The sequence below is a fragment of the Marmota monax genome, unplaced genomic scaffold, assembly GCF_021218885.2.
Source record: "Marmota monax isolate L192 unplaced genomic scaffold, Marmota_monax_Labrador192_F-V1.1 WCK01_AAM20220418_F8-fsc00034, whole genome shotgun sequence".
NCBI classification, from domain to species: domain Eukaryota; kingdom Metazoa; phylum Chordata; class Mammalia; order Rodentia; family Sciuridae; genus Marmota; species Marmota monax.
The window spans coordinates 12,108,378-12,180,466 of NW_026693934.1; the positions used below are offsets into that span (position 1 = coordinate 12,108,378).

General features: G+C 42.1%; 1 protein-coding gene across 1 annotated transcript; it reads right to left on the reverse strand.

Annotated features, from left to right (window-relative positions):
- Positions 1-4,605: 4,605 nt before the first annotated feature.
- Positions 4,606-37,964, reverse strand: Gypc (glycophorin C (Gerbich blood group)). Its single transcript, XM_046463757.2, has 3 exons — positions 37,716-37,964; positions 6,949-6,999; positions 4,606-5,316 (listed from the first exon to the last, which is right to left on the reverse strand). Exons 1-3 carry the CDS (start codon positions 37,753-37,755, stop codon positions 5,120-5,122), a joined length of 288 nt encoding a protein of 95 aa, XP_046319713.1. The 5' UTR covers positions 37,756-37,964; the 3' UTR covers positions 4,606-5,119.
- Between the last annotated feature and the right edge of the window lie 34,125 nt (positions 37,965-72,089).

Here is a 72,089-nt window from a genome sequence, read left to right on the forward strand (position 1 = left end):
TGGTGGGCAGATTCTACCCAACTTCACTGCTAGGCTCTGGATTTATGAATCCACCCAGGAACTGGACATTCCCACAGCTGTATGCCTCTGTGTGTTCCCAAGATAGCAAGCTGATAAACACAACCAAACTTGCAGCTATGTCTCCCAAATACTAGCAAAATTATGGAGAAAAACCTTGTTCTTTAAACTCCCCAATGAGGTTTAAAAAGCAATTGTTTTTTATTTTTTAGTGAGAAGTCTGGGATACTTTGAAAGGCCATAAACCCAGTTATTTAGTGGATTGCTTGGCTTAATGTGTATGCTCATTTGTTCAACCAGCATTTCCTGAGCATGCACGGGCTATTGGGTGCTATGTTAGGCAGTGACTACTTTGTTGGTAGATGATTCTTCATGGGTTTCATATTTCACATAATAATGAGTGAGGCAGGATCTGCCCTTTGTTCTGAGCTTTCATATCAAACATTTTCATATTTGAGTATAAAACAGTCTTGGAAGACAGAGATATTGCCTTCTTCCAGAGCAAAGGGCAGGTAATGTTTTTTGTGCATTATAACAGAATCTAGTTTTCTTAGTTCATGGTTTCTCTTTGGGAACTCAACACCTTACTGTGTGGGCAAGCATTCTCTGGGACCATCCACATCACACATGTGGGACTTAGGAGATCTGATGATGAGAGTATGCCAAAGTTCATGCTGTTTTCTGGGTTGTTAGTCATAAAGATTTTTGTCTCTGACCAAGGAGTCTTCTGTGTTCTGTCAGTAGCCACAAAACTATGTGGACTACTAATGTAACTTACCTGAAAGCAGGGTCAAATTCAGACCCTTTACAATTCTTGGCAAGCTTTTATCCTTACTTAAACAAATATTCAGACAAATATTTAAAAATGTTTAAAATCCCTTATTTAAACAAATAATATATCCTTATTTAAACAAATATACCTTAAAATTCCAACATTTGACCTTCATATTGATGGGAAGACTGAGATGTTGGAGAAGTGCAGTAATTCTTCCGATGTCACAAGGCTAATAAGTGCTGGGTTGAAATTCTTGTGCAGTTTTGACTGCTCCTAGAGCTACTACTCTCTTTCAGTCACATCATGTTGATGTGTCAAATTGCAAACATTAAAATCTGTGTATCGTTCTATTCCTGGCACTGGGCCAGTTAAAATCCTGTTGACGCTCACTCATCATCCCTGTTGCCATGAGGATGAAAGTACTCAGACAAGGAATGGAAAGCAATGGAGCAGTAAAAACAAGACAAAATCACCAGGAGTTCTTTCTACTAAAAAAAAAAAAAAAAAAAAAAAGAAGAAGAAGAAGAAGAAAAATTCTTCTCTAATATTTACATAGTACTTGGCTCAGAGCCCTGACCTACTGCCCTTTCTTCTGGCTAACAGATGAGACCCGTTTCTCACCAGGCAGGATGAGTTGAGTCATGTGAAATCCAGACCAAACAATGGGAAGCAGGAGAGGTGGGTGAACTTCTGGGTGGGGAGGTCTCCTGTTCCCGGAGCAGGGTCCAAGGCTGCATCAGCCATGAGAAGTTCCCGTGTAAATTTCTACAGTGCCTTTTCATTTGTGCTGTTTAATTTGATCATTGCTTTATCCTTATGATAGAAACTGACCTCTTCCTTCCAGGGTTCCTTATTGCCCACAGTACAAAGGCCACATTTCTTCATTTGGCACCCAAGACCCTCCATGGCTCAGTCCTTACGCACTGCTCACCTGATCCAAAGCTCCTCCTGGGTCTATCCCATTCCCCAGGTAATACTGATCCCTTCCTCTTTCATTTTCAAATTTATCTGCACCAATTCATTTTCAGAATCTATAACACTTCAGGATTGTGCACATCTGCTTGTTTATCTTCTCTATTGAGTCTCAGAGGCCTTAAGGCAGAAACTATTATCTTCAGTTACGTAATCCACTTGCTAATAAATGTTTGTGGTTGCAGCTTCATTCTTCCTCCACCACCCCCCTTTCTCTCTCTCATACTCTCTCTCTCTCACACACACACACTCACATTATTGATCTGACTCCAGGTCTGAAATTTCATCATTGAATATGATCTCTGATTTCCATAGTTTGACTCAGGAGTTTTAGCCATTACTCTAGTGTGAAAGCATACCCATACAAATATTCTCTGTTTTTGCTTTCACTATAATATTCAATAAACTATGCGATTTATTCAACATTTTATTATAAAATAAGCTTTATGTCAGATGATTCTGCCCAACAGTAATGGGTGAAATGTTAAGAGTTCTGAGAACATTTAAGATAGGATAGACTAAGCAATGCTGGTAAGTTAGGTGTACTGAATGCACTTTGACTTAGTGATATTTCAATTTATGGTGGATTCACTGGGAAACATTTTCATCTTAAGGAGCATCTTTATTCTTACTTTGGGGATGAGTACTTTCTAGAGGCATGAATCATCCAGGAAGAGTTGGTACAGATGCTTTGTCATGATGTCTCTTAGTGGATCATTTTCCTTTTGACAAGAGTCCCTTGTTAAAAGTCCTCAGCTAGCTACCTGAGGACTTCAGGGGTGGACAAAGAGTGACCAACCTGGCACACTTGTCCTCTTAACCATCCTGCCAAGGCCAGAAAGGCCTACTATCCTTGTGGTCTCCTCTCGCCACACAGTGACCTTGCATCCCAGGCCAGCTCTCAGCAGGAACGGTAACAGAGGCACAGGAGAACAGGCTATCATGGGCCAGGGCCATCAGATAGCATAGACCTGGCCTGGCCAATCTGACCCCAGCATCGGTGAGTCTTCCAGCATCCCCAGTTCCTGGAGCTGCTGCTGTGTTCCCTGAGGGCTTCTTGCTGACCCACCACTTATTGAAGTGTTCTGTGTGTGCCTCTGTATCCGCTGGTCCTATGTCCATGTACTCTCAAACACTGGAAGTGATGTCACAGCAGAAAGGGATGTTAGAAGTCATTTAGTTTAGTGTTTCCTAAACATGTTCCAAGGAACACTGGGTCCTGGCACTTGATGTTTGTCCTAGGTCTTCTGTGAGGAAATGGGAATCTCTGGCCAAGGACATCTGGGACATGCTGCACTGACTGCTCTGTTCCTCTCCCCCAAGAGCCACAGTCGATGCTAGACCAGGAAAGATGCTGAGGCTTGGGCTGGTTTAATTTCATTTAATCATGTCATTTTCTAAACTGACTTGCACATGGACCGACACCCCTATTTGTCTCCACTGGTCTATAATTATTTTGCCAGGCTGGTATTCTGTAGATCACTCTGGGAAGTAGGAATACACAATAATCCTGCAGTTGGTTTCACTTTCTGCAGTTTCAGTTACCCCTGGTCAACTGGGGTCTGGGAATATCAAATGGAAGATTCCAGAAGTAAACAGTTCTTATTTTTTTTTGCAATTTTATTATATAGTTGTGCTATTTCACTATTAATTATCCTTGCTAATTTTTTACTGTGTCTATAAATCAAGCTATTATAGGCATGTGTATATATAAGAAAAAAAAAAGAGTATATACAGGGTTCAGGACTATTTTTGGTTTCAGGCACCCACTCGGAATTTTGGAACATATCCTTCTCAAACAAAGGGTGGCTACGGGAGTCAAACCTACTACCTGAGAAAGCAGAGGGCCAGGGAGCTGGGGACGCCCAGGGAAAGGTTTTACAACTGACCAGGCTCCTGCCACCAACAGTTTCTCTGTGCTTCTCTCTCCTATGTCATTGCCAGGGCTACCAGCTCTGGGAATGGCTGATGGTCATTCCCAGCTGAGCTTGGATCCCCATCATCCTTCTAGGGAGATGAGGAGAACTGTTCTGCTGACTCAGGTGGAGATGATGTAGCCTCAATAAACGGAAGGGACTCCTGGCAGACCCTGGCACCCCAGGGTGCAGTCTTTAATCTTGGAGCTGCTGTTGTCTTAGTGATTTGAGTTGTTGGGAATCTTACAAAAGGGATGATTAATGAGTTCATTTTCTCAGTTACTCTTTTTAAACAATATTTCCTCCTCAGGAGGAGTTTAGAAGTGATGCAATAAGGAATTTTCATTAATAAACATATGCACGCTATCCACTATAATAGTGATAATGGAACACAGTGAATGCCGAGTACTTGACACATCTGTTGCTGCCCTCAATGCCGTGAATCGGGTCACAGAGGTGCATTATTAACAATATTTCCACTTGAAGTGGACCAAGGTCTCAAAAGCAGTAAAGGGGAGCAGGGACTTCAACTCAGGGAGTGGACCTCTGCAGTCTGTATTCCAACCACTGAGTGCCATCTTCAGTGTGATTATGGGGAGGATGGGCTTCACTCACAACTGTTGGAACAGGTCTATATTGCCTCCATACTGTGCATCAGAATATCTACACTTCAGCCAGTGCCCTGACCACTTGTAACAATCTATCTCCAGGGGATATTTAGCCCTTATGTTTGTTTCATGCAGTTGGTGCTGGTGTGGGAGAAAGATGCAGATCACTCTTCCTCCCACCTCTCTTGCCAGGCTGGATAGTCCCAGCCCCATGCACACGGTCTCTGTCAGAGAACACAAAATCACATCAGGAAAAAGCAAGCACTGGGTGTTTGTCATTCCCCAGACAATTTCAGTAGTGCTGTTTGACTCTGAATGCTTGATTACATTTCAAATTTATTTCCAATTGTTTTGAGCTGGATCAATGGGAGACAAAGGTGCCTTTTAGCTCTGGCACCTGCTGTTCCCCCCAACCCAAATGTCAAGGACTGACATTTGATGCCATTATCTCCAGTCAGTGTATTGATGTCTCACTTCTTTGGGTCCCCAGCTCCCAGGCCCATCTACCACACTCACACCCTGAAGGACTTTCACATTGATAAGATGACATCCTGAATTTCCCAGGGAGACCTGTGTGTCCAGATTTGCTCTCTTCCTGCCACAGCAAAAGCTGGCCTACTAGGGTGGCTGCTATGTCCCTGCGTCCCTGGGAGAGGTCTCTCTCAGCCTGCGTCCTCCCCCTTTCCTCCCTGGGGAGCCACCACATGTTCGTAGGTATGAATCCTGGGAAGAGCCAGGTGCCCTGTGGAACAGTGATGGTGGTAAGTGGTAGATGCATTTGTTCTCCTGAAGTTGGAGGAGACATTCAGGGAGATGAGGTCTGATGTCCTTCAGATAAAGTACTCTTTCCTGCTGTTGTCATTGGCATCTTGGAGGGCGGGGTCGCTCTGCAGGGCTGCATCTGCGCTCTCAGCAAACTCTGTGCCCTTGGCCTCATTGGTGTGGTATGTGCCCTTGTGCCGGTACAGGTAGCGAAGCATGACGAGGAGGAGGCAGACCAGGACTAAGGCCACAGCAGTGATCACAGCTGCAGGAGGGAGGAAATGCAGGGGTCAATGTGGAGCAGGTGCTCTAGGACCTGGAACAGAAGGTTAGGACCCACAGGGGTTGTGCCAGCAGGACAAATATGTTGCTCAACTAGCCACAACCCCGGGCTGGTGACTTCCATCCTGTGCTTCTTCCTGCCTGGAATAAGTCTTTCAGAATCCCCTCTCCCTTCTCCCCACCCTTGGGGTCCCCTTTACTGTGTTCCTTAGCTAGAGAAGTATCCCAGAATTGATTCCCGCTGGGACATGCTCATTGTCTACTGAGGAGACAGGTCTATAAGAGAATTATTACAAAACAAGCCATTTGCATAGTGCAAGTATGTGGGTTCGCTTAAGTAGAGGGGTTCGTGTGATGCAGAATTTTTATCTCTTTAGACAATCCCAACTGAGGTGTTTCCTGGAGAATGGGACTTTCTGTGGTACAGTCAGGAAAATCCTGGAAATCTGGAAAGAGTTGGCTGCTCTCTGCACACTTGACAGGGAGAAAAACAATACAAGGGCTATTAACTGTGCCTAGGGATAGAGAGGTGGTGGGAGGTGTGCTTTAGAAAGCTGCCTCTCACCCCAGCCCATGCCATTAACTCTTGGGAGTAAGGACATGCTGAATCTGGCAAGAGGAACTGGATTTGGCCATGTAGATGATGCCATGCCATAGTCAATGCCCAGGATTCGTGGGACTTGGGGATGCAGGGAAATAAGGCATGAGGTAGGTCAAGAGGGGTCAAATCACTCTGGGTCTGGGGAGTGATGGGGTGAGGGGTTAAGAGGTGAATCTGAGAAGCGGCTGAATGGCAGCACTCTCGTGGGGGGTATTTCAAATTGGGCATTTGATTGGAAGCTACAGAAAAGCCTTTATCTTAGAATGCAGGTTTATCTGGAAGGTCTTGGGGAAGGGCTGTTGCGGGCTATGAGCCAGCTAAAACTTCCAAAGTCCCATCTTTATGGAAGAATTTCCAAAACTTCCTACTGTCTTCAGGGGGACACTTGTGTCTATTCTTAATAATGTTGTCTAGGAAAAAGAAGGGCTCAGGGCACAATAAATGGGAGAATTGTATGTTAAGTAAAATTGAACAGGTGTCTTTGATAGCTTCCTCCTGCTTCTTTTTCTTTTAATCGTAGAGGTTTCCTGAGCTATTAATAAGTGTGAGCAGCGTGGGTCTTAAGGAAGAGAACAGAACACCTGTCACCTTCCAAATCTGGTTGTTCCTGAAATGCAGTTTGGGGTGACAGGTGTGACCAGTGAGGAGCCAGCTGCCCAGGGTTCAACCTGAGGTGAGGTAAGGGTCAGACCCAGAATCAGGGAGATGGGGTGAGGTAGAGTCAGCCCCTATCAGTCCACAAGCCCCAACCCTGTTCTGCCCAAGCTGCTTCCTCTTTAGCCCAAGTCTCTCTGGGTCAATGGCCTGGACAGGAGGTTCATCTTGACATGTGTGCCCAGCACGCCCCCCCCCCCCGCCCCACCTTGCCTAGTGCACCAGGCACCATGCTAGGCATTTCTTATACACACTGAAGGAGGAAAAGCACTGACCATCCCTCCCACTTCTCAAATCCTCAGTCCAGTTCTCCCCTGGATCTTTCCTGGTTTCCAAAAGGGTCCCTGGCAAGTTACTAACCTGCAATGATGGCAATGTCCATTGTGGCATAGGCCGTCCCTGGATCAAGCTCTGTGGACAAAGATAAGAACTGAGGTGAGAGAGGAAGAAGGCTCTTTGTACACAGCAGCACCTCAGCCCCAGGCTGTACCCTCTGCACCGCTGTGAGCAGCTCTGTGAATGGACCTGGAATGGCATGCTGGGTGCACAGACCTCTGTCCAGGGTGTAGAGACCTAGACCCAGGCTTGGCTTGTTCATTGATCAGGCTGGAAAACACTTGCAAATCATCAGGTCACACAAGGATGGTCCAAGCCCCCTGCTGTATCTCAGCACCAAGGTGAGCACCTGTACCTGGTAGAAGCTCAGTTGCCATCTGTGGTGTGTATATGGTGTGCAAGACTGTGTTGAACACTGGCCATTGGTGGTGTGTCCATACAGACCAGGTGTTGGCTGAGCTGCCATCATCTACTCTCTCCTGTGTTCTTCATGCAATCCTGTTAACTCCATGGTGTTAATCAGCACACTTTACATGTAGAACACTGAGGCTCAGAGATGTGATGAGCCTGTGGTCATGCAGATCACCCAGTGACTGTCCCTGAGTTCACTGTTCCTCTTGTCTTTGAGGTCTACTTTCTCTTTCTTTCTTTAACAAGCCTCTCACTGAGACCTCTCCCTAGGTTTCTGCATCAACTCTCCTGGGGGAAGGGCTGCCCTGTGGCACTAAGTTACTGACTGTTTTTCTGTAGTTCACTGATCTAGTCAGAGGGTGAGGATCCCAGGGAGAGAGGGAACTTCGCAGTACCTCAAGATACTGCATAGAATGCTTCCTCTCCTCTGGGAGATGAGTGAGAAGAAGGATTTATTAGACCACAGAAATACCAGTGTTAACATGGAAATCCCATGTTCCCATTACAACAGCTATGCATATTAAAACAGGGAAGGATGCTTTCTAATAGCCATTTCCACTCAGATAATCACTTCAATTATAGAGCTATGAGGTCATTCTCCCCAGGGCAAGTGCCAGATGCTTCTTTCTGATAAGAAACTGACTGGTGGTGTCAGGGGGGACAGTGAGTGAGGAAGAAACTGTTTCCTTAGCTGAAGGCCCAGAGCAAGAGGAAGGAGAGCCAGGCTAAAGGGTCTGGTGCCAGCACAGAGCTCAGAAGTGGGGAGGACAATAAAACCATGTATCAAGGTGATAAAGAGACACAGTGGACACCCACTGGAGGCTGGGCAGACTAGACCAGGCAGGGAGGATAGCTCAGTTTTCAAGACTTAAGAAGTAGCAAGTTCACCGTGATGCTAGATTCTGGGATCCAACTGGGACAAGTACAGCCTGAGATTCAGTACCTAGCTCATAGTAGGTACTCAATAAATATTCACTGAGGGTATAAATAAAGGGATGTCCACATGAGTGAATGGGGGTGCAGAGGCTGGCATCCTAGACCTTTATTAATCACCCAGCACCTCACTGGCAGTAAGAAAGAACAGCACCTTGCTTATGGTACATGCATAGATCATACATATGAATGTTTATGGAAGCTCAAATACCCAGAATTGTCCTGAGGAATTTTCCAGGTGAAGACCAGCCTTCTTATTTCACTCAGTATAACACTGCCAGGGTTAGAAGGGACTTTTTATTCTTTTTAAAGAGAAATTAGCAACTGCTTACCATGTGCCGGCATTTAACACATTTTAACTCCGTCCCACAACAGTCCCATTTGGTAGGAGTTATTATCATTCCCATTTTACGGATTAGGAAACTGAGTCCCAGAAAGGGGTTATGTTTTCTCTGGATCATTTGTCATTACCATGAGAATCAGGAGGCAGTCAGTCCGTGCCCAGGCAGTGTGAAGTCAGGGTGTATCCAGGGCACTGCCCAGGGCAGAGCCTTGGCAAGCTGGTTTCCAGAGGAGGCATTTGACCTAATTCAAGTGGAGTTCATTTTGTGGCTTGTGTTTAAGACCTGTACCCAAATTTATCTGTTTAGATACCAGTGCACTTTCAGCACTCCTATCCCATGATTCTCAGTTGTGAGAGGGCCAATTTTTTTTTTTTTTTGTAAAGACCCAAAACGTTCTGCATTTTTCATCCATGGCTCTCCTTAAGATTGCAACATTTCTACCAGACAGTAAGCTCCACAAGTCCAGACACCGTATTTGTCCTGCCCAGAGTTCTATGTCCAACATCAGGCTGGGTGATTGGCACTGAATGACAATTGGTAAATATTTGAAAGTGTGATTCCTCACTTTACACATTGTTGGTGGAACTGCAAATTAGTACAACTGCTATGGAAATCAATATGGTAATTCCTTAAAAGAGTAGGAATGGAAATACTATATGATCTGGATATACCATTCCTCACTATTAATGCAAAATAATTAAAATCAGCATACTATAGTGATATGTGCATACCCCTAGTTACAGCAGCACACCAGCCTAGGTGCCCTTAATAGATGAATGGATAAAGAAAAAGATATATATACACACACACACACACACACACAATGGGAATTACTCAGCCATAATTAAGAATGAAATTATGTCCTTTGCTGCTAAATGGATGGAACTGGAGAATATCAAGCTACGTGAAATAAGCCAGACTCAGAAAGTTAAGGGTTGCATGTTTTCTTTCATATGTGGAAACTAGAGAAAAAAAAAATGAATAAAAAGGGGATCTCATGAAAATGAAGAGGAGAGGAAATGGCTCAGCAGAGTAGAGGAAGTGGATCAGAAGAAGGTGGGGGGAGGGAAAGCTGGTACTGGGGAATGAAGTCTACCAAATTATGTTCTATGCATGTACAACTATGTCACTGTGAACCACATTTATGTGTATAACTACAATGCACCAATTAAGAAACAAAGCTGAATTCCTTCCAAGGAACCAGAATCAACTAAACTGCACCCTTTACTCTCCACATCTTTGTGAAGCTGAGGATGGTCATTTTTCTCCCCCATGGAATCTGCCATTGGCTGCAGCCAAACCCCTGCTGACGCCACACATCCTCAACAGGGTTACCTGCACCTGGTCTGGTTAAAGGTACCCTTCCTGGGAGGCAGCAGGGCACACACATGCAATGCAGGAGGTGCTCTCTGCTTTAGTTGGCAGCTATCGAGGTACAGGACTCAGTCGCAGCTGGATCCATGGGGGCCAGTGGTGTTTCTCAGATGTTGATGGAGAGTGGGGTCTGACACTGGCCCTGGGAAGGAAAGTCATGCTCATCTGATGCTACCATGAACCTCCCTTCTCTTCTGCTTTCAGATGATGCGACATTGGTGTTTGAGTCTGTTTTCATTCCTATAACTGAATATGATAGTTTGTGTAATTTATGAAAAATAAGAGACTTATTTAGCTCAGGGTTCTAGAGGCGGGAAAGTCCAACAGCATGGTGCTGGCACATGGTGAAGGCCTTCTTGCTGATCATAACATGGCAGAGGACACCACAGGGTGAGACAGAGCAAGGGTTCTAGAGAAGGCTCAGTTTTATAACAATTCCAGTCCCTCAGTGATCCACCAATCAGTTAATCAATGAATGGATCACTTTACTAATGAGGACAGGCCTTTATGACCTATTCGCCTTCCAAATGTTCCACCTCCAAATACCATTAACTGGTCTGACCCTGTCGGCTCTGGGGATTAACTTTCCAACACATGGAATTTGGAGAACAAACATTTAAATATGGCGTCTAGGAAACAACTCTTCTTGCAAAGGGTTGTTTCTATATTACCACCAGAGGGAAGAGGTACGGTGGTGAGAGAGGGACCCGGATGGAAGGGCTATGGGTGGTGGAGTGATGGGTGGTGGAAGAATTCCTCCACGCAAGACACTTCGCCGGGGAGAGTTCCACTTTATTACAAAAGGCTGTGGGCATATATAGATCTAAGGAGAGATGGCAGGGCTTAGGTAAATGACGGGTCACTCGTTTATTGGTAAGCTCCTCCAGATGTCAGTTCCGGAGCCCACGAAATTAGTTCTTATTGGGGCTAAGGTTTCCTGCCAGCGAGATTTGAAATTGGCACCGGTGGGGGTTTTTGGTGCCAGCAGGAAAGGGAGAGGCAGGAAGAGAAGCTCCTTAGGTGCCATGTTGGGTTTTTTTGGGGGGTGTAGCTGCCATTATACCTTTTCCAAACAGGTGGGGCTTCTGGGTGGAGGAGGATGGTCTTCTTCAATAAGGATCCAACTACTGTGATGACTGGTCACCATGTCAGAGGCTGGGCTCCAAGCAGCCTTATTTTAAACACCATGCCCAATCTATCTTAGTTGAGTTACAGGATATAAGTAGAAGGAAGAATGCTTCGGCCAGAAAATAAAAATGGAATCACCCTTTCCTTAGTCCAGGATGGTGATACCAAGGGAAATCAGCAAGAAACCTTATAAAAGTGCTAACTGAGCAAAATGAAGTCAGCACTCTTCACATGGGGGTCCTCCTCTAGGGAGGGGGGTAACCTGTCAACTTTGGATTGGGTGGATTTTGTGATTTATTAAGGAGGTAGTAAATATCCTCTCTTTTGGCAGAAGAGTGAAGGAAAGGGGAAACATTGTCCACCCCATCTGTGACAAACACACCCTGACTAGGATTTCTAGGAAAATCAAATTTAAAACAGGAAGAGAGGGAGGAGATTCCAGCCAGGCATCCTCCTCTGGCTCAGGGGAGGATCCCCAGTGAATGGGAAGCTGCCTGGGGCTTAGTCAACATCCTGCTGCTTGGGATGGGGGATGGGGTGGTAGATATCAACCTGCAACTGAAGGAGCTCAGATTCTTCTCTTTGAAGGAAGAGAAGAATCTACCCTTAAAATGGTTGACAGTTGATTTATGTCTTCAAACACTCACTCCTCTTCCCTCTACGTTCTCCTTGAACTTGCTTCAGCACCTCTCCAAGAGGACAGAACCTTAACACGAGCTGTTTTGTTACTGGTTTGGGTCTTTTTGTCTCCATGCATGTGAAGTAGGATAGAAGAAATAAAGGTAGGTAGAAAGGGAACAAAAGGAAAGGAAAAAAAAGAGACTATAGTTGTAAATGTAAAACCCTCATGATCTCCTCTTTTATCCTCCAGGTCTGACATCCTCAAATTTCTGAGAGATCTGCAGATCTTAGAATTAGTGAAAATTCACTCCTCTATAAAAATTGCCTTACTTTGATTAAAGCTTAAGTGCACTGTTATCCTACACAATGCAATTTCATGTAAGATGAAACAAAGGGAGATGTATATTAAGAAACCTGCAATATAGGCTAACTATATTAGGTATCTTCAACTTTGACTTTCTAATAAAGCTCTTCCTCTTTGCTAAAACCTGACACCTCATTAAATTCTTCTCTGCAACATGTCAAGAGCCTGGAAGGTCTGAGCAGAGGTGTCCTCTGCCTCTGTAGAGATGTCCTGGATCCCCTCACGGTGATAGATGGAGGTGATGGGAGTCATCCACCCCTCCAGGACATGGACTCTCATCTGGAGAACTGTGGACTATCTTCAGGATAAAGAAATGCCCAACCCTCTGGGTAGACATGCATGTCATGCCTTGCACAGATCTCATGTTCAATACATGTGAGTCCTCAAGGGAGAGAAAACACACCACATTTCTCTTGCAAAGATCAACAGGAGATTGAGCAAATGGTAGCACTCAGTGAAAATTGGTGCAAAGGCCCTGAGAAGGAATAAAATGCTCTTATGAGTCAGTCTCCTTGAATGGCACCTTATCCTACTTCTCTCATCAAGAAGTAGGATTTTTTGCCTATGGGGTCAGTAACATCTCGGGTAGGTTATCTCACTTTCTGGAGTCCCCTCTTCTCATCCATGAAACAGTTAGCAAAACCCTGGCCTAAAAAGGTTATTGTGGGGCTGAGGAGCTAAGGCACTGGGCCTCAAATTTGAGCACATTAGAATCATCTGGAGGACTTATTAGGTTCCAGATGGCTGCCCCTTGCCCCACCAAGATTCTGAGTAATCTGTAGGTCTGGGATAGGCCTAAGAACCTGCATTTCTAACATATTCCCCAGTGCTGTGGATATTGCTTGTGTGAATGCCTTACGTTGAGAGCTACTGAGCTCATATCTATGAAAATACACTGACCCCCTGACACAGTTCAAAGGCACAGTTTATTACATTCCAACCCTTTGTGAGATGAGATATCTGCCTTTAGTAAACAGAATTGGGGGGCTGATACCTTCTTACCCATGCAAACAAAGAGTCACAGTCACAGCCACCTCAGCCACAGCACTGAGCTAGTTTCTCCTTTTTTTCCCAGGACCAGCTAAGACCTGAGAAGTAAATACTCTGAGAATCGGTCACCTCTGCCTGTTTCCCTACCTGCAGCCAGGATGGGTGATGGATGTGGGGAGATGGAACTCTTGTCTCAGGCTCTGGTAGATGCACACAGTTTTCTAAACAATGGCTCATGAGACCGAAGTTGAAGAACAGGCTTGTTCTTTGGCAATGAAGCAGATTCTTGAGACCAGTGGAAGTAAAAATTACTACTGCTGATTAATTTAAGGATAGATGGGCTCTGATGACACAGTGGGGAAATGTTTCACGGAAGCACAGGTGGCTGGAGTGAAGGGAGCCCGGGGAATACTGTTTGCATTCAGAAACCTTCTTGAGGAGAAGGAAGATATACAGAAAGGCACAGGTTCCTCCCACAGCCTCCACCTGTCACGCAGGAGCTGGTGGCCTAGCCTGTACACCTGGGAGGTTAGCACAATTGCCAGGCACAGAGCAGACAAGCAGCAAGTGGTGGCTCAGCTTGTACCTGGCACCTGGACCATCTTGGAAAGTGATTTGGGCCTTTCTAGTATCTGTCACTTCACCCATAAAATATGGTGGCACTGTGGTGTAGGTGTGTTGAGTTGGTATGTGGTAAGTACCTAGTATGGGGCCTGACATAGGTTGGGCTATTTGGATATTTGTTATTATCACTGCCAATTAGGTTGGTATGACCTTGGTTAAAGGGAGGTTCTCAAAATTGGGCATTTTCAATGTTCTGGTACCCTGTGTGGCAAATGTATCATCCTGAGAATCGAAAAATCCACTTCTAGTAATCTTAGAGAAATAATCTGGAACAGAAACAAAAACCCACGCTCAGAAAAGTGTTTTGCAATGTGGCTTAAAATGGGAAACAGAACAATCTAAATGTCCTACATTCGGGAATTGGTTATGTAAAATATGATACACTTCCCCGTTAGAATATGATGATGCAGTCACTGAAATGAAATGTGAATTCTTAGTGACAGGAAGAAAAACTTGTGATATGATATGTTAAGTGAAAGGAATCGGGCCCTGTGAGCAACAATGATGCTAAATATTCCCCCCAAAATCTCAGACAAAGGAATAAAAGGAAACACACTTAAAATGTTAGGTGGTGGCTTTTGGTTGGTGGACAGGGGTCATAAGCAGTTTTGTTTTCTTCTGACATGTAATTTTCTGTACTTTCTAAGCCATCGATGACACCATGTGCTACTTTTATAGTCAAGAAGTGGGAATGGATCTTCTGAACTTGCTATTGTCTTACAGAATCTTGCAGATCTCAGACTAGGTCTGTGAAAGTAACTTTCCCCTGCTAGGTCCTACCCGACACACTCCATGCCCCCACTTCAATCCTTCATCTCACTACTGGTAATGCCAACCCCATGCATGGTGGCAGGGAAATGTGGCTGGTTTCAAATGGGGGATACGTCAGGATGGACATACCTCTCCTGTGTGTCCTGATGGCACAAGGAGGTCATATCTGAGAGCAGTGACTGGGTCAAGGAGAAGGAGAGGGTGTGTGTGCTGTTTAAAAAGAAGGCATTGAGAGAGGAAGGAGGATGCCCCCTCTGCCGGGAAAGAGAAGCAGCCATCTTGAGTGGGCAATAGTGTCCTTGTGGGCAGCCAGGTGCTCACAGCCAGGAGGAGGGGAAAGTGCGCTGTAAAGTCTGTGAGATCAGGAGAGGTCAGCCACCGCTCAGTGAGACAAGGGCAGAGCTGAGTGGTAACGAGGAGTGGCCAGTGGGGCATGTGTGTCCAGGAATCACAGCTGGTTTTGTGAAGGCTGGGGTCCTCCTGCTCTGCTCTGTTCCCTTCAGCTCTTCTTCCTCCACATCACACAGCCCTGGGCTGGGCCCTCTGGTTGCTCAAGGGGTAAAGTCACTGGATCAAGGGAGGGCAGAGGTAGCCTGAGAAGCTGTTTTCCATCCGTGTCCCTCCACCTTCTTGTTGGGTGATCAACCACGCCCAGCTGGATGGCTACATGCTGCTGAGGCCAAGTTCAAGTTCCACTGCCAGACCTTTCAAAATCTCTGGGTTCTCCCAGTCCTTATTTCAGGTATAATTCTCAAAATTTGCCTTTTGTCTTTGTTTCTCATGTGTGTGGACTGTTGGGTGGAAGGAAACCCCTTGAGAGGCAGAGGCTCTGACTCCTGCCACAGAGACTTTTGAGTTTCTGCAAATTCATGCTCATCCTCTGAATTCAGATCAAGGTCACTTCCTCTGAGAAGTCTTCCCTGATTTCTGCACCAGGACTGTGCGCTCTTTCCGGTACTGCCACATGGTGCAGCAGCAAGCTTTATTGGAAAGGACCTTGTCGTAAATATTTTGGCCTTTGCAGGCCACAAAATCTCTGCTGTCTATTCTTCTTGGCCTATTTGTTTGGAAATCTTTAAATATGTAAAAACCATTCTTAGGTAGTTGATTGTACAAAAACAGATCTCAGGTTGTGTTAGGCCTACAGGCTGAAGTTTGCCAACTGACTTGTTCATATCACCATTAAAATGCTTTGCAGTTGTCGGTCTCTGAGCTACAGAGAAAAAGAACTGGATTTCATGTCATCACATCTGACATATGCCAGGTGGAATGAATAAGTGATGTTGTATAAAATATCCTCTGACATGTCCCAACTGATTTTGCTATCATTATTTTATTCCTATACACTTGCTTCTCACATGCTGAATAAATAACCTAAGATTCTCTAAGTCACTAAACAGTCACTCCACAGATGTAAGTTAAGCTTCCAGTGACATTAATGGCTGTCATTTATCTATTAAGTTCCTTGTGTGCAGCAGGCCTTTGTAGATTCCTAGGGAACCAGAGGTGAGACTGGAATCCTCTGCACATGTGCACATGAACCTGTGTGAGCTCAGACATGTGGTTCAAGTTCAGATCACCAGGCCCCTGTGCCAGCCAGAGTCACACTGACCTGCCCTCTGAGGTCCCTTCTCTCCAGCTGGTGCACACTAATCTTTGCCACTTCTCTGGAGGGCTTAATTCACTTAAAAAAAATCATATAATTGCGTTTTCAGCATAATTAGGTACCTAATTACATGACTAAATATCCTTGATCAGGCTGCATGTGTAAATAATGATGATTTAGTTAGCCACGCTTTGTTACTGGGTTTCCAAGGAAGCTCATCAGTCTGCACATAGGACTAGAAAAGTGATTTTCTCCTTCCTTCACAGAGTTTGACAGGCAGGAGTAGCAGAGCCCATGTCCGGAGTGGGGGTGGCGGGGAGTGGAAGGGACTTCTGCTGTCTACAATCTCACCTCTAGGATGAGAGGTTTGGTGTCCATATTATATTCCAAGGGCAGTGGGGCTTTACTAGAAGGAATGCTTAGAAAGGGGATGCCAAAGTATACCAGAGACAGCAAATCCACCGTGTGTGGATCAGAAGGGTGTACATGCAATGTGAAGAATCCTGGGATAAAAGAAAGGCTGGGAACAAGAATCAGGAAGTCGTTTGTGCTCCTTCCCTAAAATGCATCTTTTTCTCCTGCTCCACAGAATTTCTCAGAGCTACAGGAAAGGCCACTGTTTATGTGGGGATAAAAACCTAAGGCTGAGGCTGGTGGTCAGGCTCACATGAGATGATGCTGATGAAAGCCATCTGGGAATGTACACACAGGATGTGTCAGCTATTATCATTCATGTCACTGAAATTGGTTAAGGCCTGGACACAACTCTGACATAAAATCCTTAAATAACAAAGTGCTTAAGCTGCGTTCAGGAAAAGCCTCCGAATCCACTCAAGGATGGTTTGGATCCAGCTCTTCAAGGACAGACATACTCTGAAGAAATAATCCAGTCAATGACCGTCAGATGCTAAAAGGTCAACCCTGCAGAACATAGTAACTCCCTTGAAAAGAAACTTGCCACCTACACGTGCACAAAGAACTGTGTTCCTCACCCTTTCTCACCATCCAATCAATGAGAGCTTCTTCTCCCTTCTCCCTTCTTAAAAATGCCCTCCTTACTAACTGCTTGGGGAGGATTTAGCTACTGACCTTCTGCTACTGGAGGGCAAAAAATGTGTATTCTTTTTGCAAAAACCTGGTGCCACAGTATTGTCTCACGTCAGACTGTAAGCCCTCGATTAATAACAATATCATTGAGATTTGCCCTTTATGCTGAACTGGTGTTTGAAAAGGGTGCTGGAAAGGCAGGATGCATTTGGGTCTAAATATTAGGAGGATACTCCCAAGGGTAGTGGTGAAGACAAGGACAGACACACATCAAAAGATGCTCCTTCCAAAAAGCTTAGAAGTGTTTCTCAGGACTATCCTGATGGGAGTGTGGGTTTTAGTGACAGATAGATTTAGCAGGAGTCCTGGCTCCCTCCTTGTCCCATCTGCGCACACCCCTCTTTGACTCTCAGCTCTCTCCTCTGTAGAGAGTACTTTGGTAGCAACATACACAAAGCATCTGAATGACTCCCAGGGGGACGGTGCCCAATGTATGAAAGCTCTTATTATTATTCTCTTATATTTAATATGGTTGCTTCATGTGCACACGTAATCATGTGGACATGCAATCACGTGCACACTCACAGAAGCCAAGACTTGGGCTATGTGAGGGTGGGGGGTGGCAGGAGACTCAGGGGGCCAGTCTCTGTAAGTGGGGATGACAGAACATGCTTTTTTTATCTTCTTCAACACTTGGATTTCCTGAGTCCTTCCACTGTGTTGTTAGCCCTCCTTTGTCCTCGAAACCCGTCTTCTGGGTATCAGGGCAGGGAGGGGACTTCAGGAAGTCACTAATTCATTTCCCCATTTTGCATCTGTGACAGAGCCAGGAAGTTGCCTGCCCCCACTTGGAGAGCCTGTGCTGTCTTTTTTCTGTGCCTGGGAAGGAAAAGCTATTTCTTTCTACTATTCCTGCCCTATCACCCCTTTCCCCCATTCTCCCACTGTTTTTCTAGCTACTTCATTATATATTTCAATCCATCACCCTGGCAAGCTCCTGCTCCATCTTATCAGCACCCCCTCCCTGTCCATGCCTTGTAATTTATATTTGCCCAACATTAATCTTTTAAAAGCAAAGAAGCCATAAACATATACATAATTCTGCCTCTTGTCAGCTGAAATTCCATGACACAAATCAACTGCCATCTAAATTAAATGTTTCTTTCATAGAGAGTGATAAATGCCCTAGAGACTCATCAAAGAAAAGCCAACAAACTTAGACCTTGTTTCACTTTGGGAATTTGTAGGTGGCGCGACTGAAGTCCAACAACCAGTTAATGTCTCAGGACCAGTAGAAATTGGACAATCGCACAGTCCTCTTGTTTCAAGGTTGCCAGTGCAGCAGGATGCTTTCTTCATCACTTCTCACCAGGGGTCTTAGCATTTTAAAAGCAAGGCTTGAAACTTATCATCTAATCTTTTGGGAAGAAGGATAATCATAGCAGGATCTACTCTTCTGTCACTAAGGTGTGCTGATTTATTTAATAAAGGCAAGCCAAATAACAGAATGAAAACAGTTACCCCAAAAGCCCTCAGGCAGCCATAGGATTAGATCTATTTGAACAATCAGGATTAGGGGCTCCCTGATAGGCCAGATGGTCTAAAACAGTACAGACTTCAAATGCTTGTATCCTTTCTAAGTATTCATGATTTCATACTAAAATAAATGAAATTTTTATTTCAAATAACAACTTTTGAAATTTTTTTGGAAATAAAAAAGCAGAAGAAAAAGGAAAGAATATGAATGGCTATACCCAACACATATGATGAGCTTATTTCACTTCCTTTCTTTTCCTTGTCTTATTACTTCTTCCACTATCACTACCGTGCTAGATATCATTAATGAATTTTATTGTTTAGCTGAGTGGGGTGAGTAATGGGCAATGAAAGGTCTTGATGACCACATTCAGGAAGCTGGGTCTTCTTGAATAGTGGGTGAACAGAAACTGCAGGTGTTAGATTATAGAAGAAGAGATTCTCCAGAAATGTTAAAGTAGGACAAGGATGAGGAAAAGGAATGGCCTTAGTTTAGAAGAGCACTTGAAAGTTACTGAGGAGAGTTCAGGATGACACCATGAAGGGCCAAGAGGGATGAGAGGAGAAGACAGTTATGGAGGGTTAGGGTTTGAGGTTGGGACTGCAGGAAGGTAAATCTGACAAGAGGCCAGGGATCTGAGAATTTGAGGTTTGGGCAGGATTAGGATTAGAAGTCAATAAGGCAGTAAGGTTATAAATCATATCCAGCTACTGAATGAATCATTTTGCAACCATATCATTTCAAATATTAAAAATAAAGATGTACCTCAGAGTTTTAAATTTACTTAAAAATAGGTTTCTAGAGTTGGGAGTATAGCTCAGGGGTGGAGTTCCTGCCTAACTTGTGTGAGGCCCTGGGTTCCATTCCAGGAAAAAAAAATTAGGTTTCTAACCATTAGGAGTGGCATTGACAAGACTGATGGAAAGGATGTGTGAGAAGGGAATCTGAAAAGCTGCTCAAAAGATGTGTTTTAAAAACTTGGAATGCTTCCTCCACCTGTAAAGCTTTGCAGTTGGCAACTTGGCCTGGGGTTGCTATTGGGTGGGCTCCCTCACAGGAGGAGTCTCTTGTTCCTGATTCTCAACTATGGCTGCATATGGAATCCCCTAGAGTCCTTTCAAAAACACCCTCTTTGGGCTGAGGATGTAGCTCCATGTTAAAGCACATGCTTAGCATGTGCAAAGCCTGGGTTCTATCCCCAGCACCACCAAAACTAAAAGAAAAATAACACCCATATATAGGTCATTCTACTAGGGTTGCTGAATAACTGTAGGACACCAGTTCAGATAAATAATAAAAAATGGTTTAGGATAATTACACCTCAAATACTTCATGCCAGCTCCACAGATAGTCCAGTCCTTTTAAATCATCAGAGTTTCACGATCATAGATGCTTAGAAGCTAAACTGAACTTCTGAAGGTGCAGCTGTCAAACAGGGTATGTATTTGGGGGTAGGAGTGAAGAACCTCCAGGCAGTGCTTCCAGAATGAATAGAAAGCTTTTGGCATCAGAAAATCTGACTTCCAAGAGGAACACACCAAATTGGGTAAGAATTCCACACCTGGGTCTCAGGTCTTAGCTGTAAAATGGGAACAGGTGCACCTATTTTTAGTAGGCTCAAACTGCATACATGATCCCCTGATCCTATGGGAAGTACTGACTCTGGGTTCAATGTTGGGGCCCCAGGGACCCTCTGATGCCATTCTTCACCAGCCCTCATGGCCACACCTGTATTCTTATGTGTTCCCAATCAGACCCTTTGGTCTGCGGTGCTCAGACCACAGATCTGCTTTGGTGTATAATAAAGCAAAGAAGTTTCCTGGGTCTCACTGCTCTTATTTCCAAGTTGTAGGGCCCTGGGGATGGGTTCCAGAAAGCAGCTGGTGAGCGGCTGGTTCAGGTTTACTTTATCAGCTCCAGCTGTCCAGTGCAGGGGCCCCAGGTCCCCTTGCAGCTGCCTGATAAGAAGCTCAGCTACATGGGAACCTTATCAGAGGCGGGCCTGGGTTGGAGGTGGTGGGGAAGCCATTCCCATCAGCTCAAATAAGAGGGAGAAAGGCAAAAGGCTCTCGGAGGAATTATGAAGTCCATTACACACTCACACATATCAAGGAAGTTGCCGTGAGGTCAAGCTCTGTGTCCTGTTGGTGCGGCTGGGAGGCAGTGTCTTGACTCCCACTCAAAGACAGGGTCCCTAAGACCCTGCTTAGGACAAGGCATCACATGTCCACACAGCATGGGGTCTGAAGCACTATAGAGACCTCTTGGATTTAAACTGCAGGTGGTACCATTTAGATATCCACACTGTGTATGTGTGTGCACGTGCATGCAAGCAGGAGTGTGTGTGCAGTAGGGAGGGACAGGAAGTGCTTACTGCAAAGTCATCTGTCCCCTTAAAACCATGGTGCCTAAAGCAAAAGTGTGATCACAAAGAGAAGGGTGACACTGTGTGCTTCCCAGTGTGCCTGTGCGGTACAGACGCTGTAGAAAACACTTGAATTTCCCTTCCTGGCTCTGCCATCTGCTACTGCTGTGGCCTTTAGACAGTTACTTTACACCTGGCCAAGCCCCCTGTATTCAGGGACAGCCAGGAGACCAAGTTGTATCAGGACCTGTGTTAGCTTTCTATCAGTACAATATATAAATATATAAACACCCAATATATAAAAATAATCAGCTTATAAAGAGCAAAGATTTATTTTTGCCTGCAGTTTGGGAGGTTTTGGTCCATGATCATACGGGCCTTTGCGGGGGGTCACACAAGATCCAAATTATAGCAGGATTTGAGAATCATATACTAAAAAGTATATAATATCACTCCCCTCCTCCCCAGCATATGGACAGGCCACCACTGCATGGAGCAAGGTCACTTTTCCATCACCTCTGCCCTCCATTATCCCAGGCTGTAGAGGAGATAAGAAATATGAGTGCACTTTGGTACCCACGAGAGACATATGCTTAAGTGGCCAGACTGCCAAGGCCATCAGGCAGAAGAGAAGCTCATGAGTCAGAAGCCTGTAATTTTAATATCAACTGTCTATTTATCCTGGGTTCACATAATTGGAAGAGGGAGGCACATAGGATAAGCCCATGGGTTTGCATTTAAGGGGTTTTGCTCATTATCTTCCCATCATCAGAGTAAGCAAGATGGCCCTGGTGGATGAATATTATCTCCCAACACCCATTCTGGTCTTAGGATCCTGACCGCTAATGGGACTTGCTTCCTGGATGACTACATGAATTTGTACCTCTGACATGGCTGGTGAAAGTCCTAAGAAGGAGAAATCCTGTGTTGGAAGCTGAATTGTGTGAACTTCACCTCTTTGATTTTGGGGAGGAGAAGGAGGCTGTGTTTCTGAGCTAGGCTTTCAACATGTCAGGGGAGAGTGGTGTAGGCCTTCTTTCTCCAGGAATGTGTCAGCTTGGACCCAGAAGCATTGGGCAGAGACCACTCCTGTCCATACTCTTTCACAGTTTTCTTCTCTGTCCACTGCAGGTCCAGACCCTCCACCCCGAGAGGAAACGGTCGATGATCCATGCTCTCTGCTTGGCTCATGCCCCTAGGGTTCACATCAAACCTGAATCTTCAGGGGAGAGGCCTGTGCATATCCACCCATCCTGCATAGGGCTTGATTCCAACTCTCAGTCATGTACCTGGCTGCTCCCTGAGATACTAGAGCTACATAACCACCTGAGCTGCAGAAAAGCTTTACCCAGAAGACCCAAGCAGCAATTTCAAGCAGGCTCTGAAAGCTGGTCTGTGTGTGTGTGTATGTGTGTGTGCACACACGTACACAAGTGCAAAATGGGCACTTGGAGAAGTCCCTCCTGGCTCTCCTTCAGTTCAGGACTCCAGAGAGACTCTAGGATTCTCTTCTTCCTTCCCAACTCCCATAACATGCCAGACCTTTGATGCCCAAGTTCTTAATCTCAGCTTCTTGCTGGACCATTAACTTTGACACTGAAGGCCCCTCTCAGATTGATGAGACTTTTAGCTAGGGCTTGAAGGCTCCCAGACTTGGGGATAGTAGTGTTGGAAACACAACAGATGTGGGGAGATGGTCCCATTCATTGGCCCTCTGCCATCTCACTTGCCTGTCTTTCTCTCCTAATTACCTATTCCCACCTCCTCCCTCAGCTACACTAGTTCCCTGGATGTTCCTTGACCAGGCCAGGCTTGCTCGTACTCCAGGGCGTTTGCATCTGTTAGGCCCTCTGTGTGCTTCTCTGAGATACCCCGTGTTTAGATTCCTGGTTTCCTTCAGATCTCTCTCAAACATCACCTCCTCCACCCTGTGAAGCCTTCTCTGGCCACACTCTGAAATAACACCCTCTCTCTCCCCTACCTTCCCTACCTCCCTAGTGCCATCGGATAGACTGTGTATTCCACCCATGTGTCTCTTTTGGGATTACTGCTGGTTTGTTTACTGTCATATCATCAGGGATGACACACAGTTGAGGTGTTCAGTCCTCATTTGTGGAGTGGGCCACTGGGCCACAGGCTTGCCCAGTGCAGGCAGAAGAGGCAGAGAGTGTAACAAGGGGAAATCTGAATACACCACCTGCTCTTGGTTCCCAGGTAAACCCTCTAGGCTTCACTTTCGTGCTTTACAGCCTGTTATTTGCTTTTCTAGACTTAAACCACATCACCTGCTCTTAGTTTCATGCTTTCTTAGTTTCTTTAGTGGATTTCAAAAATCACCAGTGTTAGAGGTAGAGATAACACCTCTGACCCGTGGGTCAGGATAGTAACAGTTGATGAAGCGATTACACATGCACACACCACCAATTACTTCCTAACCTTCAACCACCTTCCCCACCTCAGTCCATCAATATCCCTCATTCCTATCCTAGAAGACAGATTGAGACTTGTTATCCTGTCTCCACATGTGGCCACCTAGAGAACAAACTCTCTTTTGCAACACTTGTCATTCTGTGAGTGACATGCTGAGTAATGGGTGTAATGGGGCAAATTGGGCCAAAGCCGGGGTGGTGGTACACTCCTGTAATCCCAGCTACTTTGAGGCCGAAACAGGAGGATCTCAAGTTCAAGGCCAATCTAGGCAACTTAGCAAAACCCTGTCTCAAAAGATTAAAAGGGATGTAGCTCAGTGGTAGAGCAATTCTTGGTTTAATCCCTAGTATGGCAAAAAAGAAAACAAAAACAAAAACAAAAAAACCGAATACAAAAAACACCCCCAAATAAAACTAAAACAACAAGAAAACAAAGCAGAAACCAGAAAAAATGGGGTTCAGTAATAGGAGCATGGGTGTAAGGCCATGGTTGAGCATGGTAATCAACATTTGATAACTGACCAGATGTGGACATCTTCCCTGAGTCTCCATCTCCAACCCTGGTAACAGTCTCTTAGGACGAGCATGGTTTCAATAAGAAAACATGCAAGGCACCTGGCCTGACCCTGCCACATGGAAAGGTTGCTCCCTCTTGCCCAGAGATGGTGAGAAGCGCCGTTTTCTGAACACAGGACTGAGATGACTGACCCCAGCTGCATGCTGTGCACCTGCTCTGGCTTTTCTTCCTGTACCTTCCTGGATGATGTGAGGATTTTCGGGGGTGCAGGAGGAAGGGAAGACTACAAGAGGCACTGGGCAGTGGCAGATCAGGTCAGGTAAGGGAAACAAAGTGCTTCTTGTGTCCACAGGTCAACTGGACCTGGCCTGAGCAAGCCTCTGTCTGCCTGCTGCCTGCTCCCTGTCCCCACCTACGCGTCTTCCTTCCATGGCTTTTCATGGATCTAGAGGGGAGCAATGGAACCAGGTTGGGTCTTGGCCTAGAAACTGCACCATTAAAGATTCTCCAATTGAAATCATGAGTGGGCAAAGTTTCTCCACAAAGGGCCTGATAGTGGTTCAGGCTTTGTGGACCTATGGCAAATGCTCAACTCTGCCATCATGGCATGAAAGCAACCACAGACATTCTGTAAGAGAAGTGGCGTAGCTGCTTTAAAACTGTATTTGTAAAAGCAGATGCTTGCTGGATTTGGCCCACGGGCCTTTGTTTGCAGACCTCTGGCTTGTCTGAGTCTCTGAGTCTCTTGCCTGTCAGGTTAACATGCACTTTGTGTATGTCTGCTGCTAGGGCTGGGCCTTCACCTATGACTTCTCATTGAAGGTGCCCGTAGAGACCGAGTGGCTGAGCTGTAACTTTAACCCACGTCTGTCTCAGCAAAGCCTGTGGCCTTACCAGAACACAGGCACATGTCCCACTGACTCGGCCCTACCAGGCCTCATGTCATCCTTGAGAACCTGTGAGATTGTATGAATGCAGGCATCAGCTGGGAAGCAGAGGCCAAAAGGAGGAGGAACAGCACCCCCAAGGCCATGCTCACTCAGTGGTGGGGCTGAATCCACAGCTGCTGGGACTCATGCAGGTGGCTCTGACAGGCACAGTGCACTGGTTGTCTAGGCCCTGTCACAGACGGACACTGCAGGGAATCCTGAGCCCTGGGGTGTTATTTGAATAGACTCCCCAAAAGAGTCTATTCAAATAGCCATAGCCTGGCTAAACTTCGGGTTTGGTCTAGAAAGGCTGCAGCACAAGGTTCCAGGTGGAAGTTGCTGCCTTAGAAGCCACAGGAACTGGGGCAGTGAACTTATTTGTCCTTGGGGAGGGCTTTAAAAGTGGGGAGTTCAAAGGAGAACCATCATCAGGGCCTTGTGGGGCAGGAGGCAGGGGAATAGAAGGCCAGCCTTTCATGTCCCCCAGAAAGTTACTCCAGTGTTTCCACAGTTCTGGGGACAAGGAGCATGACATGTGGCCGGGAACTTAGATAATTATGCCTCCAATATAGTACAACCTCAGAGATGGCTTTTATCAAAACCACCACCCTGGAAACAAAACAGAGCCCAAAAGCCTTCAGGGAAATAATAAGAAGGCTCAGAAGAGCTCATGAGTGGAAAGCACTGTCTTCTCAGGGCATCTCCTCTTGAAGGAACACAAGGCATTTCATCCGCCTTTGACTACCATGTCCTCAGAGATGAAGTTTGACTTCCTCCAACATTGTTTGTTTTCTGAGCGAATGACAAACATGGTTTCACTCAAATGAACTTTTAAAAATAGCACGTTCCAAAAGGGGGTTTCAGAGATTCCAGGATTCTGAAACAGGAAATGACCCAGGGGTAATTACCAAAGTCGGATATAAATAAATGTACTTAGCCTATTTGAACACACTTTCTTTCACTCCCCTGTGAATGAAAACTTTGTTCTCCTTTGAAATTCCTCATTTCCTGCACATAGGAGAGCCAGTGTTTTGGAAGGGGGACTCAGAGATGGCCCAGGAGTTGGACCCTCTGGGTTCAAATCAGAGCCCTGCCACTCACAGTGGTGTCCAGACCCCTGAGGATGGGAGTACCCCTTACAGCACTCAGCTCACAGCACAGCATGATGGCCAACAATGGGTGCGACTAGACAACATTTATCTTCCACTTAAAAAGGCCAGGCCACTCGTGCACAGGGAGGGCTCTGTACATTGGCACTAATTTTTCTATTTTACATCCTTGCAACTTGTCTTCATTTAAGTCATTCTCCAGATATGGAGTATTCTCAAAAATCAACATTGATCACTAATGACTTGTTTCTGCAAGCACAAGATTTTAATTAAACAAGCTAAAACTACCAAGCAGAAATTCACTGTCTATATATGTCTATATGAGGGGAATTATATGGCTTGAAGTTATTCTTTAAATATCTAGATGTCTACAAATTGATGTCAACATACTTTATATACAACCAGAGATATGAAAAATTGGGCTGTATACATGTAATAAGAATTGTAATGCAAAGAAAAGGTATTGTGTTCACCTACAACTAAAAAAAATATTTTAAAAAATTTAAGGTCAAAATCTTAAAAAAAAAAATCTAGCTGTCTATTTAGCTAAGTCAGAGACAATTCAGTCTGAAAGCTGAATTCATGTGATAAGATATTTCTCACCAGGAGAAGTGGATTCTTTTTATTTCTCTCATGGTGTGTACCTCAGGATCCCAAGAAGCCCAGCCATGCTTTGAGGGCAAGGGTGGTATCTTGCACTATCTTCATCTCCTCTCAATTCCAAGGACCATGGCAGGATGGACCCACTATAATATAAAATGTTCCCAGGGATGAAACTAGGTATACAGTAGTTAGTAGACATTTATGAATGAATTGCTTTCATAAGAGAATTTTACATCCAGTTTCTTTTCTAACTTTCAAGATTTTTCTGGAGAAAATGGAGTCTGAGCATAGGGCTTCTGAAGTCTGATAACTTGTCTCATAGAATGAATTAGACAAGTGATAAATGGCTGTGTAGGTGTTATTGTCTGGCTATAGGCAAACATTTAACCACAATAAAAGCATTCTGCAACTTTGATAGAAATGGCTAATCTGGAAGGATATTTTAAGACCCAAGCCCAAAGCATTATTCCTGACATGAATTAGGAACTGTGTATTAATTAAATCTTCTTGCTCTGGGAGGCACCCAGCAGGAGTTTACATACTTGTCTCAGGATAGAGCTATCACAAGGGCCCTTGGAATAAAGTCACCAGACGTCTCATTCCCTACTCAATTGGATGACATTGGCTTTTGTTTCTTGTATTTCTGGACTTCAACTAAGAACTAATTTTTAATATTATCACCACTACTAAAAAATCATAAAAGATAAAAAATAATAGCAATGATGACTTGCAGTTGTGACATCATTGTTATGTGTGTACCTTTTGGGGTGGGTCAGTCCTCAGGTGGGAAGCTACACCTTTTGAAGTTTCAGGGATGTGTGGTTTTCATTCCAGAGGAGACCAGCTCTGTCACACATGCCTGAACCAGATGTGATGAGTGTCCTATGGGTCAGACTGCTTCTGAATGACATTTAAACTTGTTTCATGTTCTGATATTCTTGGGTCTTGTTCCCTAAATAAAATAAGGCCCTTTGACAACATCTGTGTCCCCTCTGTCTTCTCTGCAGGACTTTGCACACAGAAGGGACCTACTGGGTTAAAGTCCGTGTGTATCGGATCCACTGCTGTGCTATGGCCTGAATTCACAATAGGTGGGTAGAAAGCCAAAAAGGGTCATGGCTCATTGTTACCTGCTACCCAAGACTTACAAAATACCTCCAGATTATGTCAGAGACCTAGAATAAAGAAACACGTACACAGAAGTCATTGGAAACTGATCCAAGAATTTAACTACTGGGGAATGGTTTCAGGGGGTGACAGCCTTCTAAAGGGAAGGCTGCCTCTCTTGTCTTTATTGATTAACTTGGGGTGAGTTCAATGGGGAATGGCATAGGAAAGACCAGGTTGAACCAAACCCCAAATAACCAAAACAACCTTGCTAAGTTCTCCAAATTTGTATGACCCTATCTGTATAACAGGGCCTCATCACCACAATGAACTTGGGTGAGATAAGACAGAAGAAGCTCTGAGGGGTGGAGCACCTTGCAAGTAGCCAGGTATACTGCACATATTCCACATGCGGGTAAAGAAATGGGCACAACACCCCAAAAAACACTGGAGTAGAAAAGTTTCAAAAGCATTGGGTACCTGCTGCTCAAGACTAAAGGTGTTCTGGTCAGAATTTATTTTTCCAGTTATTTCTGGGAGGTCAATAGGATCCATGAACCAAATGCTTATTTGCCCTGTCCCAGGATGAACCAGATGCTCAAGATAAACTCGTCTCCTCTCAATCTTCAGGCTGACACCTGTCTGTTGCAGAGGAATGCATGGAGCTGGTGCGTGGGAAGAAACAACTGTGCATGTGTGTGCATTCGCATACATGTCAGAGTGGGAGAAAGAAGGAATGGGAAAATGTGAGGCCAGCATCACAATTTCTTCCTTTTTGTGACCCATCTATTCTCAGCTCCTCCCACTTAGAAATCCTATGAAAGAATTTCTGGAGCACAAAGAGGTCACTCACAGAGGAGGCGGAGACCCATATTCTTATCCCTGTCCATCTATGACAAACTGGTTTTGTGAATTCTGCCAAGCCACTTAACTTCCCTGAGCTTTGCTCTGTTCATCTGGGAGGGCAGAGAGCAGTGCCTCTTGAATTGAAGAGAGGTGACGGATTTGGAAGCACCTGGCAAGTTGTAACACAAAATGCAGTCATGTGGCGGCGAGGGTCCTAGGGCTTGTTGCATTTTAACACAAGATAGAGCTGCCAGCTCAGAGGGGTGGTTCTGGGGTGGAGGCATTCCAGGAATTGGTGGGGGCAGGGCATTATTTCCTCTGGTGCCCTTGCAGTCACCCTGAGAGGCAGCTGCCTACTGCATCTCTGGGGACAGTGGGTTGGCCTGGGCTGGCAGGACTCACACACAGTCACCAGTCAGCCTTTGGAAGGCTGTATTAGCAGCTGCTGGGCTACCAGATGGGTGACAGCCAAGAAGGGTGGAAGAGCACATATGGCCCTGAATAGGGTAGACAAAGAAAGGTCTTTCCTCCAGAGGCTGGGACAGTGACCTCAGGGCTCTGTGGAGCCAAACAAAAGGGCCAGGGGTCAGGGCAGTCTTGACCAAGCATGTCAGGCAACAGAGTCCCAGAGGTGGAGGAGACACGACGGGCTTCAAGGCTGTATAGTGTTGGTGGTGTTCAGGGAAGCCCCAAGGAGGTGACCTCTTTGAACCTCAGCTGCCACACTGCTCACTTGGAATTAACAATATCCACATGGGTAACATCTTCAGGGTTCAATGAAGAACCATGGATACATAGCCTCGCTGAGAGGAAAAGAGTGGGCCCTTGCCAAGTGTGGGCTGTTAACTGCAGGTCTGCGTGAGCCTGCATGGAGGCCCTGGTTTTAGGCTTTGCTCCACATTCGCCTCTGCCCTAGTTTCAGGGATCAGTGCCAGCCCTGCAGGCTCTCCACAGCTCCCCACTGGGCCCATTCTGTTCAAATCTCCCCTGAATGGCTCTCCACTTGTTACATGTCCATCCCGTAAGTAAGTCCAAGTCATATTCTTCTCAAAGAACCTTCCTACCTCCTGGCTCCTGGTCGGGTACCTACGATTCTACAATGAACAAGGATTGCTTTTGAAATAATGAAACAGGCAATGAAAGCTTATTTTTAGACCTTTGAAATCTAATTTTGGTAACTTTAAGAGGCCGAAAGAGTAAGAGAAAGGAATAGAAAATGAGAGAAAGGGACAGAGGTGTGTGGGGACAGCAGCCCCTAGTCCTTTGGCATCAGGTGGCTGCTACCAGGGCCACTGTGTGATTTCCATGAGCCAATATGGGAAATCATAGTTTATGGTTCCATGGATATAAAGACAGATGTACTCTTTGACCTTAAAGGATGTTTTTTTTTTTTTCCTTTTAATTTAAAAGAAACAAACATATGTTTGTGGGATTTTAAAAGCACTGTGGACCCTAAGTATTGTGCCTGAGGGAGAGTGTGCCTGGCTGAGCTGCTTCTATGTACCCCCTGGGACCATAAGTAAAGAGAAGGGGACCATGAGGGTCTGGCAGGGGCTCTCTGTAAAGTCCTGTCTCATCTACTCTTGGTTTCAGTATCATCACATGCAAAAGGGAGATAAAAATACCTCCCCTGGGGCTGCTCAGGGGTGAAATGAGATAACTTATGTCAAGTGCCGCCTGTCTCAGCTTTGGGTCTGGGATACAGTCACTGTAAGCAGAGGAGAGGTCAAGAGAGTTTATAGAGTTGGTGAAAAAGGAAAGGAGATTATGAAATTTAAAAAAATTATGATTATTAGTCATAACTAAGACTAATTTCACTCCAGTAAGCAGTTTTGCAGAAGTTGAGGGAAGAAGGATTCAAATGACACATCAGTCTCAGGCATGATCCAAGGACGCAAGGACTGGTTCCCCTCACCAGGGCCTCACAGGAGCCTGGGGTGGGCTAGAACAGGCCGAGAAGGAGCCCTTTCTGAGAGAGGGGAGCCACGGTTTTCAAGAATACTCCAGAGAATCCCAGTTGTGAACCCATTCAAAGGAGAGCATAAAGGATCAGAGAAATGACTGACACAGCAAAACACTGAAAGGGACCACCTCAGGACAGGAAGTGGGAGGGGCCTCCACTGCACACAGGCTAGGGTGTCTGGGCAGCACTGAAAGGAGGGGGAGGGCAGAGCCAAGAGGAACTCAGAGTCTACTTTGGGCCACCAAGGTCAGGGGCCTTACACCGTTTGGGAGAAGGTTCAGTAATATTGGACTGATGGCATGCTTTAGAGCACGCTTGCTGGACCTTCACATAGGGACATCCATCCATCCATCCCACAGGGTACTTTTAAAGAGCCCATTCTTCGCTACGGAGAACACAGCTGAGACTCCTGCTGCCCAGTGAGGCAGGGGGCAGAGATAACACCCATGCCCAGTACCATGTGTGGAAATGAATCTGCAGAAGCTAAGAGGTTTGCCCCAATGGCACAGCTAGTGTGTGAGGTCCACAGCTGGGTTGCAGTGTTTCCCAGGTTAGGAACACCTATATGGCCCTTTGGCAAATTTCACTCTTTTTTCTCTCTTGACTGTTTTGACTAAATAGGAGGGAGACCAGTAGGATCTAGGAAAGGGAATCGTGAGGGAGCTACCAGGGAATGAAACTGACCAAATTATTCCATGTCCATGTATGAATAGATCACAGTGAAGGCCCCTGCAAAATTTTAGTGTACTAATTAAAAAAAAATAGTAGGAAAACCAGTAAAGTGGAGGAAGGGGATTACAGGGAGAGAAAATAAGAGAGGAAGAAGAGACACTGGGCAGTGAGATTGATCAAATTATGTTATGTGCATGTTTGAACAAATGCATCACAATGAATCCCACTATTATGTATAATTATAATGCATCAGTAAAAACCATTAAAAGAAAAACCCTTAAAGAAGCAGTGTGAGGAGGCAGCTCTCAAGGCTCAGAAGGAGGAGATGGCCCTGCTGAGTATAGGGCCTTGCCCTGGGCTCTCTGGGACAGAGGAAGCCTGTCCTTGTTTGGGGGTATAATTTGCAATGGCAAATGGTCAAACAGAGGCAAGGCTGGGGAGTAGGGAGGGAGCAGAACACACTCAACACACAATGAGCAGTAGTCCTTGAGCATGACCATGAATATAGACCAGGCACCATACTAGGAATTTTATCTATGAGCAGACATTTAATCTACAAAGCAAACTCATATGGTAGAACTATTATGGGATCAAGACTTGTAGAATATGGGGGCCCAGTGCAAGATGAAAATGTGAGCACACTGTTGAAAGATAAAGGTAAGTAAATAAAGACATAAAGGAGCCCAGCAACTGGTCCAAGGTCATACATAGCTCATGGTAGTCTAGATTCCAAATTAAATCCTTGGAGTCCAAATACCATTCACTAGTTGGTATTACTCACTTTTGACACAAGCACATTGACAATGTGTTCGGGCTAAATGGTTTTTAAAAAGTAGTGAAGGGGAACCTGAACTTGCTGCCTCTAGTATTGCTAAGGTATGCGTGTAGGTTTTTGCAAGCCTCTCAGGTGAGAAAGGATAGTAAAGCCAGTAGACTCTGCTGCCTGGTGAACAGAGAAGCCAGCAACTGGGGCCCACACAAAAGGCAGGCAGGTACGATTGTTCTATAGGTTTTGATCTGGCAAAACCACATTTCCTTCCTGTTAGATTCTGCTGGGAGTATGGGTATTCATCAGCGGCTGATAAAATATGAAGATTTTCCATTACAGAGTTCATGGGGAAAAAATGGCAGCATTTGGGTTTGCAGTCAGCTGGAAGCCCTCTACCTGGCCCCCTTTTAGCGTGCAAAATGCAAAATGCACGTAGGAGAAGGGAGTGCAAGGGGTCCTAGTGGTAGCTCTCTGTGACATGCCTCAGTTAGTACCGTCCCGTGCAAAGCAGAGTTAGAGAGCTGTGCCAGGGTGTATTGGTGCCATGAGATAACTGAGGCCACCTTGCCTAGGGTTCAACACACACAAATGACCCCAAATGGGAGCTTGCTTTTACCCCAGCCCTTGGAAATAGGTGGGTGAGGTGTCTGTTGAACCCCAAATTGTGTGTAACTCTTTGGCATTGTAAGAGATGGGATGTGTGGATTTAACATGGAAGGGAGGAGTTTGCCAGCTAAGCAGAAACGAGAACTATAACAAAGGGTCATGAATGGGAGATGATGAAGAGGAGGGTGTGGAGATGATAGGGCAGGAAAAAGAACAGGGTTCTCAGAGCCTGGGGCTCGCTCAGCAGCAGACAGCCTTCTCTGAGCACAGACAGGAGTTTCCCTGTGAAATTCCAGTGTGCACAGGCTTGCCAGAAGCCCAGAGAGTGTGCAGAGGAGTCCTCCAAGAGCCCTGTCCAACCCTCGCCTTGCCCAAGATGGAATCCAGAGCCAGTGGGCTGGGCTCTGCAAAGCACCAGAGACAGGGGACCTTGTCAGTTTTTGCCATGGGCTAAGACTCTGTACAGCAACATTGTTTGGGAAGAATGTACAAAAATTAAAATTTATAATAACTAAGAGTAGAGGCCAGCATTTCCTCAAAAGGTTAGATTGTATAATGATCTAAAGAAACTTCTGGGCCAGAATGAGTGGGAGGTAGGGGAGATTAAGGGTGGGTGAAGAGAAGGGGATTGGACAAGAAACATGACTCAGTGGAAGGGGATTTCTGGGTCCGCCTTGCTGTGGTCTTAGGATGTGTTTAGGTTTGAATTTCTGCTTCAATTGAGTATTTACTGGCCTCCCGGTACATGCCAAGTTCTGACTTAGGAGTAACTGAATGTATGATTTTTAAAAGGTACTTCTGGCCTTTGGAATGGGCTTTTGGCTTTGGAATGGCACTGGCCCTGAGAGTGTTGGCCTTAGGGTCATCTGTGCAATCATTTGTTTGTACCCAAGTGGCTTGTCCAATACCTCTGTGTGTCAGGTCCCTAGTGTATGTGTGTGTGTGTGTGGCTGGGGGGGTGGGTGCAGGATTATGGAGTCCTTTAAGAGGTCAGAATTCTGGGAAAGGGACATGCACAGGAAACTGTCAGGGCTGCAAAATGTCTCCAGGCCTGTAGTAGTTGGTTTTTGGGTTGGGAAAAAATTTCTATGAGATGGGAATACATAATATGGGCCTTGAGAGACAAATGAGTATGTGTGAAGTGGGGTGGAGGGCATTTATCCAGAAAACCTGAGGGCCCGATGCAGGCATTTGTGAAAGGTGAAGCAGGAGAGGCAGACAGGCATGGGGTGGGTGCATCAGGGGCCAGCCATCAGGGAACGCCCAAGGCAGGGCGGGCCTGACCACAGGAAAGGGAGTGATAATGGGCAGTTATGGGTTGGAGTTGGACTATGGGCCTGGCTGAGGAGTGGGGAGCGGGGTTGGGAACGGGGAGTGGCTGGCAGATTCCCAGTGCCAATGCCACATGCAGTCTCTGTGTGTGACCTGCTCAGAGGTGATCTTCCAGAGCCTCCATAGTGGGCAGTATGCATGCCAGCTACAGACCTCCATATGCCCTAATCCCCTTCCCCGGGTGGGCCTTAGCTGGTTGTGGGATCTGGCAGCCTTTGTCTGCAGCCTCCTAGTACCTGAGAGCCTCATGGCAGTCAATGTCCCCTGAGCCTCAAGTGTTCCCCTTGTCAAACCGGTAAGAAAATATTCATCACTCCAGGCATGGAAAGGTAACCCAGGCAATTACCTTAGCAGGACCCGGCCTAGAAGCATTAATGTTGCTATCTTATCAAAAGTAAGAGCAACAGCCAGCCACCTGCAAAGGAGAATCCTGAAATTACCGGCATCCACAGGCCAGGTTTACTTTGATAAATTTTGTTAGCAACTACCACCTCTATACTATTGCTGGGAACAATGCCAGGCGTTTATACTCTTGTCTATCACATGAGTCCTGTGAAGTTGCTCCTATTATTTCCACCAACAGATGAGAAAACTGAGGCTCTGATATTTTGTATTTCACCTACAGTCAGTAAACGCCCAGGCCTGACTACACAAGCAGGTGGGGCTCTGCTAGGTACTTCCCCCAAAGTGAAACAAGGTCTTACGGAGACAAGAAAACACTCTTGTCCTCACTTATAATTAAAGAGGCACACTCCAAATGACAACATTTTCTACCCATCAACCTAGTGAAGATGAAAGCTGCACATGTAAATAAGAATGTGGCGAAGAAGCTTTACTCATAAGTTATCCGTGTACATTAGAAAATGGTATGACCTTTAGGAGGGGTTTCTGAGTATCTACTAACATTTTAAACACACAATTTTTTTTTTGTTGTTGTTCTATAAATTAAATTTGGGGATGGGAGGACTTTTCCTAAAAGTCCACAGTCACATGCAAACAAAACTCAGCTTAAGAGGGTTGCCATGGCAGCACTGCATCTGGTTGAACAAAAATTAAATAAAGTCTGTACATACCCTAAATGGCAATTAGCAGACAAATTGGTTAAATAAATAAGTAAAAACAAATTTTTCATAGATTCATAACTCTGCAGTCCCACCCCCCCAAATTAGTCTATACATGGTGGTAAGGTACAATCTTTAAGACATTCTTACAGAAAAATGCAAGATGAAGTAGAATATATAAAATGGGTTCCATTGTGTAAAATAAGAAGAAATTGCACAAGCATATAATGCTTCCAGAAGAATTCTCAACAATCAATGAAGTCATTGCCTTGGGGCAGGAAGAAATTGTTTTTGTCTTCCCTGTTATTAACTCTTTATTGATCTCATTCCAATTTGTTTGGTTTGGATTTTAACTTGTGCTTGTGGGGACATTGTGTTGGCTCAGTCACTGGAAGGTGTTAGGGTTAAGGTTTCAGAAAAAAAAGTATATATATATATATATATATATATATGTACTTTTTTCTGATATATATGTGTATACATATATGTATAATATACATATTACATATGTATATATATGTATATATATGTGCCATTCCCACACTTACATAGATAGATATATATAGATATATCATTCAAAGAGTCAAACCAACTTGGCTTGTCCAACCTCTCACTAATCCGCTTCCACAACAAATAACAGAATGCCTTTTACCCCACATCCTTCTGCTTCCCAGAGTGCTTTGCAAGTCCCCAGAAATACTTGCTTAGCCAAAGGCACCCTGGGAAAGATCCAGTGGCTGATGGTGCCAGCCCCATGTGACTCCCAGCACCACCAATATCTGGAGGGATTGAGCAATGACTGTGATGGAATTTCATTTGGCACTTAATACAGTCCTCACCGCTTCTGCCAGAGGCAGCGGATTCTATATAAAGCTGCCAAACCTGGCTGTCTCCTCACTGAGCGCTGACCCCTTCCAGCCAAGGGCAAGGCAAAAGGACTGCTGTGCATGACTCACTCGCAGTGACATTCAGGCCTAGGAAAGCAGGCTAAGCCCAGCTGGGCAAGGCAAGCCCGGCTGACAGAAGTGGGTCCTCTCCATTCTAACCTCTGGTTCTGAGGAGCAGTTACAGCTATGTAAACTGACACAGGATATAGACACATCCTGTCTGAGTTAGCAGCAAGAAATAGGGCCCCAGGGTTCTCCCACAGCAGGGATCCTGCCATAAATCAACTTCAGAGGGAAATCTGGAATGGTATGCAAGTAAGGGCTGCATCTCTATCAATCCCAGAAGGGAGGTGTTTGCAGTCATTGGTCAAGATCTGAAACTGGAATCCTGGAGAACTAACTGGAGGGCGGGGCAGGGGTGGGCCATCCTCTTTAGGGGTGGGAATGGCTGCAGCCTGAACTTTGGCAGTGCCTGAACCGAAACATTACTGTGGTTTCTGTCTTCTTTTCCCTTAATCTAGGCCCTGGAGCATGTACGTATGTAAACACACTATTATACACGAATTCATGGACTGTAGTTTTATGTAAAGTTAATATAAAGTTAATATAAAGACATTCATCGAACACTTGGTATGTGTTGGTCTGTGCCGTTTATATGCACTTAATTCTTAAAAACCCAACTAAGAATATCCTATTATTATTTCCTATTTTACAGAAGATAAAACTGGAGCCAAGAGAGGTTTACTTTTTAATAAGTGGCATAGCTTATTCTGATACTGACAGCAAAGCCCAGAAGCCCAGGTTTCCTTGTAGGAATAGTGTCTGCTACCTGAACTGACCGAAGCATGCTACAGGGCATAATAAGCACGATCCTGGGCACTTACAGGCATGGAAACACATACCTGCAGATCTAAGCTTTCTCATCCATGCCCTGGCTTGGTCTGGGCAAGGTCTCACTAACAACTGCATTTCAAAGACTTTAACTAGAGTGCTTGTCTCCAATACTCACATCATTATCATATTAAAAATCTAACTTGATCACATTATAGATTCAAACTATCTCCTCTGACGAACTCTTAATATTTGGCCAGGATGGAGATAAAAGGATAAACATTAAAAAAAAAAAAAAGACGAAAAAGAAGGAAAAAACAAAACAAAACAGTTTTTGTCTCAAAAGCTCCAAGGCAGAGGACCAGGGCAAGGAGAGGCCCAGCAAAGTTTCTGAGAATCCAAAAAAACAAAACAAACAAACAAAAAAACCTCACCATGTACGATTTCCTGTTAGGAAGACAATGTGTGCTATATACGAACCCCCAAAGAGTGAAGACCAGGGGATCCCTCCAACATCTGGTTTCTCTAGGCACCGTGGAGGGAGCAAGCAAGTCCCGCCGAAGGGCTGGAGTTAGCTGCAGTTTGCTTAAGTCCTGCCCCCTGTTCCCCGGAGCAGCAACGGCCCAGAAAGCAACTTGGAGTCTGGTTGACTCAGGGCTGCTTCGCGCTCCACGGCTCCTTACTAGCAGGCGCTTTCTCCATTCTCCTAACGGGACAAGTTCTGGCCCCAGACACTTCCCTCGCCCCACACAAAGAAACAGAAAGCGAGCGGACGCGCCCGCAGCTGGCGGCCTCTCCACGCTCCGGGAGCACAGAGCCCGCGCGTGGGATCGGGGGGGCGCGGGACGGGGACCCATCCCGGCCAGAGGCCCAGGGGTTCTGGGGCCAACGACAGCTTAGGAGGCTGCACGGCAGGACCCGCGGGTGTCGGCGGCGACCGCGGCCCGTCCCGTGCGCTCCTGTCCGGCCGCGGCGTGCGGAGGGCCAAGGAGCCCTTCCCCGGGCGGGTACTCACGGTGGTAAGGGGGCAGCGACGTGCCATTGAGGTTGCTCATCTCCGATGGGTCTTGGGCGGTGGCCCCGGCTGAAGCCGAGAGGCCTAGGGGACAAAATGCGGCAGCGGTGAGGGTCGCGCTCTTGGGCTCCTGACCCTGATCGGAGGGAGGAAGCGGCACCTGGGTCACCCTCCTCCAGCGCAGCCCAGCCGAGGGGAGGGGCTCCGGCCCGGAGGAGATATGCACACTTCAGTTATTTTTTTCAACTTGGCTGGTGGGGTTTCCACCCTTTATTTTTTTTTAAACCACAACACCCGCCCACTTCAGAACTCTTCTGCGCTCCAGCTGTCCAGCGCAAGTCTCACATTTTTCTGTTATTCTGTTTCCATCTGCATCTGCCAGATACAGAGGTTGTGGTTGAGAATGTCCCCTGGGTGCACGGAAAACTTCCCAGGGGTGAAGCTGGGGTGGTCTGGTTGGGCACTGTCTGGGATGGCGACCAAATAGGGCAGACCCACTTTGAAACTTAGCTGGCTACTTTGCCTCTTAATGGTTGTGTAGCCTGAGTCAGCTCAGGGTGTTTTCAGTTTTGTTTTGTTTTGTTTTCCGTTTAATTAACACGTAATAATTGTACATATTTATAATATTTCTGGAGTACTGTCTCATATTTTGAAACATGAATACAATATGTATTGATCAAACCAGGGCAATTCACATTTGCATCTCCTCATCATTTCTTTATGTTCAATGGCTTCAAACTCCTCTCTTCTAGTTTTTCATAAAATGTATAAAAGCTTTTTGTCAACTATAGTCACCCTACTGGGCTGTAGAACTCTAGAAATCATATTGTCCTGTATTTGGTACCCCCCCCCCCCCGTGTCCAACCTCCCTCTGTCGTCTTTCCCCTCCCCTTCTTAATTACTCTTCTACTATTTCCTACTTTGAGATAGACTTTTTTTTCTTAGTGTTGAGGTTTGAGAGGGAACATACAGTATTAGCTTTCCATGGCTGGCTCAGTTCACCTAACAAAATGTTCACTTCTAGCCATTTTGCTGCAAATGACAAGATTTCATTCATTTTATGGCCAAATCATATTCCACGATGAACATATACCACATTTTTCTTATCCACTCATCCATTGATGTACACTTTTTTTGTTACAATGAAAATTGGGGCCAGGGGATCTCTCTGATATGCTGATTTGATTTCATTCTCTTTGGCTACATATCCAGAAGTGGGACAGCTAGATCGTACTGTCATTGTATTTCTAGGTTTTAAGGAGCCTCTATAGTGTCTCCATTTACATGTCCCCCAAAGGATGTATAAGAGTTCCCTTTTCTCTGCATCCTTGCCTGCATTTGGCCGTTCATTCGATCTTTCTCTTTCTTTCTTTCTTTCTTTCTTTCTTTCTTTCTTTCTTTCTTTCACTTTTGATTATAATCATTCAGACTGAGATGATATGGCATCTCTCCACTCCATTATTTCCTTTGCTGTGCAGAAGCTTCTTGGTTTGGTAATCCCATTTGTCTATTTTTTTTTCTTTTCTTGTCTACGATTTTAGGGTCTTATAAAAAAATCATTGTCTATACCAATGTCTGCATTTTCTTCTAGTAGATTTGTAGTTTCAGGTCTTAGATTTAGGTCTTTGATCTAAATTGATTTTTGTTGATTGTGAGAGAGAAGGGTCAAATTTCGTCCTTCTGCATTGGATATCCAATACATTTGTTGAAGAGGGTGTACTTTTTCCAATGGGCATTATTGGTGGAATCAGTTGATTTTAAATGTGTGGATTTATTTCTGAGATCTTCATTCTGCTTCAGTGGTCCATTTGTAAATTTTTATGTTGATATCATCCAGAATTGGTTTCCCCAGCCCCATATTATGTCTTGAGATGAATATTGTTATGTGTTCAGACTTCTTCCTTTTGTTCAAGATTGCTTTGGGTATTCAGGGTCTTTTGTGCTTTCATATGAACTTTAGGATTCCTCCTTTCCCCATTTCTGTGAAGAATGCCTTTGGTATTTTGATTGGGATTGCATTGAATGTGTAAATTGCTTTTGGTAATATAGTTATTTTAACAATATTAATTCTTTCTATCCATGAACATGAGAGGTCTTTCCAATCTTTTTGTGTGTGTGTCTTCTTCAATTTCTTTTATCAGTGTTTATCATTTCCATTATAGAGGTTATTCTCTTCCTTTGCCAAAGTTATCACTAAATATTTTTGGTTTTTATGTTTTGAATAAATGGGAATATTTTCTTGATTTCTTTCTCAGAAAGTTCGTTGTTGTATTAAATGCTACTGATTTTTGTATGTTGATTTTGTATCCTGCAACTCTACTAATAGTTCTAAATGTTTTTTGGTACAGTCTTTCATTTTTTTTTCCTTGTGGACAAAGACAATTTGACTTCTTTTCTTTTTATTTGTATGCCTTTAATATTTTTTTTCTTGCCTCTTACTCTGGCTAGCACTTCCAGAACTATGTTGAATAAGAGTGGTGAAAGTGGATAGCCTTGTCTTTGTCTAGATCTTAGAGTAAATACCTTTCTTACAGAGCAGAAGGGAATGAGTTCTGAAGGAAAATAACTGCCAACCAAGAATACAATACCCTGCAAAGCTATCCTTCAGAAACAAAGAAGAAATAAAGGATTTCTGAGATAAGCAAAACCTGTGGGACTTTATCACCACCAGATCAGCCTTACAATAAGGTTTAAAGGAGTCTATACCTAGAAGCAAAAGAAAAATAACTACCACTATGAAAACATATAAAAATATAAAACCCACCAGAATAGCATATACTCAAAATAATAAAAAAAGAAAACCATGAAGATAAATAGTAACAGAAGAATAGAACAAAGAATGTTCAAATTCCAGAAGAAAATTAACAAAATATCAGGAATAAATTTTTACATATCAATAATAACTTGCACATAAAAGCATTAAATTCCTCAATTAAATGATACAGACTGGCTGAATCACTAAAAAGCAAGACCCAACAATAAGCTGCATATGAGGAACAAACTTCACTGTGAAGACACACACATGTGAAAATAAAGGGATGGAAAAATATATTCTACACAAATGGAAACCAAAAATGATCAGGAATAGCTATACTTATATAAGATAAAGTAGACTTTAAGTCAAAAGTTATGAAGAGAGAAAAAAAAGGTGACTCTATAATGATCAAGGGATCAATTCAACAAGAAGATATAACACTTGTAAATATATATGGATCTAATGCTGGAGCACAAAGTTTTATAAAGCACACATTATTAGATATAAAGGGAGAGATAGGCCCCAATGCAATAACAGTTGTTTTTCAACACCTCACTTTCCTATTGGAAATACCAACCAGAAAAAAAAAATCAACAAAGAAATACTGGAATTAAACCATAGCATATATCAAATGGACTTTACATTTGTAGAACATATTATTTAACAGCTGCATAAATTACTTTCTTGTCATCAGCATGTGGAACATTCCTCAGGATAGGCCATATATTAGCCCACAACATATATCTCAACAAATAGAATACAAAACCATATTACATGTCATTTCTGATCACGATGAGATAAAACTAGAAAACAACAACATGAGGAACTTTAGAAACTGTACAAATTCATTGAAATTAGATAATGTGCTATTGAATGAACAATAGGTCATCAAATAAATCAAAATAGAAATTAAAAATTTCTTGAAACAAGTGAAAACAGGAAACCCACATACCAAAATTTATGGAAAATAGCAAAAGCAATACTGAGAGGGATGTTTATAGCAATAAATATCTACATCAAGGAAATACAAATATTTCAAATAAACAACCTACTGGTGCATCTCACGGAACTAGAAAAGCAAGAACAATACAAATTTTTTAAAATGGTGGAAGGAAAAAAATAGCACATGTTAGAACAGTAATAAATGACTTGAAGAATTAAAAATACAAAAGAGAAACTAAACAGAGATTTTTTTTGAAAAGATAAAATTGATAAACCTTTACCTAGACTTACCAATTAAAAAGGAGACAATACCTAACTAAACAAAATTAAAGATGAAAAAGGAGACATTACAACTTATACCACAGAAATACAAAGGATTATTAGGGACTATTTTGAACAACCGTACACCAACAAATTGGGAAAACTAGAAGACGCAGATAAATTTTTGAACACCTATAGCCAACCCAAACTGAACTGAGAAAATATAGGAAACCTGAATTGAATGAAAGTAACACAATTCAATCCACAATAAAGTCTCCAGCAAAGAAAAACACAAGAGCAAATTACTTTGCTGTACCAGTTCAATAATGTTTATTTTTTTTTGTGCTAAGGATGGAACCCAGGGCTTTGTTCATGGTATCACTGAGGTAGTTTTAAAGAAGAACTAAAAGTTTTAAAGAAGAACTAAAATAAATTCTTCTTAAATTGTTCTACCAAAATTGAAATAGAGGAAACTCTTCAAAACTCATTTTACAAGGTCAGCATTACCCTGATACCCAAACATGACATAGGTATGATAAAAATAGAAAAGTATAGACCAATATCCCTGATGGGCATAGCTGTGAAAATTACCAATAAAACACTTCCAATTCTAATGTTAAAGCACATCAAAAAGATCATAAACAATGATTAATTGGGATTTATCCCAGGAATGCAAGGAAGGTTCAACATACTCAGACCAGTAATTGTAATACAGTTTTGCCTACCTCTCTCCGTACTGTGAGTACTCTAGGCATTGTTATTTGGATCATGTTTTTATGCAGTGGGAAAGCGTTCACAACGCACTTGACTTGGTTAATGGAAATCTGTACTGCTTATCAGTCTTTGGTCAAGCTGGCCATATTCTATACATACATGTTGTCTTGAAGTGAAGTTTTCACTGAATACCTTTGACCAGATGTGTAAACTTTTGAATCCGAGTCTTGGTTTCCTCATCTACAAAATGGAGACAAGAACATCTGTGTTCCAGAATTGTATAGAAAAAAATGTTTATCAAATAAAAGAAGTGGGAGCAAGAAAGATGTTTAACAGAAATTAGCAATGTGTACTGTAAGAATTTAACATTTTGCTTTGTAATGCTTCCATGGCCATATTGGACAATATTTCCCTTTGTGTACAGAGTTCATAAATAAAATGACTTCAATTACCTAAAACGTATTTGGAGAGCTGGAAGGGAGAGGAAATTTATACCTAGTAACCAAAGAACAGGTAACAGGTGATTGCACCAACTTACAGGATGATGTCTTAGAGACTTCCAGCCATACTCTACTTGCCTACAGTTAATGACTTTAGACATAACGTTTGCTTATCTTTTCTGGGTAGGATAGGGTTAAAAAGCACCAAAAAGTAAAAAGAGTTTCTTAAAGAAAGAAAGGTAGCCAGAAAATGAACGAACTAAACAATACAGGTAAAGTGCACCATAAACTATAAAGGTAATAACTATTATGCTTCATAGAGCATCTCAGTTCCAGCTATACAACCAGAGGCTGTGACTGTCCTGCATGCTGTCAAGGAACCCATGCATTGGGACGGGTTACTCTTTACTAACATGGTGGCCTTCAACATTTTACTCCATTTCTCTGAGCCTCAATCCTCACTCATGAAATTGAAGCAATTTGCAAAGTTAGGTTGTTGGAACACATACTAAATAGTTAATAATTGATCAGCTAATAGAATCATGTCTTAACATGTTTTAGTCATTTTTTTGTTTGTTTAATATTTATTTATTTATTTTAGTTTTAGATGGACACAATACTTTTATTTATTTATTTATTTATTGTTTTAATTAGTTACACATGACAGTACAATGATCTTGACATATCATACATTTGAATCAGATGGGATATAATTTCTCATTTTTCTGAATGTACAGGTTGCAGAATTACATTTGTCAAGTCATATTTTCTATCCTGTAACAAGAAGATCTGACAAGAACAACACAAAGGAGGAAAAGTTTATTTTGGCTCATAGTTTCAGAGGTCTCAGTACACAGATGGCTGACTGCATTGCTCTAGGCCCTGGGTGAGGGAGAACATCATGGTAAAAGGGTGCAGTGGAGGAAAGCAACTCAGGACATAGCAACCAGGAAGTAAGAGAGAGAGAGAGGTTCCTCACCAGGGACAAAATATAAACCCCAAAGCCATGTAACCCCCCCACTGACTTACTTCTTCCAGCCACACCCTACCTGCCTGCAGTTATCTCCCGGTTAATCCAGATTAGTGGATTAATTTACTGATTAAGTTACAGCTCTCATAACCCAATCATGTCACCTCTGAACTTTCTTGCATTGTCCTACACATGAGTTTTGAGGGGATGCCTCATACCTAAACCATAATAACATGTAGGAGTTTCTTAAAGATATTGGTCTCCTTTCCTTCCAGACCACATTGTTTATAGCAAGGTATAGAATAGAATGGCCCCAGACCATTCAGAAAAGTAGGTAAATGGTGTTTAATAGTGAGTACAGTTTAGCTAGCAGGGAAACATGAGATGACATTTAGAAAATCTAATTAGGGAAGTGTCTAATTTTAAAGAAATGAGTGTTATTTTAAGAAGGTAACATATTTATATTGAATAATAAGATGATATAGTAAGAATATGACATTAAGTCCCAAAAATGTATCATTAATGTCTGGGCATGATCAAGGGACCATTTTAAAGGTAAGAATATAGAGATTCAGAATAGTGACAAGAACTTGTCCAAAGTAGTGCAGCCAGGATGAGTCTCAGCACAGGTGAGATGTCTCCAATGAACAGAGTAAATGGCTGGTAATAGCTACCGAGCCCTTCAAAGGCTGAGAGGGTATAAGTGAGTGCTGGAGGAACATTTTCCCTTCCTTCCCAGCAGGACATGGGCAGGAGCTGCCCATGAGAAGGGTAATCTGCCTGTCATATCCCCATCCCAAACTACCGTTTACCCAGTGCTGGTCTTAGGAGGAGGCTTGGAGGTCTGCTTGTTGCAATTGCTGTCTCTCGGGTGTGAGTTAACCCAGGGGTGGGTAGGTGTTTACTGGGACCCTTTAAAATTTTTAATGAGAAGATTTGCTCTTCATCAAAGTAATAGATAGTTTTCTTTGTAAAAACCATATTTCACTGGAATAAAAAAGCCCCAAATTTTAACAATTGCTCGTAATCTCTAATACATTAATGTTATTTACTCTTAGTCTTATTTATGCTGCTAGGGATATTGCCTTGATGTCACTGGGGTTTTTCTGAATATGTGATTTCAAGCGCCATGCTTTCACTACCTAACATTATGTCACAGCCGTTTTCCCGTCTAACAGTAGAAGAGCTCTTTAATTCATTTTAATTACAAGGTTGTTTGATTTTCTAAATCGTGCTGTGATAAACCGTGTGAACATGAATATCAGCATCTCATACTTTTTCCTTAGTTTGCGTTCCCACAATTGGAATTGCTGGATGGAGGGTTAAAGTGGGTTGAAAGCTTTTGGATATTTCATAAATTGTAACTGTAGAAATTGAAGTTTCTGAGTCAAGATGACCACTGCTCACTTCAGAGCCTCTTGCCAGAATTAAACATTACATTTTAAATCAATGTCAATTTGGTAGAAGAGAAACGTGGTTATTTGAGTTGGCATTTTCTTGATTACTGGTGAGGTTGGATATACTGTCACATGCTTCTGTTTTAGTCAGTTTTTTTTTTTTCCCACTGCTGTGACTAAAGGATCTGACCAGAATTACTGCAAGAAGGAAAAGTTTATTTGAGGGCTCATGATTTCAGAGGTCTTAGTCCATAGGAGGCTGGCTCCATTCCTTGGGGCTCCAGGTGAGGCTGAACACCATGACGGGAGTGTGTGGCAGAAGGAAGCAGCTCACATCAGAAAGCAGAGTGAGAAACTCCACTCAAGTCACACCCCAATTCCCACCCTTTCCAGCCACACCTTACCACTCCAGTTAACTCCATTAGGGATTAACTCACTGATTAGGCTAAGGTTATAATCCAATCATTTATCCTCCAAACTTTTTTGCATTGTCTCACATATGAGCTTTCCAGGGACAACTCACATCCAAACCGTAACAGCTTCTCTTTTTTTGAATTTTATTTCAATTATTAATATAAAATTGCATATATATTTATATATCATTTATAGTGTATATCCACAAAACCCCATATATACAAAATATATAATCACATGACTCAATTTGTTCTTCATCGTGTCAGAGCACATATATGTATATTTGTGTTTGTACATATTTTCACACATGCATTCTTTGGAATATTTATATTTCCCAATGTACATATTCATTCTTTAACCCATACTGGACCCCTAAGTAAAATATAATATTAATCCTTAGCTTACCTTTATATCTAAACCAAATTTCTCTTAAATCCATGTACAACAATATAAATTTTAAAGTTTATTTTAGTTTCTATTTTCAATTATCTATGTTAAATTTGCATATACATTACAATAGTTCATTTATAGGATATGTCCTTGCATCCCCATATTTACAAAATATGTAATCCCATGACTCAAGCTTCCCTGTTCCCTTTTTCAGAACATGTATGTGTATACAAATTTTTACTCAAGCATTCTTATGAAGATTCATGTTTACCCATATACATTTTAAAAGCTTTAAACATAACTCTAACTCAATCTGAAATTTTACATAAACCTTCCCTTACCTCAATAACTTAACCAAGGGTTACTTCAAAGCATGAAATCTTCTTTACAAATCCTATGCTTTTTTTGGTGAATGTTTTGTTTGTGATTCTTTTTCTTTAGGAGGAATGGTTAATGTTTTTTTTTTTTAACTGATTTATTTGGTCTCTATGTGCACAAAAGACAACATCCGTCTTCATGTGTGTTGCAATGTTTTCTCTTTTGGTCATTAGCACAGAAGCATTGTTTGACTTTTCTGATTGGCAAACTGGTGGCTTTTAAGAAATCCAAGTGTGGCTATACATATTTTTAAAAAGATGGAGAGAGAAGAGACAGGAGTCCAAGTTTGTTCATGTTGCAAGCTCCTTGCAATGAAGAACTCAAAGTAGGGACTGGGGAAGGTTGTACCTAAGAGGGAGCCTTTACCTGGTCAGAGCACCTTAAACTCTCCGCTTTCCCAACAGAACATTCACTCTTGGAATCCCTTGCTTGGGGAGATTTGAAGGCTCAACCCAACACTTGAGGCAAGGGGGAGCCCTTAGTTTGTCTGCTGGGACTGAACTGTTAGTCCTCTTTATTTCAAATATTGCCCAAGTCTAGTTCTCACCATGGAAGGCAAAGAAGAGGGCACAGAAGCATCAGGTAATTTTTTGGAGTAGCTACAGTCTATGATCCTACCTACAGCTGCACCCCATCCAAGGTGCGTCTTTAGGTACCCAGAATGGCCCACTTCTGGAAGCTTCCACACAGCATCATTAAGAGATATGGAACATCACAGACACCCAGTGGGAGCACCAGGTGAGCTAAGCTGGGCAGAAAAGGCATACAGGCAGAATTCATTTGTGTGTCTAACCTGTGTGGGTCAGTGCTGAGAAAATCAGGTAAGCTTCACTCTAGAGAAAGAAAAGTCCAGAAAAAAGTCCCTCTTAGGTACAACCTTCCCCACTCCCTTCTTTGAGTTCTTCATGGCAAGGAGCTTGCAACATGAACAAACTTGAACTCCTGTTTCTTCTCTCTCCACCTTTCTTAAAATATGCATAGCCACACTTGGATTTCTTAAAAGCCACCAGCTTGCCAATCAGAAAAGTCAAACAATGCTTCTGTGCTAATGACCAAAAGAGAAAACATTGCAACACACATGAAGACGGATGTTGTCTTTTGTGCACATAGAGACCAAATAAATCAGTTAAAAGGAGTCTCTCTCTCTCTGCTTCTCTGAGTCTCTAGCAGAAGGTAAATGTAAAAGAGAAGAAAGTGTCTAGGTCAGCCTAAAGGTTCACACAGTCCAGAAAGGGCTAAATTATCCATAAAGAATGTTTCTAGCAGGCAGAGTGTTATACAAATAGGAAGAATTTCCTGAGCTTCTAGAATGTGCTGTGCTAGACTTTCCTACAAATGGCCATTGTCAGTTGTCACGTTGTTGATTGATACCAAGTAAGTAGTAGTTTTGTTTGGGTTTCTTTATCCTTTTTCCTCTTTCACAATTTATTCAAAAGGAAACTGAGGACCAGAAGGTAAAATAACTTCTCATGCTCACAAGGTTACTCCAAACTGAGCTGGAGTCTCACACCAGGTGTGCCATTTCTAAAGCTCTCCATGGGAAGGGCCCTCAGCTCACTCTCTCTGGCATCCCATCCATTCTGCATACCTAAGAGTCCCCAGGGGCCTTTGCATGCCAGAGACTGGCTTGGTGAGGCCATTCACCCTGGATGATTGCCCTGAGGCACACAGACTGGATGGGGAGCTGATGAACTAGCTTTATGTGGTTCCCATCAGAACACTCAAATGAAAATCTTCCAGTGGTCAGGAAGTAAATTACTGATTTGCAGGAACCTTGTGTGGATCATCACTGTTGCGGTTTGGATATGAGGTGTCCCCGCAAAGCTCATGTGTGGGACAATACAAGGAGGTGAAATGATTGGGTTCTGAGAGCCTTAGCCTAATCAGTTTCTTAATCCATTAATAAGAATTAACTGTGTGGTAACCATAGGCAGGTGGGGTGTGGTTGGAGGAGGTGAGTCATTGGGGCATCTCTTTGGGGTATATATTTTGTCCTTGGTGAGGGGAGAAGTCTCTCTCTCTGCTTCTCTGTATCTCTCTGCTTCTCTCTCTCTCTCTCTCTCTCTCTCTCTCTTCCCTCTTTCTCCTGGTTGCATGTACTGAGCTGTTTTCCTCCTCTGAACCCTTCAGCCATGATTTCCTGCCTTACTGCGGACCCAAAGCAATACAGTTGGCCATCCATGGACTGAGATCTCTGAAACTGTGAGCCCCAAATAAACTTTTCCTCCTCTATGTTGTTCTTGTCAGGTCTTTTGGCCATTGCAACAAAAATCCCGACTAAAACAAAAAAATCACCCTTTGCATTTGGGTCTAGGTTGTTGTGAAACTGAGCTAGAAAGCTTTATCTCCATGTGCTCCCCACTGAGCTCTTGAGCCTGCTGAGGGAACTTTTGGAACTTTTGTTGTAGTTATTATTCTTTGGCAAAGAGGAAGAGGTATTTGGGGCATGTGGCCATGATGAAGAAGGAACAGGAATGGTAACTATATTTGCCAAAAGTTTATAAAAAGCTTTATGTGTTTTATCTCATTTAATTCCCAGAAAGATCTTGCAAGCAAGGATGGTGCAGGATTTGAGATGTGGCCCTTGTGGCCTCTCATTCCTGGTTCACCACTTGCCACTAGGCTGAAAAAGTTTGTCTACAAGTTGGTCCCCTAAGTCCCCTAAATCTGATGTGGTCTTAAGAGTCAATTTGGGATCTCTGGGATCTTTGCACATTCACTGATAATGGTAAGACAAAGCCTTCATGGCATTGCAGAAAAGACTAAAAGCTACCATATGAAATGAAGATGTATGCTTGGGCATTGATGTGTTGCGATCACAACCAGTTACAAGGAAGTCCACTTAGATATAGGTGTGGTCATGCCAGGGCCACAGGGACCTGAGTGACTTTACTTCCCTACCTATTTATCTCATTTATACTTTCATTCAAGTGTCTGGCTCAAGACAATTGAGAAGCCATTACAATTACATGAAGGGATGAAAAAAGAAAATAATCCTACAAAGGGATATATCATCATGTAAGGGGTTCTTTCAACCACTTGAGAGATTCCAAGAATTCCTGGATGGTGGATGGGACCTGGATGCATGCTGGAGAAGCACTGGAGAGCTGGAGACTGCAGCCAGGGGACACCCTGGGAGAGGGTGTGTATGTGTGGTAGGGGACTATGCTTCTGGAGATACTGGGGTCTGGGCTTAGAGCTCATGGGATGGGAGGGGGGAGTTGAAAGTGGGTAAGAAGACAAGGAGATTGGTGGTAGGTTTGTTTGGGGTGGGGCAGATTCTCCCTACTCCCCCACTTTTGTGTACAACATGCCAGGCATTTTACAGAAGATTCCTCCAAGGGACAAAAAAAATATGGATGTCTCCAAAAAATTTAAGAAACCATGTAGGAGAGCCAAGGTTCCTAGTGTGGATAGGAAAGCATCCTCTTCTTGGGATGTCAGGGACCCCTAACCTGTCAGGCAGATACCCTATCTTTCCCTAAAGCAGAGACCATGTAGTCCAGAAACAGAAACCTCAGGCAGAGGTTTTACTCACCAGAGACAGTGATTAAACCCCCTTCACAATAATCACTCTGGGCTTTCAGTTTAAAGTTTGATGGACAACTATACATGAGAACTGAGTCAAATAGATGGAAGGAAAAAAGCCAGGTTGACCAAAAAGAAAAACTAAGAGAAACAGAGACAAGAAGAGAATGTTAAGAAAACAAAGTAAAACCACAATAAACTCAGGGACGTGAGAAAATGGTAAAACCATAAAATAAGAGTAGTGGATTTTTAAAAAGACAAAGCAAGTGATAAGAAAAGGATGTTTGGAAGTTAATAATGTAACAATTGAAGTGAAAAGAGTTGAAAAAGCTGCAGAAAATTTTCCAGACTGTGTGCAAGAATGAGAAAATAAGAGCAAAAAGATGAGAATAATATAGGAAATCCCCTAACAGGAATTTCTCAAAAAGAAAACAAGAGAGATGAAAAGGAGAAGACTACATATAAACAAAGTCATCCCTTGATGTCTGTGGACTGTGGATTTCAGGACTCCCCTAACACTCTCTGTGGATATCAAATCTATAATGCTCAAGTCACTTATATAAAATGGCATAGTATTTGCATGGAATCTAGGCACAGTGTCTTGTATGCTCTAAATGGTCTCTAGTTTAATTATGATATTTATTGCAGTGTGAATATTGTGTAAATAGATGTTACACTGTATTGTTTAGTGGATAGTAACAACAACAACAACAAAAGGTCTGTACATGTTCAGTTGAGGTGTAGTATTTTCCATTATTTTTAATCTGAGGTTGGTTGAATCCATGATGTAGAACCCACAGATAGAGAGGGTTGAAGAAGAAGACAAAGAAGAGAGAAGAAAGGAAACAGAGCTAATAAAGGGCAGGGGTCTTCAGACTTAAATGGCTGAATTTAAAAAATACATATATCTCTCTATATATTATGTAATTCCAGAACAACAATGATATGAGAAGATTTTTAAAAAGTTTTCAAAAACAAACAGGTTGGGAGGCGATCCTTTCACAGAAGAATAAAATCAACCGGGCATTAGAATTCATCAATAAATGGGATGCTGGAACACAAAGAACAGTGCTTCCAATGTTTGCAAGGGGTTGGAGATGGTTTTAAACCTTCCATCTTAAATCCAGCTGAGAGATCAATTGCCTATGAGAAAGAATAAAGATATCTTTGGAGAAGTAAAGACTGAAAAAGTTTACTTCTCACACAAGAGAGAACGTGTGGGGAATCAAATCCATCAAAGCAAGAAAGAATGTCAAGGGAGAAAAGTCCCAGGATGCAGGCACAGTGGCCCTGCTCAGAGGTCAAGGTCAGGAGGTTCCAGGTTTCTTTCAAGTCTCAGAGGGATTCGAGGACAGGTAAAGCTGTAGAAAAAAGTAACGAGGGAATTATTCAGATGAGCAGGATGATGGAGAAACTGGACACACCTGAAAATGTGGTCAGAACATATTCACTTCTTTTCCCGAAGGAGAAATTAATTAGCTAAAACCCCAACAATGAGCCAACAGAAAGATGTATGAATAAGTCAAGCCCAAGTCTGAAGCTAACTAAGAATACCATAATTTGGGACCACTGTGAGCATGGAGAATCATCCATTGAACCCAAAGGCTGGGAGCATTTTCTATTGTGAAACTCAGTGGCCAAGAAGTCAGATCCCAAGCATAGGAGATGGAAGACTCTCATGGCACTTGGGTCTGTAGTGGGGGGAGTTCCACAGCTTACAAGGAGTCACTGTTGATTGGTACTCAGGTTTTGAATGAGACATGGAGAAACAGAGTAAGGAAAAAAAAAAAAAGCCCAAACAAACAAACAAAATAAAACACATACACAGAAATTCAATTGGGGTCTTTTAAATAGAAAGTGATTTTTGGCAACAGTGACATAAAAGCCCAAGTGACAGAGGTGGAACGAGATGGAGGCAGAATGAAAAGGGAGAAGTGAGGATGATGATAGTCTCATTTTCCACAGTGGGGACTGAAACACTGATGGTGGGTGACACAGAGACAGAAGACAGTCAACCAAGACACGTGTCAAATAGAGGGGAGAAAGAGTGGGACAGGAAATGAGGGGGTGGTGTATAAATTGCCAATATTCTTCACATGAAAATGAATCCCAGGGACCCAGATGTGAGAATGGTGATCATTCTAAAGGATGAGTGCAGAGCGTTTGTGGGGCCAGGTGGGGGGTTCACATAAAAGACGTGAAGTTGGGCTGGGGATGTGGCTCAAGCGGTAGCGCTGGCATGCGTGGGGTGCTGGGTTTGATCCTCAGCACCACATAAAAATAAAATAAAGATGTTGTGTCCACGGAAAACTAAAAAATAAATATCAAAAAATTCTCTCTCTTTTAAAAAAAAAGACATGAAGTTAAGGATCGCAAATTCCATAATGAACAACACCTGCTGGGGATTGGGGTCATCTCTGGGGGCAGGGGAGGACCCATGTTTTTGGATCTGGCTTGGGGGGCACCTGGCTGAGGGACCTTTCTAAGTTCTTGCTGCACAGGAACACAGTGTTGCACCCCACAAAGGGCAGGTGGGAGCAGGGTGGGCGTCCCTCCTCCTGGCCGGTGCTGGGGTCATCTTTGGCCTCTCCTACCTGGATGCTCAGCTGATAAAGCCCTGACAATCAGTCTCCCCTTCTTTGGCACAGAGTATGTGGATAATGGATCTGGGGAGGGGATACATGGAACACAACCAGCCAGAAGAGTCAACAGACATTGTCTGAAGTTGGTGAGTCAAAAACTAGGATAATGAGGATTTTATCTAGAAAAATGTAGTAGCCAAGTGGAGACAGACCTACAATGAGTGGTGGTGGAAGAGGCTTTGTAGAGCAGGTTGTGGGTGGATGTGGTGGGAGAGGGTTGCTTTTTGAAACAAAAGCCCTCTGTACTATTTTTTTTTTTTTTAAGTTTTGAAAAAAAAAAAAGAACCCATACAAACTACAGGGAAAGCATACAATATCAAAAAATCTCATCTGGCTGAGAAAATGGGTTTGATTTAGCAAGATTAAATTCAACAGCAATTAATTTAAGTCCCTGACCTTGTTTAAAAAAGTACCAAGGAGACAAAACTCAGCTCAATCCTCATGTCTCAAGTCTGCTCACAGTGGGATTAAAGGGTGTGTGTGTCCTGAGCTTTGTGATCTCTTGAAGGACTGATTCTGACTCTGCAACCAATTCTAGCTGAGGCTTTAAGTAGAAATGATAATCCATCTTCTCTCAATATGCCATCCAGATTAGTACCTTTAATTAAAAGAAAAAGATTGACACAGGGGACAAAGGAAATAGCATTTATTTGGGGAAAAAAAAGAATTGCAATTTGGGTACATTCAATCAAGAGAGCATAAGGCAAATGTTAGAGAGATTTTTTTTTAAGGGGATTTCTGCTGTTGTTTTTAAAGACAATACTTTGGCTGGGAAGAAATCCTAAATTGTGGACCTGTTCTGATTGATGAGTTAATTAGGATATTTCCAGCTTGGAGATATTGAAGGCAGGTGTATACCTAGACTTCAGTTGCTCCTTCTGTGGCTTGACCTTTGCAGGTGTGAGTGTGATCCATTTGCAATCTCCTGACTCCACTTTAGAAGGTCTTGGATTAATTGCTTCATTTCCTTTCATGGCAACATTGGGTACCCCTGTTGACTTGAGTTACTACCCACTGTTCCAAGCCTTCCAATGGAAGAGACCCTTCATGGAAGTCTATCCTCCATTGCCTCTGACTCTTCAAGCCTTTCCGCTGGGTGTTCTGATTTGCACTGTTTTGCTGCAAATTTCCTTGTATTCTGTAACTTTTTATTAAGTGTCACTTTCATGCCCATGCTCCTTTAGGAACCTGGCTTTTCCTTTCCCCAAAGACATTTCTTCCTCTTTAGTCCACTCAAGTAGGAACTATTTGTTTATTTCTTTATTTAGCCCTTGTTTGTTTTTTCCTACCTGAAGTACCACTAGAACCAAGAGAGGAGCAGGTCCTTTTCTTCTTATTTCTTTTGTTGTGATCATTTCCCATCCCTCCTCTTATAAAAGCCCCAGATATTGGAAATTCTTTCCAGTAGATTACAATTCCTGGTTCTCTCCCTTCAAGTTATTCCTCTTTGTGTTCTAAAGGTAGTATATAGCTTAGTGTTTTTCTCTGTAGCACTACTTTTGCAATAACCTTGATGATTTCAATGGTCACATCTACAATAGTCTGATTTTTGATCTCTTGGCTTGTTCACTACCAACACCTGTTTCTTCCATCTCCTCAGGCCTCCGCTGCAGTAGTCATACCACAGATGTTACTATACTCAGTACCACAGGAATCCCATTTCTGACCATCTACATCCCTACCTTTTCTCTCTCTCTTGAACCAATTTTAGTAATCATAAAGCTGGATGGAATCGTCAACCATCGACCTTCCCACTATTTGGTGGTCTATCCCACCACTCAGGTGCACAGTTCTTTCCTTACCAGATGAGACTCTGGATCCGTCGTTGTACCTACCTCCTTCTCTTAGCAACTTGCTTTTCTCTCCTTGTGATGCATGGTACTGATAAAGAGGAACCCCAATGAAACACAACTTACCACTTACCCTCTGCTTTCACTCTTGCAGCTCAATGAGAGATGACTGATCTCACATTAAATGTATAAGAATGAAACTTACACAAAAGCTCAGGTCTTCCAGATGCTCTACTTGATTTGCTAGTCAGTTTGATACCTCCTTTTTTTCTGTCTCAGAATATTTCATATCTTTTTTTTTGTTTTTATACCCCCCATGCCCTTCCTCTTTCTCGTTTTCAGCTGATAATACATCTTACTATGCTCAAAAAGAGAATCATCTAGAATAGACTCACTTCCTCTTCCCACCACCAACACTGTGATTCTGCAAACTGGAAGGACATTCCAGCATCTACCTTTTCACAGGTACATTGGGTATCATCTGATCTTACTTTTTTAGGATTTTGACCCTCACCCAAATGGATCACCTGAATCAGTACACAAATATTCACTATCTTGCACTTAAGAGATTCCTTTCTAGCCACCCATCATTAGTTCTCTGGTACAGTGAAACTTCTTTTAAAAAGTTGTTCAGAATTGCTGTGTCCATCTCTTTACCTGCAATTCTTTCTCTTTGACTGATTTTTGAAATGAGAAGTATCACGTGCTTACAAAAAACATGCACAGTATAAAAATGTACAGCTCAATGAATTATCAGTGTGAACACCAGTGTAAGTCCCAGCTCATAAAACAGAAGCTTCCCTGTGTTCCTCCCAATTCTACCTTCCCAGTTGACTGGCAGGCTAACTTTGTACCCATTTTTTCTTAGTTTTTCACCTCAGCAAGAATATAGTTTTGCTTTCTTTTTGGACACTACATAAATGGAATAATATAGTATATACTTACTGGAACATGAATTTTTTACTTGACTCTGAGATTAATCTGTCTTCTTCTTGTCTATAGCTGTAATTCATTCATTTTTGCATAGTTCCCAGAATATGAAGACATTTGAATTAATTTCATCCATTCTATCACTAACAGATATTTGGATTATTTTCCAGTTTGTGGAATTATAAGTAATGTGGCTATAGAAAAATCTTGTGCATGCACATGTACCCCATGTGCAGAGGTGTGCATTTCTGTTAAAGGTACAGTCATGTACCTAATGACATTTTGTCTAATGATAGACCACCTATAAAAAGGTGGTCCCATAAGATTACAATAAAGCTGGACAATTCCATTGCTTCATGAAGTTACAGTTATCATAATAATGTGGCATGATGTATTACTCACATGTTTGTGATGATACTTGTGTAAACAAACCTATTGTGCTGTCAGTTGTATAAAAGCGAAGCACATACAATTAGATACAGTGTATAAAACTTGATGATAGTAGTAAACAACTATGATGCCAGTTCATGTATTTGCTGTATTATACTTTAGAGTGTACTCCTTTTACTGCAAGATACCATGTGGATCCAGCAGTCACCTCATACGTCTCATGTTTATAACCTCCCTTGATGGTGTTACTTTCCCTTGTGCTTGATTTGATCCTGTGTTGTTTGATCTGCCATGTTTTAAGAGCAATAGGCTATTAGACCCCTTAGGTTTCTGTAGGGACACTAATGGTGTCGCCACAATGAAATCAGCTAAGGACACATTTCTTAGAACACACATACATCATGCTATACGTGGAAGAAATGGACTTGTTGGATTACTGAGGACTTTATTAGACATCTTCCAAATACTTGCTATTTTGAGTCTTTGAAATTTTTTCTGTGTGGTGTGTGGGAGTATTTCACTGTGTTCTTAATTGGCACAAGTGGACAGATAAATTTATCTAAGATGGCTAAGGAGGCTGAGGTACACAAAGAAACTGGAATGAGCTCACGAGTGATTCAACGGGCTGGGAAAACTGGGCTTGACGTCTGTCTTGGGTGTGGACTCAGGAAAATTGGACCAATTACTTTCTGTTTTTGATATGTAGTCTTCTCTTATGTAATATGAGCATAACAACACTTATTTACAGCTTTGTGGTGGGGACTATATAGAATTTATATAAGTGGCAGACATATAATAGTTCTCAATAGATGGTGACTTTTTTTATGTAGCATCTTTCACTCATTGATGGTGATATCACCAAAGTAGAGACAGTAGACAGAGCCCTGGGGAACTGGGAGGAAACAGTGGAGGTTAACCTCTGAGTGAATCCCTGTGGCAGTTTGTATTATTATCCACACTCTCTACTCTTTCTTATCCCCAGCATGAGCTCAGTATACTGCCTTCCCTAAATCCTTGAGATTCTTTTGGGTTCATGGAATGTGGGTATACATGACCTCAGTCACCTCCCAACAGAGACAGGGAATGTCCATGCATGGCCTGGCTTGGCCTCCTGTCCTCCAGTCTTCCACCATGGGAAGAACATACCCACACAGTCCCTGCTTCTGCAGCCTAAGCTGCACCCCTGAAAACTTGGATGGCTCTTACTATGCTATCTTGGTGCTTTGAAGGTACTCAGCTCTCTACAGCTATGTCTAAAATTGCTGGAAATGATGACAATCTGAGACATATCAGAATTTTATTGTGTATGGCAATAATAAAAAATAATAAACATGAGACAGATTTTCTTTTCAGATAAGAATAAATATGACAATGGACAGATACTCTCATATTCATCCCTGAAGCTGTTAGTGTTTGTCTTCTCAGAAACATGAAGCAATAAGTACAAAATTTCTTTCTGCTTTGAAAAGGAAAAATGCACTTAAAGGAAATGGAGCCATTTAAAATCTTAGTTTTCTCTGCACTGGTGCAGCTTGAAGGGTAGGGGAAAAAAAAAAAAGAAAAAAAAAACTCCACAAAACTGGAACCTTACAGGATCGAAATAAGTTGGACTTAAATATTGAAATATTTGCAGAACAGTAATCTTTTAAACACCATCTAGTGCAAATCTCTCATGTACATATACTAAGAAAAGGTCACTACTTAATTACATTAAGCATTTCTTCATTTCGGATTCACCACCCACTCACTTATTCATCCATCTGCCCATCTACAGATCCAACCATTCATTTATTTAACAGCCAGTCACTTACCCCAGTTGCTAAGTGTGAAGGACACAGAAATGAATCAGATATAGAATTGCCTTCAAGAGGAGCGGTTTTAGGCAGTGGAGAGAATCATTTTACAGAAAATCCCACACAGTGCTTTTGATGCTGCCTGGATGCCTGGGTGGGACTCCTTCTTTGGGAGGCTGGAGCAGAGTACGCAGTGTTCCCACAATAATGTGTAGACCCTTAAAGCAAAGTCTTGTACTCCCTCCCCAAACTCACATCAGATGGCACAGTGACGAGCAAGAGGTGGCAGGTGATTAACCTGTGGAGTAGAGAAACCTTCCATGGCTATCAAACTTTAGGGACAAGGCCAACTCAAGCCTCTGACTTTCTCCACCTGATTTCAAGTCATAGTCCCTTGATTTGCCTGGGCAACATTTTCGGGTCGATTTTCACCCTCAAAAACCATGCTAGGTCTCCTACATACAAATATTTTTAGTAAATAAGTATATACATGCATACATAAAATAAAATGCCTCTACTAATAACTAGTGTTTGAAATAACAGTAAATTATTCTGTGATTATAATAATACAGTCTATTCCTGTTCCAGCTTTAGTTTCCTACCTTAACTACATTCAGACTAGGATACATCTATTGTGCTTATGTAATTGTGAGAATTACATGAGTCAGTTCATGCAAAGCACTAAGTACAGTGTCTGGCAAGCAGTGGGCTGTCAACACGTTTTTATTAGCTAGTAAAGCTTATTTTACTTTTATGAAAATTCCTGAATGACAGTCCTAAAAATAGAATTGCTAGCCAAAGGTAGACCAATTTGAACTACAGAAAGTTGTCTTTTAATTGGTAATCTTTGCTCCTACTTCCATAGAATATAGAAATCCTGGTTTTATTGCCACAGACTAATATGTATTTATTTGTAAAATTTTAAAAATCCAAAGTATGAAAAACAGCACATTATAACTATATTAATTTGTGTTTTCTTGATAAAAAGTCAGCCTCTATGCCAATTAGATCTATTTATAGTGATCCTTTGTTCATTTCTCTTTAGTATCAATTATCTATTCTTATTGATTTATTAGAACACTTTACATATTGTAAATATTTAGCTGTTGCACATATAAATATATATAAATGTGTATATGTACACACACACACACATATATATATATATATATATATATATATATATATATATATTTTTTTTTTGCTTTTTGACTATATTCCACTGACTTTCTCACTACTTATGCTGCGGCTAATTCATTTTATAATATTACAGGATACCAACTCTCCAGTCAAGCGCAATTTTAAAACTTAGACACATTATTAAGAAAATTAATTTGAAGTTATAGAAGTTTTAAGGCAGGAGGACTTGAAGAACTCAGATTCTACAGACAGAAGAAGTATAGATAGAGGAAACATTTGCTCATACACAAGGGGTGGCTGAGAAAGATGAAAAGAATTGAAAATTTTCTGAGGCTGAAGAAAAAATAGAGTTGAGGGCCCAGTGATGAGGGACTCTGTTTAAAACCCCAGCATTTAGGTGGGCTTTCTGACACATTCTGTTATGGATGGATGGACCAGTTTGTTTATCCACTTGTATACTGGAGTACATCTTGGCTGTTTTCAGTAGTGTTTTTAATTTCAAATTCCAATTTTTTCCTGATATGCTGGGAAACAATTAACTATTTTATGCTAACCATGTATACTACAAACAGGATAATATGCACTTATTAGTTCCAGAAGTGGGGCAGGAAATGTCCATTCTGTGGGATTTTCTATAAAAAAAACATGTTATTTGCATATTTCTTTCTATTATATCTTACTGTCCAGTCTGTATACCTTCTTTCTCTTTCTACTATCCTATTGAATTAGCAAGACTTCAAGTACAATGCTGAGTAGGAGTCCTGATCTTAAGCGCAAAGTATCTATTTTCTCACCATTAAATATGATGTGACCTGAAGTTGTTGTTGTTGTTGTTGTTTTGGCCAAACTTTTCTTCATCAGATTTAGAAGGTTCCCCTTTATTTTAGTTCACCAAGAGTTAATATGAGTGGATATTAGATTCTGGCTCAAATATTTTTTTCTGCACCTATTGATATGACCTTATGGTTTTCTCTTAGCCTGTTGATGTTATGAATTATGAATTATTATTAAGTTTCAAAAAGCTAGCATAAAGCCTATTTGGTTATAGTGTGTAATTTTGTTTATATATTATATATCTGACTTGATAATATTTTTGTTGAGGGCTCTTCCATCTATGTTCATAAAAATTGCTCGTCTGTAGTTTTCCTTTCTCATAATGTTTATCTGCTTTTGATATTAGGGTGAGGCTGACTTACAGAATAAAGTAGAAAGTGTTCCCTCTGCTTCTAATTTCTGGAAGAGAATATGGAGAATTGGTTTCATTTCTTCTTTAAGTGTTGGATAGAATTCAATTGTGAAACCACCCAGACCCAGAGCTTTGTGCTTTGGGAAGTTATTGTTCATTAATTTCCTTGATATGGGCCTATTCAGATTGTCTATTTCTTCCTGAAATAAGAAATTAAAGAATGAAGTTTTTGTTTAAAAAATATTTACTGGTTCTTCACATTTGTAAGATAGTTTCACTGGGTTCAGAATAATTTCACTAAATTCTCTGGATTGAGAATTCTCGGTTCCCATTTGTTTGCTTGCTTGTCATTTGTTTCAATTCCGTAAAGATTTTATACCACTTCCTCCTTGCCTGTCTGATGTTTGAAGAGAAAACCAGTGTAATTATTATTCTTGTTCCTGTATAGGCAAGGTGTTTTCTCTTCTTCCCTAAAGGTGGTTTTGTTCTCTGACTGCTTTGTTTTCTGTAGTTTGAATGTTATAGACTTGAGTGTGCTTGTTTTATACACACACACACACACACACAAATAAAACCATTATATGTGAACAAATACACATTATATTACATGTGTGTATATTTACATGCATGCACATATAAACACGTATACATATACATGTATAATATATGTGTATGTATGTGTGTATAAGTATATGCATATACGAATATATATGTATATATATTTTAGTCAATGTTTTGTCTCTGTGACCAGAAGACCTGCCAAGAAAAATTCAGAGTAGGAAAAGGTTTTTTTTTGGCTCACAGTTTCATAGTTCTCAGTCCTTAGACAGCGAACTCAATTGCTCTGGGCTCTAGGTGATGCAGGATATCATGCCAGAAAGGCATGGTGAAGGAAACAGCTCAGGACACAGCAACAAAGAAGCAGAGAGAGAGAGAGCTATGCCCATCAGGGACAAAATATAAATCTCAAAGGCAGGACCCCAGTGACCCGCTTCCTCTTGTCACACACTACCTGTCTACAGTTACTGCATTTCTTTTGTTCACACATTTCTTTTGTTCCTTCCTCAGGGAAGTTATATCTTTTAGGACTGTTTTGTAAGTTTTTGGTGAGAAGGTCTTAAATTATCTTTCTTGAACTTTATTCCTAAGTATTTAATGATTCTTTGATGAAATTTTAAAAATTCTCTATTGTAATTATTAATGCTAATTACAGAAAATCAGATGTTTATTATTACCCTGTACCCTGAAGCTTTGCTCAATTATTTATTAGATATGTGAATTCATCACAGTTTTTGTTTTATGGTTTTGCTGGTGTTTTCTACATAAACAAGCATGTTTGCAAATAGTCTGAAGACTTAGTTACATCAAGTATATTCTAAATCATTTCATGTTAGAACAAGTAATTATGCCAGTTCACCAATCACAGGACCTCAAGAGCCTTTTGATGTTTCTCCAAGTTATCCCAAAGTATTTGGCATTATAACAGTGGTCTTTATATCAGAAGGAGAAAAATCTGCAACCCAAGCCATCTGGTAACCATTGCGCTATCCAAAGAGCATGTGTGTATTCTTCCCAAGGCAGCAGTGAGTCTGATCAAGGAGTAGGTCCTGAAGTTTGCAGTGGTTGGAAATCTTGGCAGCCTCTGCCATTTTGTCCATCAAGTTGTACTGTACGGTGGTTCCTCTTGATGCTAAGGTGGACACAGTAGTTCCAGAACATGCAGGTAGGATACTCAACACCCAACATTGCCTCTTTTACCATTTTCCATGATGCCTGAAATGCCTCATGTACCTTTCATTCCTTTGGTTAAGGCACAGTTCCTTTCTAACATGCAAATCAATAATAGTTCTCATATTGATTAATTAGATGAAAGCGTATCAGACAAGTATGCTGATATTAAGCCATTCTCAGTAATAATAACCTCAGGGTGAATTATTTTCTTTAAATGACAAAAAGGTTTAGAGTTCAATGATTTAATGCCAACACGACAATTTGATAACAGAGCTGTGGAATCTGTGGTTTTCAATTTTAATTGTTGTGTCTGTATATGTGTTATTTGTTCACTCTGTTTTCCTAAAGGTGTCTGCATAGCTTGAAGAGGTATAAAACAGGCCCCATGCATACATCTTTATGTTGGATACAGGACATTTACTATGGCTAGAATGGGGACTTCCTAAAGTTTTCCATAGAGCTGTGAGGTCAGGTAGATCTCCATTTGAGTCTTTCCTCCTTGATTGTTGATCTCTGGACAGTGATTTAGTGCATCTGAGTCTCAGTTTTCCCAATAATGAGAATAGTAATAGCTTATTTGAAATCCAGGGTTTCGTAATCTTGACATTGAGATTTTGGACTGGATAATTCTTTGTTGTGGAGGGGATAAGATATTTAAGAGCATCTACCCACTCAATGATATCTTTTCTCCCCTAATTGTGACAATCAAAAATATCTCCAGGACTGGAATTGTGGCTCAGTGGTAGAGCGCTTGCCTGGCATGTATAAGGCCCTGGGTTCGATCCTCAGCACCACATAAAAATAAATAAATAAACAAATAAACAAACAAATAAATAAACATGTTATGTCTGTCTACAGCTAAAAATATATATATTTAAAAATAAAATCTCCAGGCGGTGCCATTGTCCCAGGGAGTTAAAATCACCCAGGTTGAGGACTCCTGTTGTAAACATGGACTAATCTATGTTCAGCCTTCATGTAGCTTAATTGCATCTCTGGTCATTCTCTTACCATGAGAAAAATCTCCAATTATGATCCTTGGAGAGAGGTGCTGGGCTGGGAACAATCAAGAGATCAGATTATTCATTTTAGTCACCCAAATGGGTTTAAATTGGGAAGTAACCCTGATGGTATCATTTCAAAGAATGCATTTTCCTTTACATTTTCAGTGGATTCATTTGAAAATTACAGGCTCAGATAAAAAAAAAAAATAACATGCATTAGGCTTGATAGCCATGTTTTAATTAGTGGGGATGGTGCAGAATTTTCTTTTTAACCAGGAAACAAATTCATGTTTAAAATGTGGTTTGGGGGTGTAACCAACAGATTTGGGATCTATTGAGGAGAAAACGAAGCCAGTACTAGGCCACAGATGGCTGGGCATGTAGCAAAGAGACTTAGTATGAAAGGATTTCAGAAGTCCCGATTAAATTGCAGTTCTCAAGCAGTGGGGAAAATAAATGCTAATGCCTATCTAGTAGCATTGGCCCTGGTTTTCATCAGAGGTAGTAGAAGACTCATACTTAGGAAGTAATTGGGGAGTTATTGAACTGAAGGAAACCTGACAGGTAAGGAGTATATGGCGGTCAGAACTGCTGTGGTTTCCAGGGAGACTCTCAGTCCTTGGGAGAGCCAAGCCAACCTGACAGAAAATAAGTTCTGGGCCTGGGTTGGATTTCCAGGTGTGGTCATCAAGGCCGTTGTTTGGGGGTTCACTCATCATATTCTCCCCAGGCATGGGAAGATCTGGGGTGTGATTTAGAAATCAAGGTTGTGATGTTAAAACTAGAAGTTATTTTGGACAATAAGCTCTCTTGGTGGCTCTCATGGGTGCTCTTTTTAATAAGTTCCATATGCATCTCAGAAGCATCATTAACTTGGAGGTCTGTATACTGAGCAGCTGTTGAGCTACTGGTGTTGTATCCAACTAGCAGAAATTTTTGATAAAAAGGCATCATCATGCCTTTAAATGCACAATTCAACCTTAAAATTCATAGATATTTTTGTCCAATCATATGTCATATAACTACAAGAATACATTCTGAGAAATGAATGATGATTTCATCTTTGTGAGAACAATTTTACAAAGGCTACGATACTAGGTGTGGTAGGAATTGTTTAGCTACATTATAATCATATGGGACCACCATCTTAATGTGGTCCTTCTTGAATGAAATGTAATTAGGTAGCACTTGATTGTACTCATTATAGACAACAAAGCTGCATGTCAAAGAGGCCAGTGGTGATGATCTGTCAGTAGTTGATTCAAGCACAAATCTTACTTGACTCCAAATCTGTTATTTTTTTTTTTTTTGCTTTCCACTGAGAAAATCTGTGATTGTGTCTGATTAGGTGAGGAAGCTCAGCTACAACTAGATTTCAGGTATGGAACAGTCTGTTCCCCAGGAGATCCCAGAACTCTACCTGGAAGTTTCTGACCCAGTGGTGTGGGGACAGGATGCCTATAGACAATGGTATTTGTAGAAGGTTCTTGGATGGTTCAGATACCCTATCAGCTCCACTCATCCCTATCTCTCTATCTGGAACACCCTTTCCTAATCCCTTTCCAGCTCACCCCTTCTCATCCTCAGGCCAGTTTACTCCTCTACCTGGCCCACCAGGTTGAGCTCAGTCTCTGTACCATCCCTACTGTGCTTCCTCATGGCCCCACCTTGAAATCTACATTCCAGCTCAGCAAGTGATGAATTGGCACATGAAAATCATCTGCTGTTGTGTGATGAGTCTTTGTTATTCTCTGGAACTATGGTTTTCCACTGGGAGTGATTCTGCCTCTCCTCCTTGGGGAACATGTGACAATGTTTAGAGACATTTTGGGCTGTTGCAACTGAGAAAGGGGGTGCTATTGGTATCCACTGAATGGAGACCAATGATTCTGGAAAATATCCAATAATACACAGGAAAGTCCCCCAATAAAGAATGACCTGGCCCCAAATATCAATAATGCTGTGGTGGAGAACCCCTGCTGGAAGATCACATCCCTCCCTGCTGTTTGCTGGCTGTGTACTGTCAAGCAGATTTCCCTGTGGCTCTCATTCTCATCTGCATCTGCCTCAAACCTGTCATGGGGACTCCATATGTGCAGTGCCTTAAGCAGTGCTCAGCAGGGAGGCAGGGTTTGATGACTGTTGGCTAGACTACAATCCCATTCCTGGAGCAGAGCTTTGGGCCATTAAGAGCCCATCATCTTTCTGGTCACTCCAACCGCATTCTAGGAAGTGGCCTCTGTGCCAAACTGCAGGCACCCACCTGGTTAGGACTCTGCTCCAACCTGTGAAAAGGCAGTTCACTCTTCCCTGGGTCCCACATTTACATTTCAAATGTACCTAGAAAGCCCCAGTTGGCCTGCTGTGGGTTTAATCTTGATTCACTGGTTAATTGACCTCCAGAAAACATGCCTGATACAAGCAAAGCAGGTAGGCATGTAGAAATGGCAGAACCTTAGTGAGACAGGGCCATTTACAGGATAAGAAAAATTGGGGGTTTCTATTCCAGATTCCTCCTTCCCACTCCCTATCCTACTTGGAATTAATTTTTCCATGTCCCCCAGGGCTTGTTAGTGCCACCAGTCCCCCTCGAGTGTGTCTTGAGGCCTTCCTGGTGCAGCATTTTGCTATAACCTGAAGATAGAAGACAAGAAAGATATTCCTAACATTTGCCCCCAAGGAGCTTATAGACCAGCAGAACAAACTGCTTGTTAGTGTTTAAAACAGGAGGCCCTCTCAGCCAATTATGCTTCTAGAATCTGGGCATCAAATTGTGGAACTGAAGAGAGCTGCTTGGATAAAAGGGTATAGTCTGATATTCACTGCTACTGTGTTAGGGACGCTGCTGACTTTTCCCATAAATATTATACAACAATCCCAAGGAAGTCATTGTCCCCACCACTTGGACTTGGGGAAACTAAGGATCAGGTAGGTTAAGTAATTTTCCCAATAGGATTTAATCCGGCAGTGTCTCCTGTTCCACATGTGACAATAAATGACACCCCACCCACCCATGCTTTATACATTTAAGATTTTGTGCTTAGACAACACAGAGGCCCTTCTAGAGAGGAAGTGGTCCATGGTTTCTTCCTTGGACTTGTGGCCAGATCCCACCTGTTTATTTCTGTGCCCAGGTGATAAGCTATGAGTGGGCCCCTGAGTCTTTGGTGGGTATACTATCAGCCCCTACCCGACACAGCCTCGACCACAGCTGGCCTGATGGTTTGGCTTGGAAGGTGGTCTGGCCCTCTTCTCCAGAGGTAAAATCCATCCCCTACCTGTGCTGTTCAGCTGGCTGGTTTATACACTGCTCCCAACCTTGCAAATCATTGCCCAGCAGCATCGTCCTTGGTATTGTCAAACTTGCTTATCTGAGTAGGCAGGCTGGAGGAGCCAGGTCATAAAATTAAATGAAATTACTGCAGGAACTAGGATGTTAGTGACAATGAGCTGGAATTATAACTTGGAGAATGGCAAGGGAGGTTTATGATGTCCAATGTCTATCTGCAAAGTCATTATTCAAAAGGCTCTCACTTTCCCTCATGTCTGGGCTGAATATCACCCTTTGCTGTCTTTAGAAGTGCTGGCAGAACTCTTTGCATGGTTCTCCTCAGGTTAAAAGAACTGAGGCATTGAAAAGGGTGTTGGAGTCCAGATAGTTCAACCCTTTCATTTTATGGATGGAGAAGTCGAGGTTCGGAGATGTGTAAGCACCTCCTCACTGTCAGAATGTGCTGTGATGAAACATTAAAACTCAGATTCCTTGGCTCAGTCTATGGGTCCCTCTCCTAGTCTATCATTTTATAATAGTTTTAAAATTATTTAAAATGGATCCACGTATCACCATGAATTAGCATTTAAGTAAGCAAAGTCAGACAACAGGAGATATTAGTGGCAAAGAGGAGTCCCACTAAGCAGTTCTGACAATTTTTTACTGCATCCCATTTTCCAAGGCAGAAATCACTCTTCATGAAACTCCCAGCCTCAGTCAGACCCTGAGGTCATGTGTTCACCATCCATATCCTACACCAATGAGCACATTCTTCTTCTGGTCTTAACTATTGGTTGGCTCTCAGGAAGTTGGAGGAGACCTGTCACTATGTCTGCCCCAAAGAGCTCAAATTTTGTTGGGGAAATAAGCAGATAAGCAAATTGTCTCCAACACAAGTAATGTGTATAAGGACAGAAGTGAGCACAGAATCCCAGAGAGGAGGCATCAGAAATGCTCAGAAGACTGGTTTATATTTGGGGCAATGGAGTTGACTTCTTGGAAGATATGTTGCCTGGCCAGGAGAGTGTTCTAGCCTGTGTAATGCAGACTGCTCATCAAACTACTGCTTCTCTTTCCTAGTGCAAAGTCAATGGACTCTTCTCTCTCTCTCTCTCTCTCTCTCTCTCTCTCTCTCTCTCTCTCTCTCTCTCTCACACACACACACACACACACACACACACAAGATTGACAAAATGGACAGTTCCAATGGGTGTGGTCATGTACAAGGATCGTGAACTTTGAGTTTCAATCTCATAATAAGCTAAATGGTGGGCATCTTGCTTACTTTGAAGGGCCACAGGGCCTCTAAACTATACAAAGCCCCTAAAACAGTTCTTAGTGTATGGATATTCTTTTAAGTGCCCATTTTGTGCCAGGTACTTTTGCAGAAATTGCATCATTCAATGGTTATAGACAATGTTAGTTTCTGTGCTCTAACTAACCCCTTCTTCCCTGAAAATGTTTCTGAAGCAGTATTTTAATTTTCTTTCCAGAAGTAGCAGGTCACCCTACCCTCCTCTCTGAGCTGTCCTGATCTAGTGAGAATAGCACTAGCTTGTTTGCATACCAGTAGGGACTCAGCACAGAGAAGATGAAAGAGGAGCCACTGTCTTAGCGTGGGGTAATTACGTCCTATTTTTGGGGCGGGGGTGACACTAATCCCCATTCTGTTTGAGGGGAATCTAAGATTAGACTTCAGTGAACCCACAAATTTAGCTGAAATTTTCAGACAAAGCTACATATGAGATTGAATTTATTATGGTTCTGAACACCTCTGACCACATCAATGTCTGTGGAAGGAGAATTTGTGGGAAAAGTATGGGACTGAATCATATAGGACTGAGTCAAATCCTAACCCTACTGCTTATATATAGAGATCTTGGGAAGTTTCTTACCCTAGGGCCTCAGGCCCTTTATATGTAGAATTAGAATATAAACACTGACTACAAAACCATTGTGAGAACTCTATGAGATTATGTGTATATAGCCTTCCTTGGTATCCAGGAGGGAATGGATTCCAAGATCCCAGAATCCAGGTTCTAGGATATCAAAATCTGAGGATGCTCAAGTCACTTCAGGGAAATTGTGTAAAATCTGTATATTACCTAGGCACATCCTTTTGTGTTCTCTAAATCATCTCTAGATTATTGATAATACTTAAAACCATGTAAACTCTATGTAAACAAGTTGTTATACAATATTGTTTGGGGAATAATAATGAGAAAAAAGTCCACACATATTCAGTACAGATGAAATTTAAAAGATATTGGAATCCATGGTTGGTTGAATCTGAATGCAGGACCCACTGATATGGAACAATGGCTATATTTGGCTCATAAATACTGATGGCTACTTCCCCTGTTCTCACATGAACATCTTCAGGGCAAGTCTGTGCCGACTGAGCTACCCTTTCATAAAGCTTGTCATTTCCTTGCACCATTGACCATCACCAGCAATCATTTCATCCTTGCAGTGCTGAGTCTTGAGCCCATCAGAGGTCTCAGGAGTGTTCTGCCCCAGAGCTGTGGGTGTGCGCATTGGGCATGGCTCTGATGGCCTGGCTTTGAAGAGCCTGTCAGACTCCTGACACAGAGGGACTGAACTCTACGTCTGCCTCTGGCTGCCTAGGCATATGTCAAACTCCAGCTCCTACATGCCTGTCTCATTTCTTTCTATGGAAAAGGAACTTAGTTAATAATGGGGATATTTTGAAGCAATGTAGTTAGTTTTAAAAATAGTTCAGGAGTTCCCTTTCAAGAAATAAAAACATACAAAACCCCCCCAAATCAAACAAATCCTGCCTCCTTACTCATTCTCAGGGCAGCTTTTCCTTTGGGAACCACGGGTTCTCATGGCCTCACCCACCTTTCCTCCATGTTCAAGAGAGCCCTTTAGTGATTACATTAGTTTTTCCTCTCCTGGGACTCTTCTAATAATTCTGTGAGTCTGCTTTCTAGGGAGATACACAAGTAGGCCACCAGCAGTGACAGGTGAAGATGCAGGGTGGGGTGACCTCAGAATTTCCTTCTCTGATGGTGCTTGAGGGGTGGGTTTGGCACCATGAAACAGCTAGAGGACAACTTAGTCATTCATCTTGGGCCTTGAAGATGACTTTATGCAGCATTACAACCCTGGAACATGTATTGTAAACAAACAAATAGTCCCCCAAACAAACCCTGTGCCTCGAAATAATGATGCTCGTATTCCACAAATGCCACCTAGCATGGTTATCCCGGACTTTCATAGATTTCAGGAGAGCCCTAAAATCATCAGGTTTTCATTGCTGCAGTTATGACTGAATAACCTTAAAATTTTTTATGAGAGGGAGGTAGGAAGGAAGGGAGGGGGGAGGGGGAGAGAGAGAGAGAGAGAGGGGGGGGGAGAGAGAGAGAAATCATAGCTAGCAGTAGACTTCTTAAGGATGATTGTTTGCTGGAGTAGGAGTAATTCATATTTGAGAATGAATTATGTGAATTCCTGACCTGTTCTGCCTCCTACTACCTGGGAACAACTGGATATTTCTGGATTCTAGACTTCATGAACAGAAATGAGGATATTTTTCATTTGGCTATATATCATAGACATTTTCCTATGTCAATACATTATCTACCTTACTCCTTTTAATAGCTTTGGAATACATTCTCAAATATGGATGTATAATTTATTTACTGATTCTCATATTGAAAATTGCTTCTCACTTTATTTTTTCATTCAAAACAATGGTTACAATGAACTAGATTCCCTATAAATCTATGTAAAGTTAAGAGAGCATTTTATGGAATATATTTAAGTAATTGAATTGCTGAGTAGATGACAAGAACATTTATATTTTTGTAGTTACTATGAATTGTATACCAAAGTGTTATACCTTATTTATACTTCCTATGCCAATATAGTTCAATTCCCTTCAGCACTGCAAGTTATACATTATCGGTTCCATGTTAAAGATGAGGAACTATAGACAGATTTAGTAAGCATTTCAATGTCAGAGAGGTATTATATGGTCCAATGAAGACTGGCTCAAGGTTAGCTTGTTTTTGCTCACTCTTTGACTTATAGCTTCTCCTAAGTGTTCATTGGTTTTCATGGTTTGTAGAAGTAAGGCTTCATTCACAGTGGGGTAGAAGACAGCTAGGAACCTGTAGAACAAAACATTAAGATAGTCTACAAACAAAACATTACGGCCAAATTATGCAAGTGAATTCCCAACTAGACAAGTCACTTTCAAAATTAATTGTTATCAACTTTTGTTTAGTTACAAAATGATATTTTAAAATATATATAGTGTAAAATAATAATGCAATATAATAATGTATTCTCATACCATTTAAGATAGACATTATTGTCATGATCTTTGAAGCCCAGGGAGTAGTTCTTGTTTTTATATTCTCCTCTTCCCCAGAGGAAAATAGTACATTGAATTTTTTGTTTATCATTTCCTTGCATTTCTCCATTGTTTTAACACTTGTGACTGAATCCATAACTGGGTCACTATGTAATGCTTTGGATAATAAGCGGTGGTCAATTCCAGGGGTTATCTGCTGACAGTATAATATAGGACCAGCATGGCTCTCCTTTGTAGCTATGAAAAAAGAATATAGTGAATAGTTTTGCAAATTTCAAACTTTATTTAAATGATCCTATCATGTGTATTTATCTGTAACTTGCCTTATTCTGTTCAACTTACCCTCCTGAAAAGGAATCACCATATGCTCATGACTGTAGTTCATTTGTTTTCACTGCTATATAGTATTGCATGGATTGAATGTATCAGAATGTTTATGCATTCTCCTGTCATTGGGTGTTTGGCTTTATTTCTGAAGCTTGGCTATTATGAACAGTAATGCTATGAACATTTTGTAGCTATTCCCTTGAGCATATCATGTCATCATATGCACAAGTGTTCCATGCATTCCTCAGAAAGGAATTCCTGACTCTTTGGAGTGTACATCTTCATTTTTACTAGCAAATACCAGATTGTTACCCTGCAGCAGTAGATGAGGTTTTTCTCACGTCCTTGCCAAAATTTGATATTGTCAGACTTGGGAAATTGTGCTAATCTGGTGGGTGTGAAGTGATATGTTATATAGTTTTAATTTTCCTTTTTCTGACAAATAATGAGCATCATTTCACATTTTTGTTAGCCACTGACTTTCTTTGAAAATGGTTCCACCAAGTATTCTATACATTTTTCTTTTGAACAATTTTCCCCATTAGTTGTTAGTAGCTCTTTAAGTATTCTTATGTATGTTGCAGACATATTTTTTCAATTTGTGACTTATGGTAATTTTAAAAGTGGTTCCTTTGAGAAACAGAAGTACTTAGTTATGTTTACATTTAATTTTCTTTATGTCTTACTTTCTTTTTAAATATTAAGAAATCCATTTCTATCCTGGAGTCAGAAAGATATTCATCCATATGGTATTCTGAAGTGTTTATAGTTTTAGCTTATGTATTTAAAGCTTAAATGGCCAAAACTTAATTTTTCTGTATTGTATGAGTGGTAATACTATAATTTCTTTCTTTTTTTTTCTCTTCATATGGATAACTGATTTTCTCACCACAGATTGTGGAAAACTCATGTTTCTTCCATTGTTACATACATCACGTGTTCAGGTGTATATATACAGAGTCTGTAATCTGCTCATTCAATCTAATGCATCCCTGCACAGATGCCACATATTATTAATTAGCATGCCTTTTTAATTAAGTCTGGTGAAGTAGGACTCTACTCATTTTCTTCTTCAGGAGTGTCTTGGTGATTCTTACTGATATGTCTTTTGCATACATTTTAGAAACTGTTAAATACAACAAAATAGCTTTAAGGATTTGGGTGGGATTTGTACTAAATTCTATATCTATTTGGATATTATTAAACTCTTTAAGGTGTTAAGTCTTCTGATCCACAAAATTTATATATCCCTTAATTTATTTGGATCTGTCTTAGTGCCTTTAAAAACAGTTTTATAAGTTTTTTATAAAAATTAAAATCTTGAGCTAGATTTATCTTTAGATATTTAGCATCTTTCATTTAATTAGAGTTTTAAAATGCTTTCTGTTAATTACATAAATGATTTTTAAATTGGACAAACTGATTAAATACACTTAATAATTGTAATACTTTAACAATAACATTATTTATGTTTTGTTTTCTTTTACAATGATCTTGACATATCATACATTTGATTTTCCCCTTTTTTCCTTCCTTCTTAGCTTCCTTCCTCTTCTTTCCTTATTTCTTTCTTACCCTTTATACTTTTCATTTCTTTTTGGTACTGGGGATTGGACCCAGGGCACTTAAACATTGA

Coding starts and splice junctions, on each gene's coding strand:
- Gypc (XM_046463757.2), bottom strand. CDS start 37,755: ATGAGCAACCTCAATGGCACGTCGCTGCCCCCTTACCACC. Junction 7,000..37,715: donor GTCGCTGCCCCCTTACCACC/GTGAGTACCCGC, acceptor CTTTGTCCACAG/AGCTTGATCCAGGGACGGCC. Junction 5,317..6,948: donor GGACATTGCCATCATTGCAG/GTTAGTAACTTG, acceptor TCCCTCCTGCAG/CTGTGATCACTGCTGTGGCC.